The sequence below is a fragment of the Paramisgurnus dabryanus genome, chromosome 16, assembly GCF_030506205.2.
Source record: "Paramisgurnus dabryanus chromosome 16, PD_genome_1.1, whole genome shotgun sequence".
Taxonomy (NCBI): domain Eukaryota; kingdom Metazoa; phylum Chordata; class Actinopteri; order Cypriniformes; family Cobitidae; genus Paramisgurnus; species Paramisgurnus dabryanus.
In genome coordinates, this window is record NC_133352.1 from 7,972,074 (window position 1) to 8,035,607 (window position 63,534).

At 37.0% G+C, this 63,534-nt stretch overlaps 3 protein-coding genes, 1 long non-coding RNA gene and 4 other non-coding genes across 10 annotated transcripts; all 8 read right to left on the reverse strand.

Annotated features, from left to right (window-relative positions):
• Positions 1-32,956: 32,956 nt before the first annotated feature.
• slbp (stem-loop histone mRNA binding protein) lies at positions 32,957-39,537 on the reverse strand. Of its 2 annotated transcripts, XM_065268079.2 has the most exons (8): positions 39,379-39,537; positions 38,556-38,675; positions 36,583-36,687; positions 36,256-36,318; positions 35,091-35,231; positions 33,769-33,918; positions 33,541-33,658; positions 32,957-33,447 (listed from the first exon to the last, which is right to left on the reverse strand). In XM_065268079.2, the coding sequence occupies exons 1-8, from the start codon at positions 39,432-39,434 to the stop codon at positions 33,388-33,390; spliced, it is 813 nt and encodes a 270-aa protein (XP_065124151.1). In that variant the 5' UTR covers positions 39,435-39,537; the 3' UTR covers positions 32,957-33,387. The 2 variants fall into 2 exon arrangements, with proteins under 2 accessions (XP_065124151.1, XP_065124152.1); XM_065268080.2 differs by lacking the exon at positions 36,583-36,687.
• A 2,500-nt stretch (positions 39,538-42,037) lies between these two features.
• Positions 42,038-43,809, reverse strand: LOC135749478 (uncharacterized). 2 transcript variants are annotated; one of them, XR_010532396.2, is made up of 6 exons: positions 43,723-43,809; positions 43,470-43,543; positions 43,121-43,172; positions 42,784-42,889; positions 42,629-42,687; positions 42,038-42,400 (listed from the first exon to the last, which is right to left on the reverse strand). It is a non-coding gene; the product is annotated as an uncharacterized lncRNA (long non-coding RNA). The 2 variants fall into 2 exon arrangements; XR_010532397.2 differs by having other exon boundaries at positions 42,863-42,889; positions 43,723-43,808.
• Positions 42,750-42,821, reverse strand: LOC135749541 (small nucleolar RNA SNORD63). The gene has a single exon (XR_010532426.1). It is a non-coding gene; the product is annotated as a small nucleolar RNA SNORD63 (small nucleolar RNA).
• LOC135749537 (small nucleolar RNA SNORA74) lies at positions 43,238-43,435 on the reverse strand. The gene has a single exon (XR_010532423.1). It is a non-coding gene; the product is annotated as a small nucleolar RNA SNORA74 (small nucleolar RNA).
• Positions 43,810-46,620: 2,811 nt separating the features above from the next.
• Positions 46,621-48,986, reverse strand: LOC135731163 (uncharacterized). Its single transcript, XM_073812186.1, has 4 exons — positions 48,765-48,986; positions 47,882-48,540; positions 47,501-47,618; positions 46,621-47,407 (listed from the first exon to the last, which is right to left on the reverse strand). The coding sequence occupies exons 2-4, from the start codon at positions 48,313-48,315 to the stop codon at positions 47,357-47,359; spliced, it is 603 nt and encodes a 200-aa protein (XP_073668287.1). The 5' UTR covers positions 48,316-48,540; positions 48,765-48,986; the 3' UTR covers positions 46,621-47,356.
• On the reverse strand, positions 48,880-48,951 carry LOC135749540 (small nucleolar RNA SNORD63). The gene has a single exon (XR_010532425.1). It is a non-coding gene; the product is annotated as a small nucleolar RNA SNORD63 (small nucleolar RNA).
• A 378-nt stretch (positions 48,987-49,364) lies between the features above and the next one.
• LOC135749539 (small nucleolar RNA SNORA74) lies at positions 49,365-49,561 on the reverse strand. The gene has a single exon (XR_010532424.1). It is a non-coding gene; the product is annotated as a small nucleolar RNA SNORA74 (small nucleolar RNA).
• A 7,682-nt stretch (positions 49,562-57,243) lies between these two features.
• Positions 57,244-59,185, reverse strand: LOC135749531 (C-type mannose receptor 2-like). Its single transcript, XM_065268121.1, has 5 exons — positions 59,173-59,185; positions 58,850-58,888; positions 58,426-58,776; positions 57,791-58,138; positions 57,244-57,664 (listed from the first exon to the last, which is right to left on the reverse strand). The coding sequence occupies exons 2-5, from the start codon at positions 58,884-58,886 to the stop codon at positions 57,255-57,257; spliced, it is 1,146 nt and encodes a 381-aa protein (XP_065124193.1). The 5' UTR covers positions 58,887-58,888; positions 59,173-59,185; the 3' UTR covers positions 57,244-57,254.
• Positions 59,186-63,534: the final 4,349 nt, after the last annotated feature.

A 63,534-nucleotide genomic window follows, 5' to 3' on the forward strand; every position in this document is an offset into this window, starting at 1 on the left:
AGTTTAGCACAAAGACTGGAAGTGAATGGCTCCACCTAGCAAACTAATTCCAATAAGTGACAAAATAACGCAAACATTTTCCTATTTATGTGTTGTGGTTTGTATAGTCACACTGTGTAAAAATAACAAGGTGATATGAGACACAGCCATCTTTTAACCGTATACATACTGGGAACTATATTCTCAGAAGGTAAAGCACTGCTACTGGGTGGAGTGATTTGTTTGCAGCACCCGAGAAGCCCCTGGTGAGGAGCAGAGAGTTCGTTCATCAAAAAGATGGCTGTGTCTCATATGACCTTGTTATTTGTACACGGTGTGACTATACAAATCACAACACATAAATAGGAAAATGTTTGCCTTATTTTGTCACTTATTGGAATTAGTTTGCTAGGTGGAGCCATTCACTTCCAGTCTTTGTGCTAAACTAAGCTAGCGGGAGCTGCGTCAGACAGAGTTAAAGCACGCACGGAGATGAGAAAGGTATGTATGGAGTTATCTAACTCTGGGGGATACGGTGAATAAGCTAAATTCCCAAAATGTGGGCATGCTTAAACGCTTCTGAAAACGCCAGGCGGGCGCCGACTGCCAGCTTTCTTCAGCTGAGCGCTTTGGTTGCTGTGATTCTTCTGCTTTGTTTGTCAGTCCCTGTACGATGCGCCGGTTGGTTGTTGTGATATTTGTCCCTGCCCTTACCCACTGTGATTGGACGACATTGACGAGCTGAGCAAAGGTAGCTGACGAGCATTGACGAGCTCTGAGCGCAGAGAGTTGAAAGAGATTCAACTTTGGGTGAAAAGCTCAGCTCGTCAATGTCAGTTTTTACACACCCGTCCAATCACAGTGCATTCGGCATCCTCCTTTTTTTAGCTGCTTAAAAAGCTTTGGTTTGTCCCGCCCCTAAGGGTGCTCTGATTGATCGGGGCGCCAATCATTATCTGCCGATAATGTCTCTATAAAGGTTAGTCATGTAAAGAAATATGAGCAGTAAGTGGCAAGCAGGGTCAAAAAGATCAACAAAATTGCCAGCCAAGTTCCAAATTAGACCTTTCACGATAGGACAAACAGCTGAGATCGCATTTGTGATTTTTCTTTCCAGTGCATAGTCCTGGATGTGGACTTCTAAAAGTATGTAAAAAAATGTTATCATAAAACTCCACATAATCATGTTCAAATAAAAAGTGTAGCTCATGACACTGCATGACATCGCTGCAGGTGAAAAGTCTCAATGCTCCAGGCAATGCTCATGTAAATCTGCACTCAATCACGAGCCAACAAAAACAAATCTATTGTGATTCACCAGAAAAACTATAATGACCTTCCCCCAATATTAATTGAAAAGATGGACGTTTACCGCAAAGTGGTGCCGCTTGCCGTATAGCCCCGCGGCGGGAGTGACATGTGAGATTAAGAGTGTGGGATTGGAGCAGAGGAAGCCCTGCTCACACATCCCTGTTGACTTCGATAAGAAAGACCATTCGATGACATGGAGGGACAAACTCAATTAACTATAATGGAGAGAGGCCATTCCAGCCCTCTGCTGACGGATGGCTACAGAATTCAGTTTTCTTGCTCGGAGAGATCTTAAAACCTGCTGAAAAGACACGACACAACAGAGACAAGCTGAATCAAAGGCTATCAATGAGAAATATCCTAATCTGTGGATTAAATGCCTCTCGGCCACAGTTTAATTTGAAGTGGAATACAAACCATCTCAGCGGAGTAACTCCAGCCATATCGTTGAGCGAGGGGATAAAGGGAGCAGGCTGGATAAAGAAGAAAGGTCGAGCCGGCAGAAGACTGGGAAAATACTCAACCGCTTTAGAGACATTTATTCTGTAAAGTGCAGTCCATCAAAAAAGCTTGAGAAGGATCGAAATGCAGATAACTTAGAAACTTAAATCCAAAAATGGAAACATGCCTTGCCATTGATTCATGTTTCCAGTTTTGGATTTATTTAAAGGAATAGTCTACTCATTTTCAATATTAAACTATGTTATTACCTTAATTAAGAAGAGTTGATACATCCCTCTATCATCTTAGTGCGTGCACGTAAGCGCTGGGGCGCGCTGCGACACTTCGATAGCATTTAGCTTAGCCCCATTCATTCAATGGTACCACTCAGAGATAAAGTTAGAAGTGACCAAACACATCAACGTTTTTCCTATTTAAGACGAGTAGTTACACGAGCCAGTTTTGTGGTACAAAATAAAACACAGCGCTTTTCCAAGCGGATTTAAAAGAGGAACTATATTGTATGTCGGAATAGCACTTTTGGGAGTACTTCAACTCGCCTGAAAAATCCGCTCCCCTTCTCCCTCTCATAATGGGAGAGGGAGAGTGTTACTGCGCCGAGTCGAAGTACTCCCAAAAGTGCTGTTCCGCCATACAATATAGTTCCGCTTTTAAATCCGCATTCAGTGTGTTTACAGTCAAGTTTTGTGGGTTGCCAGTCCAATGCCTTAGGGCACTCAATTTGCATAAGTTGGTCCAGTTGGACTGTGATGCTCCGCTGATGGACTTTGTGGGGACAATATTGCAGGCCACCAGGCCAGAGCTTCTCAGGTCATGGCCACCATGCGAGAACCCTTCCTGTTGTGGTTACGGCCTTGTGGTGTGTTTGGGACACACGCGGTTCTACGGTTTTCCTAGAGGTCACTGCAGCCCATGGGTCCACTTATGAGCTTCCTGTCACAACCAAGATGACTGAACCTGATTGTTAAAGGCAAGATCGTTTCTCCAAAGCTCCCAATGCTTTCTTCTCCAACTATGATGGCCAGCTCCTTAAATATATATTTATATATATATATTTTTTGGGAGGGGGTAGCACGTGAGGCAAAGGCTGAGAGAGGCGAGAATCCCCTGAGTTTGTCTTTTGTCGGTTATTGTTCCTTGTAATGTGTAGTTTTCTTGATTTGTTCATTGTAATGTCTTGCCATTAATTCATGCTTTCATTTTTGGATTTATTAAAGTTATATGCATTTAGATCATTCTCAAGCTTTATTCATAGATTGGACGTTACAGTAGGTAACTCATTCAGACAATGACAGGAGTCTACAGGAAGTAATGAGTCAAAATGTGTGTTTATTTATTATTGTTCAAAAGTGAGAAATTGCAGATGATTTCATGGACATCAAAATTACATGACAACAGCTACTTACAATAGAGGAGAACCGGGGTGAAAATAACGCAGCGATTTTCTCAGAGTTCTGAATACATCTGCATTCTAAGCAATGACAGCATGTTCAGCATGCAACCCTTGACGGAGCTATTTTATGATCGTTTCCCACGGGTAGGTCCAGTAAGCTTTTTTCGAGCATGAAAAGTGAATTACTGAAGAGGGAACAGTGGCGTGTTTACCATTTTGGGGGCCCTATGCAGAGTCCAAGAACCAAGGCCCCCCATGCTCCAGCATTGCCCAAGGTTTTTCAATTGAATTGCACAACAATAATATTCAGTATAGAATTAAGTGAGATATATATAAACCGGGTTTATTTTGTTTTACACTGCTTAAAATAACACTAAATTGTTACAGTTTGGCATGACAAAAATTCTTGGTTTAAAAAAAATGTTTTGTGCCCCTCTCAGATATTTCTTTTGCTTGCAAATGTATTATAGGATGTATTTAAAACAATGTAATTAATACTGCAACTTCAGTGTCTGACATCTTACTAAAAAAACTAAATGAGGAAAAGGAGGAAGCATTAGATTATGATTCAGACTGATCTAACAAACTGAACTAACAAACACCAGCAAAGAACATTGTTAGTTGTTTATTGCTTGAATTTATGGATGGGAATCACAAAACTCTCATGTTCATATTGTAAAAACAAACTTACTGTGAGATACAACAAGCATATAGACTAGACATACACTAAAGATGATTTTGAATGACAATAATGAGATACAGAATATGATTTATGTATTTTAGACATTATTTAAACCCCTGCGTGGTGTCTTTATCATGTTTATACCTGTATGAGTGTGGAACAAAAGATGCGTGTCACCGATCAAACCAAACCACCAATCACAAGTGTGAAGCCCAAAGTCTTTAAAGTAAACTTGATCATCGAGTGAATGTTGTGCAGTTACGAGAGCATAGAGAGAGTCGAGCGAGCGCTCATTCCAGCACTTGTGTGGCTGGTTTTTTGCGCGCAGTGCAGAGGTGCGCTGTCCCGTAGAGTTCGCTCATCTGCGCGCTCGCGAGGACGCTTGTCGACACGCGAATAGTGTTCTGCGCGCTCGTATCTCTCGCTCGGTTTTTGTGCGCGCGACTTTTGGGTCTGATTAAACGCCATAGCCGCGCATATTATTGGTTTCGCGCAGCGCAGATCACTCGAGTGGCGCAGTTTCGTCCTTCTTTTGATGAGTTCTGCTTCCCATATTATATGTGCCCTCGCGAGGATGCCCGCATATATTATTCTGCGTGCATACTTGCACATCTCTCGCTCGCGCGTGCTTTATCCGTGCCTTAGATTTGGGTCCGAATAAACGTAACATACTTTCGCACACCTTGTGGCCAGTAGGGGGCCCCCCAAGCCCGCGAGGCCCTACGCAATTGCGTGGTTTGCGTGGTGGGTAAACACGCCACTGAGGGAATACAAGTTGTGTTTCTCGTTTAATATGTTACAGTAGGCCTACTGATCAATCTACAGGTTAAGTGCTTTAGTGAACACATCCTGAAGTTTGCCTTCTTAGAGTTTTTCAGAATAAAAGTAAACTGGGTTTAAATGTCAGGGATGAAAGTAACATTTGCTTTTACATGTGCATATACTGTTCCATTATTTTGAGAATTTATATTATGCTCATTTTATTTCATTTAATTTACATATTGATCATACATTATTTTTATTAACAACAATTCAAGTTTGTACTGCTGGGTAGCTTTTGAAACAGATAAAACATCTCAAATGTAACTGTAATAAAAAATTTTTTTTGCAAAGATAAAGAACAAAATATGTTTCCAGTCACATAACAAGGTCATAGTCATGTACATTTACACTGTAAAAAATACTTTGCTGCCTTAAATTTTTTTGTTGAATCAACTCGGATTTACAAGTCATTTCAACTTACTATTATTTATCTGAGTTGTTATAACTACAGGTGAGTTGTTATAACTCATAAAATTAAGTTGACTTTTCTCAACTATATTTTATAAGTTGTGACAACTCATCTCTGTTGACATGACTTGACTTGAATTGATTTAACAAAAATTTTTAAGGCAGCAAAGTTTTTTTTTACAGTGTACTAAATCTTTTACTGTTGTGTTACTTTCATTCCATGCAGCAGACAGGGTTAAGAGTAATAAAGAGCAACTTATGTTCAAAGTGAAATTATACCTTATAGTCGTTTTACATCTGTACAAAAATCCACCTGGTATTGTTAGACCACACTTGAGAGTTACTGACCACAGCAAAAATATATATTTCTGTCTAAAACATTATCTGTTTAAAAATAATATTCATAACATTAAGATAATTCTCTAAACTTTTTCTGCATGTCATGACTCAACTATACGAAGAAATAATCATAACATTTAAATAAATCTTGCTAATCTTATTGGCTTCTAAAATGTTTAAATGCCACAAATGGTATCTAAAGTAAAAAGCGATTTACTGTGATTTGTGTGAGAACATGACAGAAGAGAGTGTCAGTTTAGAGCATGTAACTGATTTATTACCCATAATCCCATTCACAAAGCAGGTCAGATGGATGGAGGAAAGCAGATTTATGTTCCAGTTTGTGTCAAAGCCACTGACACACAAGCATGATTATTTTAAATCAAGAAAGTGTCTTTGACTAGCAGTTGAAACCATTTTTTACATTGGGCAGCCATCTCTTTCCCAAATAATCAGGTATATATCTGTATGAGCCAATGACATGACATGCATATTTTTGTGTCCAGGGGCATCATGCATTACAAAAATAATTCAATACATTTATGACATGTGTCACTTTATTCTACCCATTTGGTTTAAATACATTTTCAGTATTTTTTTAAATAAATATTTTTTTATTTGGTATCTCAAACTTGTAAAATAGCAGGGGAGGCAAACTGTCCACATAAACTAGCAGTTTCAAGTTAAAAGTGGTGTTTAAATTATTAAATACTCAAAATTAAATACTTTGGCATTATTTTATGTCCAATACCTTGCCTAAAACCAAAATTGAAATTTCAGCAGTTGTTGGAGTGTTAGGATAATTGATCAACTTTTTTCCAACGCTTGTCTGGTTCAAAACAATATGTTTAAAATGCACGCTTTGGACGTCCATCCCTCACATCAAATGTCAAATGGCAAAGTTCACAAAGTTTGCAACACGAGTTGTTTTTAATGCTTTTATACTGTTGTTTATTGGTCAGTTTATGCAGTAAATAACCGTGACTGCCATTTGCTTTATATGGTTGAGAAGTGGTTGGGATTAGGGTAGGGGTGGGCTTAGTTACTCCAAAATATCTTTAAAACCATGAATGTTTGTGAAACCATTTAAGTTAAATGCGCTTAATTTGACACATAAGGCAAACAATAACGTAGTCCACCTAACCACAGGTTGTAATATGCTGGTGGCCGCTATGGTTTTCAAACGTCACTGTATGTCGTAATAACCTAACTATAAGGTTGTTAGTATTTATGGACAGTCTCCCCTGAAGCCGTGTGGATTACTTCTGTAAAGGATGGGTGGACTTTTAGGGCTTCAAATCCGAAGCACCATTCACTGCCATTATACAGCTTGGAACATCCGGGAACTTTTCTTATATATCTCTGATTGTGTTTGTCTTAAATAAAGATAATCATAAACATTGAGGATGGCTTGATGGCATGAGGTAGCCTGACGTTGTCATACTCAATTCTTGTCAGAATTTGAGTCTGATGAGCTATAATTATGAGGCGTGTCTCAACCGATAAATGCCTCTGCACTCAATTGGATAGACCTATGACCAATCAGAGCAACGTAGTGTGTGACGTATGTTGAAATTACGTATTTTGCAGCCTGACCCAACTGCTAGTTATTTCGCTACAATGACACTAACATTGTGATTATACTAAGTCTGAGTTAGCAACGTACATCAACACCTACTATGTTTACAACATTTCATTTATATCACAGCATTAAGTATTTACTAAGTCATACAGTAAGAATATCTCTTACCATTTGTACGTTAGGTGAACTTCATCCATGACGATACCCATTACGTTTGCTTGAAAAATATCGGAGCCTAATGTCCCTCCACTTATTCAGCAGCCACGATTCCGGGATTCCGAAAAGAAGCTGGCAACGACCACTAATTATATCCATCTCGTCATGCACACCGAGTTGCATCGCCAATCCCGTAGGAAGGACGGCAAAAACATCAACAAATGCCTTGCTCGCGTTTCTCTGTTCCTCTTTTAAAATCAATGCTCTGTCGATATCAGACTCAATGTCAGAATCCACACATCTGAATTCTACAGCGGCAGCCATTTCATTGTAAACAGATTCAACACACACGCTCTTTGGTGACGTGGTTGGTTACGTTACTGTTGATCATCTGTCTATCATCGTATAAAGCCCACCGTGACAATTTGATTGGTTCGACCAGCTTTGGGTCTAGCATAGTAGCTCCTCAACGCAGAAACCCCAGACCGATCTTCCCGTTCTCAAAATCTTGTGGGCGGGGCTAAGATCGGCTGGCATCCAGGCTAGGCATGAGGCACTGCACAGACCAATTGGCATGTGACATCAATGTGCCACGAGAGCCATTTCGAATGCATAACAAGCAGTCTGTTCTCATTGTACTTTGATGTCATTTGACAATCTGTTTGTGCAGCACCGCATGCCACATTGATATATGGATATAGTTTTTTAACAAAGCTTTCCGGAGCAAAAAGCCAGAAAAAGTGTACATGAAGGTAAAGTAAAAAAAATTGAGAACATAGTAAAATGTGCTATTTATTCTAGACTAACCATGCAATGGATTTATTACAAACACACCAGCCCAAATCTCCAGATTCAACAGTCCTGTGTGTTTTGTTGTAAATGCCACATGATAAAATGTCAGTGCGCACCAATTACTAAAACCTTTCAAACGTGTTTTAAAGAAATAAACACATTCCGTTGTGCAATATTGAACAATACGCGTTCTTGTCTTGGAACAACTTTGATGAGCTTTTATGGATGCACTTTATATTTTGACTAATGTGTATTGATCATGCTTCAGCAAATGAGCATTTAGACAATCTTTTCGGTTTTTTGTTGATTTCTGACAGCTATTTTGTTTTTCAATTTGTTTCCTTGATGTTCCTTGTATTGGATATTGTATTCTAAATATCAATGTAACAGATTTTGTTTCAGAAAACACAAGTTTATAATGTTATAATTAGGAAGAATTCTAATGCGTGTCAAAGTAATGTCCATATGGAAATAAATACAGCTGCAAGCAAGATTATAAAACGTATGTTTAGTTAACATTTTGCTTAAAGCTACATTTAAGCAAAGAAAATGAATAGGTTTTTATGAACATGCTGATAGGGCCCCCTTACACATTTTGCTTAGGGCCCCCAGAAGTTAAGGACACCAAAAAATCACCAAAAAAAATCGAGCACATGTGGTGTGGTTTGCGTATGACGGTATATGAAAAAAAGTCTTGAGAAAAATAAACGTCACCACTGTTGGGTCATAAAATGTGACCATTTGGTATCGGTCTGAAGCCCTGATTTGCCAAGTTGAATGTTATCAAATGTTTGGTCAGCCATTTCAGGGATTTGTCTTTTTAAAATTTTATAGTGCAATGCAGTACTTTACAAATGCAATGGCATGTCATCACAAAACTTGGTATGAAGGTTTCTCTATCCAGTATTATTTGCAAAATCAATAGAAGTTTAAATAGAATTATTGGTTTCAAAAGAAAATAAAAGTCCTTCTAAATGTCTAATATTACCACAACCACCTGAAGAATAAACATTTTAAGGTCTACAAAACGTAAATTATTTCTATTATACAGTTTTCTTTATAGACGGTCTATAAGGACTAGACAAATTGCTTTGATTTTGGTTTCATGCTAAGCAGGCATTGGTAAACAGCTGCAGAGGTGCACCGGGCCCACACCCAATTCTCAATATTTCAAATAATTTTCTCTTTAAATTGAATAACTTTAACATTTCAAGCACAAGATGTTCCTCTGCTGTTGATTCCTCTTTTTACCAGCACTACTTTAAAATGATTGCTCTCATTTATAGGTAAGCCATCTGATTGTTAACTGGTTGTGAAAGGTCTTGCTCTAATTAATTAGGGTAATAATCAAGTTAATGGGGAGACATAAATGGTGGCCTGTGTGTCTAAGTGCTTAAATTACACTGCTTTAGTGATGTTTAAATACAACTCGAGAAGTGATGTAGGACCAAATGAACCTTGAGATTGTTTGGTCTTCATTTGGAAGAGCTCCAACAGGGCATTTTAGAAAGTCTGGTAGGAGTGTTTTTCCAAGATATTCTGCTGACCTTTGCATTGCTTAAGGAACAACATCAACATTAACTTCCTGCATTAAAACAATGTTTACCTTTGCAGCATACAACTTGCGCTTCTCGGAGAAAAACCAAACATGGGGTCCGAGGCCTCCAGTACGCTTCAGACCACAGGCTACTAACAAACAAATCAGCCCCATTATTGACAGCCCCTGTGGAATGATTACAAGGAAGAAAGGATCTCCACAACACCTCCTCGACAACCCTCCCAAACGAAAAAGGCTGACTGTCAAAAGAGCTAAACAATAGAGTGGGCTTGTAAGTATCCTGCTTGTATCAACTGATAAATGGGCCGCTCTTTAAGGAACTTATCTCTTTAAGACTTGCAGCATGAGGAATGGCATCATTTGTACTGTTTGCCTGGCTGGACGAGTCAAGCTGGATCCATTTAAAAGATAGTGAGATACGGTCGACAGCAATAGACAGGGTAATTGCAGAGCCACTACTGTGGTATAAATTACATCACTCCAAATGGCAGAAGGGCCCGCAGAGAGCGGGAAAAAAATCTGACAATTCACTCCGCCTGCCACCCGACCATCGCTTATCGCTGCCTAACAGAGAAAAAAGAGGCAGGTGAAAAAAATTAGGTATTGATCAAATTAACAGTTTTAGCAATCTGTTTAAGATGGGTAGGGGCAAAGGAGATGGAACAATTAAATTCCCGAGACAGCGTAAGGTCTTCGAATACCTCACGACCTCCAAGCGGCTAACAACCCAAACATATAGGCTTGCAAAATCAAAAAATAACAACAGTCTGTGAGATCCAGAGTATGTTCAAGATCATGTTTTCTGCGTGAAATTCATTACGACAACACTGTGCTACATGGATTTTTCAGGTGGTGTCTAGCTTGCTTACTGTATGTGCATACTACACCAGGCAGAAAAAAGTTTTCTCTCACAAAAATCTATGATATTCAGGTGGCTACATTTAGACCTTGTTTTCTTGTGGTTTCGGAGAAACAATTAAAGAAATGGGCAAACTCAATAAATCCCATTATTTTAAACCATTCATTTCCAAAGCACCACAAACCATTCCACGATTACTTTTAGGAATCAGAAACTTACACCAACAAACCAGCGCGGAAAAACTGAGGTCAGATGCATACAGTTCATACTTATTTGCGTAAATATGAAGTTTCAGTTTTACAAGACATGAATAACACTTACAATTAACTGTAATTGTTTTCTTAGGCTTGCAACTTGATTTACACCTTTACAAAACAGTTTTTGCACATGCAAATTTATTTTACGCTTGCAATGTCAAGTACATTCTTACAAATTTTGTCCTGCGCATGCAAATCTTTTAGGCGCTAAATTAACTTCTTCATAATACTGCTTCTTAATCTGCACTATCCAACCACGGCACTGCCATTTAGTGTAGAGATCAACTAATTAGCATTTTAAAGGACACACCCAAAACGGCACATTTTGCTCACACCTACAAAGTGGCAATTTTAACATGTTATAATAAATGATCTATATGATATTTTGAGCTAAAACTTCACATACATACTCTGGATACACCAAAGATTTATTTGACATCTTAAAAAAGTCTTGTGAAATGTCCACTTTAAGGCATCCATGGTTGTTACATCACAATCCTCACATGGTCTTGTTATGCTTCTTACCTGTGAGTTGCCTCCTGTCTGTGTCTTCTGTTTTGCAGGTGGAGGCGGCCGATCCGGGGAGTATCATGATCTTTGTGCAATGTTCAGCAAGTCACATGCCACCTCTTTACCACCGCTTCGTCCATACAACTGCGCCATCGACCTCCCGTCAGGCATTTCTCCCCCCAAAAGTCGCCTGTTTTCCCTTTCTGTGCCTAAAAGAAAGGCCATGGGCAAATATATATGTGAGTCTTTACAAGCTGGGCTCAATCATCAATTCTCCCCCTGGCCGATGCCTGGTTCTTTTTCGTTCAAAAACAAGATGGCTTCCTGCACCCCTGTATTGACTTTCGAGTTTTGAATGACATTACTTTTAATAATAGGTACCCCATTACCTTTAATGTCTTTAATGTCTTAAGGTCTTTACCAAACCAGACATAAACTTTTTTGTCAAATGATAAGATTTTAACTTTGCATACACAACTCTTGACCCCCCCACCCACACACAGAGCCCCCTCCACATAACAAATCCCTATTTAACCATTGCCTTTAGGTAAGTTGTGCAACTCGGCATCCATGTTTGCAACGCCCTCTGCCCTCTGTCCTATCTTCTTAAATAAGAATAAAAACACAGTTTTTTCGAGGTTGTTTCAGCTATTGTGCATGAGCACAGGTTGGCAAGCGCCACACATGGCTCTGTATAAAGCCCTCCCCTAGTGAATAGTCTGTCTTTATTGATTGATGATTGGTACTTGTTAGTAAAATGCGTGACTTTCAGTGCCCACTCTTATCTTTGACAATAGCAATAGTGATTTTAACCACTAACAAGACTTTTACCTCTTTACATGATACTGACAAAGTGACTGGATAAAAGCAGGTTTACCCCGAACTGGAATATCAAATAGAAAACTCCAGTTGTGTGTGACCTTAGCGGAAGACAGATAAAACATATTAGGTTATTATTTTTCCGCCCCATAAAATAATAAGTAAAAGCCCGCAATTAGCAATGAGCCATAAATCTAAATATTCTGATGTATATTTTCCAATATGAATTGTTGTTGCTGTCTTTATGCATCTCAGGGCATCCTTCATTTGAATGAGCAATATAAAACTGCCTATTTAGAAAATTTTCCTTGCCATCGTTCCGAAGAGAGGCCATCATCTCCCGCTATGGGCGGATTTGTGTTCTGCATGGTGGTTTTATGCATCACCTGCTTGATTTCAATTTACATGTATGTCCTGGGTTATGGCTATATTCATTTGGCCGGGGTTGTTAAATCAATGGAGTACAGTGTAACCTTCCCCATCAAGACCAGCGACACATTATGACACATTTAAATGAGCCCTTGTGGCACGGGACAAAGGTAAATAAAAGGCTTGTTTTCAATTGCTGTCATTTGTTTTGACCTGAGCTCTTCAAATCAGGACACCAGCACAAATATAGTAAAGATAAATAATAAATTATATGTTTATCTGGTAAACAAAAACCAGTCCTGCCTAGTGATTTTATAGCAGTTGTTGTGTGAGGAAGTTGTTAAGTTATATAGTACTGTGGTAGGACTTTATTTTACAGTGATCGCTGCACTAAATGGCAGTGCTATGGTTGGATAGTGCAGATTAAGGGGCGGTATTATCCCCTTCTGACATCACAAGGACCTATTTTTTATATGCTTGCATGGTTTACCAAAACTAAGTTACTGGGTTGATCTTTTTCACATTTTCTAAGTTGGTAGAAGCACCGGGGACCCAATTATAGCACTTAAACATGGAAAAAGTCAGATTTTCATGATATGTCCCCTTTAAAATATCCTAATAATTATAATGATTATCTTATTATGATTTGTATATCATTTGCTAGCTTTGTGTAGGGAACACACAAAAATGTAGTGGTTACTCTATATATAATCTTCATATACAAGATATGTTGCAAATGTCTCCAAATAATAAGAAATGGTCACATACAGCAACCAATCTTTAAAGAAAAACTTTGAGCCAGCAAAAAAGGCAAACAAATATTTCAAATGATGATATAAATCAAAAGTTTTTAGATCTCACTCTGTTCATTCAAACACATTTGTCATGATGAAAGCAGCGGTGTACGACATCACAACGTGTCTGTTCTTACCATTCCTGGGCTGACCATTTCTCAAAATATTTTTCTAAATGCAATAATATCTTTTTAAGATATAGGATCCTTGTCCTTTAATGCATAATGATCCCCTCACAGATCTGTGTTGTAAAAGGCCTATCTCTCTGGCTGGCTGAACTCTTTTAATTCCCAGACACCTTATAGTGATTGCTTCAATTTCCAGGGCTTTTGATAAAATCATGCAGTCTCTGGTGTATTGGGATAGAGTACCTGCTATGGACGCCCTTTAATGAAGTGTCATAGTTTCAGCGCCTGGTGTTTGACATAACCCCATTCAGTGCTTTTGTGATAAATCTGAACCTGGCAATCATAAAATACATAACTATAATTGACTTAATATGATTTAAAATACAAACCATTTGTACCATGGTATTTTGCTGTCGTTTGACTTCTGCAGGTAGGCTGTTTTATTATTGCCCTGCTGTATATATTTTTGAACAGTCAAATGAATTAAACATTTCAAATAAACATCAAATGAAATGTTTTTCTTTTGCAGCAACTTTAAACACTATTTGCTTTATTGGTAGTAGTACTAAATGGCTAAATAAATAATGGAAACCGATTAATATTTCAGGCAAATTATGCGGAATACAAATCATTATTGATTATTTAATGGGCTATGTCATAGTTTGCGCCTATTCTAATAAGACAACATGACATATTTTTAAAACCCTACATTATGCTATATTATGCTTTCCCTTCCCTCTATTGAGCCTGCCTCAAATGTGATGATGCGTGTCTTACATTGTATTATTTTTTAAAATATGTTATTTTTTACTTTGTCCCCAACTTTCAAGTTTAAAGTAATGGAAAAAAAAGGTTAAAGTGCCCATATTATGAAAAACTCACTTTTTCTGGGTTTTGGGGTGTTATTTTGTGTCTCTGGTGCTTCCACACACATACAAACTTGGAAAAAATTCCATCCATGCTGTTTTGAGTGAGATACAGGTTTCTGAATGTCCTTTGCATTGAGTCTCAGATTGCACCGTTTCAAAATCAGCTCCGTTGTGATGTAACTAGCGTTGTCATCACATTCCGTTTGAAGTTTCCCGCCCAACAGCCCACTCGCAGGTCTCCACCCACCAGGTAGCTAGAGAGCAGTCACTTCGCTGATATCCTCTATACTGTTATCATGTCTCACGGAAATAACAGCGCTATTTGGATATTATGTATTATACTTTTAAAAACAAAGTTTAAATGCGTGTTTATGTGTTTACTGGAACCTAAAGTGTAATCTCATATACAGTGTGTTACGACGTAAATATTCCTTAGATCAGGGTTCCTCAAATCTTACCCTGGAGGTCCAGAGCACTACAGAGTTTAGCTCCAACCCTAATCAAACTTACCCACCTGCGATTTCCTAGTGATCATGAAGACCTTGATTAGCTTGCTCAGGTGTGTTTGATCAGGGTTGGAGCTAAACTATGAAGTGCTCTGGACCTCCAGGGTAAGATTTGAAGAAGGGGGCCTTAGATTGTAGGCGATATTATATTCTATTACAAGACGTTCATGCGAAATCTGATGTAAACAACAGACTATATATCTATATTTCACAGATTATACACATTTGTGGACAAAAATGGTCCTTGGATGTATTTTACTAGACGGTTTTCATGGATTATTCACACATCTGAAACAGACTGGATTCGATTTGCGATCATTATATCAACACAATGGTAACAAGTCACGTTTATATTCTGCATGTTGTCATCTGGACTTCTCTCAAAAAATACAACATTTATGATTCTAGAGCATCTGTATCTCAAAACAGAGACCATACACTGATGCTAAACCCGTAAGTTATACCTTTTAAACGATTTATAGTAATGTTAATATTATTAATGTTTGTAGACAGTAGGCTATATAGATACTGTTAGCAGGGTTAAAAAACTGACGTCATCCCACCCACGTATTTGTGCACGTCAAGGGGGTGAACCTGTGTGTGTGTTTTAGCAGTCATTTGCCATTGAGAACGACGAGGTGGCTAACCGCTATGCTAGTTAGTTTGCAGCTTGGTTTCTCCTGCAAAGCCAGTGACTAGCTACCGTACTTTTCGAAAGTTAGAAGAAATATTTAACTGCTTTATTTTACAATTCTACATGAACTAACTAAGTAATAGTGTTTTGCCAAACTAACCAGGACTGGGCCTTACCGACCTGGCTTTTCTGACGAGCCTAACGTACCCCCGAGTCTCTTATTACTTTCTCAAGATACGACAGACCTCCCGCTAGCTTCTAGCAATTAGCATGCTGTCCACAAGCAATATACATCCCCCGCCGGGTCTTAATTTCTGTAATTTGCGGAAATAATGCGTTTGAAAATGTTTTATAACGGGAATATGTTAGCATTGTCCAGGGAAAACGAGTGTATTGTTGAGACTGCTACATCACAATTTACTCTGGAATCATTGTGTGTCATGAGTTTCTTCTCCTGGAGTGTACTTATTAGTGATACTTTTTTGCTTGATTTGTCTGTTGGCAATACATAAACCGTTAATAATAATATATAAAATAATAATACAGTCTGCACTGCTCGCGATAACATTGCACATGCGCACATGACGTTAGTAGTGGGGCGTGGCCAAAGGAGCAGCAGCTCAAAAATATGTAATGAACACCTCAAAACGGCACAATCTGAAATGCACTGAAACAGAGGCTACTAGAGATGGGTAAGAATCTTTTCCTACAAGCTATTTCGAGCAGACAACTTTTGAAACATGCTTTATGGAACTTAACTTGTGGAAAAGCAGTCATAAGATGGGCACTTTAAAGGGTTTTAAAAACAAGTTTATGAAAATGTTGCCTTTTAAAAGTCTGTAAAAGACATAACTTGATGAAACTAGATTTTTTGAGATTTTCAGCATATGCTAAATCCATGACCTCACTCCTTGCATTCAATACAATCATTTTTAGAAAATACTCGCCAAGTACAACCTTTATAAATGCAAACAACATGTCTCAAGCAAGAGTACAGAATGTATTTATAATGCACGTGCCCAGTTACAGTAATGCAGGGGCATGCACTATCCCATGCACGCTCTCACCCAGTGCATGCAAAATGCATATTAATGTGTAATGCTGGTCCCGGTCTGTGCTATCAAAAGCTGTGACTACTGCATATTCAAATATTTTGCTTTTCTTTAAAATGGTTTAAACATATGTAACATAAAAAAAACTATAAGTTTGTGATTCAGTAAAATAGCAGAATTGTTTTTGGATCCCTTGTCATTAAATAAAATGCATTATTTCACACAATGCAGGCCTAACAAATATTTTTCATAGGCACAAGAAAGTGCTCAATTCTTAACATATGTTTGGTGTCTTGGCAGTTCGGCCATCAGAGAGAAAGCGCATGATTTCATCTGACAGCTCAAGAGAATCACTTTCCTGTCCTAAACCCCCCTTAACACAGCCTGATATCTGCTTGTTTATTTTGTAGCTGCTAGATGACCAGTGTGTGAGCCTCCTCTTTTGTTGTGGAGGTACTAAAGGATATCACACAGGTCATATCATTCTGGGGAGGTTGATGACTCGGTTAGATCTCCATCGCCCTCCACTCAAGCGGAGAATATGTCCCTATAGCAAAGGTACAGTGTTTAGATGGTGAACGGGTGATAGAGTCCTGCCAGCCGTTTCCTGGTGAGAAGCCCCTATTAGACCCCCGTTACCTCTTAACTTGTGTTTGCATTGCTACGGGATGTAAGTAATGCTTTTATCAGGATAACTTGAGGAGGCCATGTCATTGCATCTCATTATGAGGTTAGATGATATACATAATCAGGGATGTAAGATGCAATGATACATGCATTGCATATAATTTGACCTTTAAACAATAAAGGATCTGCATGCTGCACACCCAGCCATCTTTAAACCAAATGTGTTTAATTTAGGTAGCTTGCAACTGCATAATCATTGACTTGCAACTGGAATGCGAGCAAAATAATAATTTCACACATTGATGGGCACTTGTGTAAGGAGTTTAGTAGATATCCAAATGTGTACAATTTTATTTTAAAAGAGATCTCCTTGCAACCAAACAATCAAAGCATATGCCAATGTACGGATAAAAAGTATATGTTTTGCTTATGTTATGTCAGGAGTTTGTGAGCAATATTAATAGTGATGCTTGCCATCTACTGTATGTTACTGTTTCTTTGCTTTATTAAGTGAATAACATGCTTGAAACGAAATAAAAGCAACTCGGCAGCTTGGGCTCTAGGCAGCAATAGCTGCATTCATCTCAGCCGGAGGCGAATAATCCTGACAAGTTTATAAAGTGCTAAGGTGAAGAGGTTATACACTTAGTGCACCGGTCGGCTGTAATTTAAAACAACTAGCCCTTAGATTTCCGCCTGCTTTTCCCCCAACCTTCACGGGTCTCCCTGAGCGAAAGTTTTCAACAGGACATTACACACAAGAGCAGGCAGCAGATTGTGTGAGATTACGACAACATTCGGGAGCAGCGTCGGCTCTATAATATCTCCATGTTTGCAGTCATGGCCTGTCACCCCAGCTGACCAGAGGAGATGCCCGGTGGGTCGCACCCGCGGCTCAATCAACTTCAAGTGTTATTAAATAGTGACCTCCATGAAAAAAGTACAATGTGATGATGACTTAAACAAACACAATTTATCATCCTCCTCACGCTGACATTATTTTACCCTAGCGAACCCAGTCAAGCAGGCACAGTTCAGCCGCTGTGTGGTCAGACGCTGACCCCATAAGAGCCTTTTACAATCCTCTGTTCACGAGGACCTGTGTTCAGTTTAGCTACGCTCTGTATATTATTCACCCGGCTGAAAACAAGCACATATACTGATTTTTGTGTTATTTCAATTATTTCAAATCCGACAAACCAAAATATTTCCAGGCTTAGTGTTCTTTTCAAGAAATGGACAAGTATATGATGTTCTTAATGGCTGTAAATTCAGACAAAAGTACCCCTCACCCCAAAACACACACACACACACACACACACACACACACAAATATATAATAAAAAAACTAGGGCTGTCAAAAGATTAATTGCGATAAATCACATACAAATTTTTTTTTGTGTTTGCATAATATGTGTGCTGTGTGTATATATATTATGTATATATAAATACACACATACATTTAAGAAAAAAATAATTTAGATATATTTTTTATTTAATTTACAATATTAAATATATCCATATTAAATATACATGTAAATGGTTCTTAAATACAAATATTAATGTGTGTGTATTTTTTTGCAGAAGATCTACTGGAGGAGTTTGTAGATGTTTCAATTTGGCATTGTGTCTCAGATGTCCAATTAAACTTCGAGAGACTTGAGATTATCAAAGGTTTTTTCAAAACATATATGAATCCCATTCTAAAATAAACAAAACATTAAATAGATCTTATTTTCCTGTCAAATGCAATGATATACAGTATAAATTAATATGTTTGGGGGTTATTTTCAACCTTGTGTTGGGTCAAAACAGGGACAAACCCAACCCTTTGGGTTGTAATTTAACCTATGCTGGTCTGTTTCAACCCAAAATGCTCGGTTGTTTTAACCCATTGTTGGGTCAAACATTTTCAATGAAATTCGCTTTTCAAAAGGAGGATGTGTTAATTAAGCAACATCGCTCGAGTAGGACTGTGATATAGTTCATCACGGCTGTGATTAGGTCAGAGGCAATCACAGCCGTGATGATATAGAGCAATATCACATGACTCCGTGAGCTATATTGCTATTATACAACAGTTTGACTGCACAAGTTTGAAAAGGAAAACTAGAAAACAACAACAGAGAAGCGGCAACCATTCCTGGCATACTTAGATAAAACGGATGTTGCTGGGAGAACAGTCTAGTGCTGCTGGCTCCAGGTAACATGTCGATTTTTTTCTCTACATAGTCTCTTTTCTCTACTTGGTCATATTGTCTGTGTTTATCTATATGTTTTTATGTACACTCATCTAAAGGATTATTAGGAACACCTGTTCAATTTCTCATTAATGCAATTATCTAATCAACCAATCACATGGTTGCTTCAATGCATTTAGGGGTGTGGTCCTGGTCAAGACAATCTCCTGAACTCCAAACTGAATGTCAGAATGGGAAAGAAAGGTGATTTAAGCAATTTTGAGTATGGTATGGTTGTTGGTGCCAGCCGGCCTGGTCTGAGTATTTCACAATCTGCTCAGTTACTGGGATTTTCACGCACAATCATTTCTAGGGTTTACAAAGAATGGTGTGAAAAGGGAAAAACATCCAGTATGCGGCAGTCCTGTGGGTGAAAATGCCTTGTTGATGCTAGAGGTCAGTGGAGAATGAGCCGACTGATTCAAGCTGATAGAAGAGCAACTTTGACTGAAATAACCACTCGTTACAACCGAGGTATGCAGCAAAGCATTTGTGAAGCCACAACACGCACAACCTTGAGGCGGATGGGCTACAACAGCAGAAGACCCCACCGGGTACCACTCATCTCCACTACAAATAGGAAAAAGAGGCTAAAATGTGCACGAGCTCACCAAAATTGGACATTTGAAGACTGGAAAAATGTTACCTGGTCTGATGAGTCTCGATTTCTGTTGAGACATTCAGACGGTAGAGTCAGAATTTGGCGTAAATAGAATGAGAACATGGATCCTTCATGCCTTGTTACACTGTGCAGGCTGCTGCTGGTGGTGTAATGGTGTAGGGGCTGTTTTCTTGGCACACTTTAGGCCCCTTTGTGCCAACTGGGCATTGTTTAAATGCCACGGCCTACCTGAGCATTGTTTCTGACCATGTCCATCCCTTTATGACCACCATGTACCCATCCTCTGATGGCTATTTCCAGCAGGATAATGCACCATGTCACAAAGCTTGAATCATTTTAAATTGGTTTCTCGAACATGACAATGAGTTCAATGTACAAAAATGGCCCCACAGTCACCCGATCTCAACCCAATAGAGCATCTTTGGAATGTGGTGGAACGGGAGCTTTGTGCCCTGGATGTGCATCCCACAAATCTCCATCCATTGCAAGATGCTATCCTATCAATATGGGCCAACATTTCTAAAGAATGCTTTCAGCACCTTGTTGAATCAATGCCACGTGGTGATTATGGTGTTCCTAATAATCCTTTAGGTGAGTGTATTTGCGTGTTTATATGTATACACACACACACACACACACACACACACACACACACACATTTTTGTTTGTATAAGCAATTTCTTCAGATTTGGAACTGAGAGATGAGCTACAGGAACTCTTCATCTCTTCCTTTAATATCATCTCTTAACATCTCCTTATGGTTTCCCATATAACCCCTACATGGCAAAAACAATAACGCAAACTTTTGTTACTTACACACTGAAGTTTTACAACTATGATCAACACAGGTATAAAAAAGTTTGCTTTATCATTTATCCAATAAATGCATTGTACTGGTCAGACCCATCAAACAGGTCATTCGGGAAATGATGTGCCAAGTGGATTTTTATGAGCGTATTTTCCAATGTAGTGTACGCTGCAGGTCAATGCTAAACCGAAGTTGCTTGACACTTCATCTATGGCGCTATGATTTTTTATAAACACTATTGACTTGGCCTTTATTGATTGGAGTGAATGTATCACACAAATCATTTTGCAGCAAATCAATAAAGAAATCTTGTGGAAAATTTATATTAAAAGGCCTTTGTTTGCTTAAGTGACTTTCAGGGTGCATTGAATGCTTTGCTGATTAATTGAATTAGTTTAAATTTGGGCATGGCATGCCCATTAAACGACGCATTCTTAAATCATGTGCTGCCATATATGATTGAAATGAGATTTTCAACACAACCACAAAGCTGTTAAATAAATCACATATGCATTTTACACAGTAAAATAAAGGTCCATAACTCCAACCAAGCGACAACACTTACTGATGGGTATTTGCCTGCAGGAATGCCAAGCACTTTTTCTTATGACCATTTGATTGCATACAATAGCATCCGAACCACAAAATCAATCCCTACAGACAGTGCTGATCAAAACTATTTAATAGAAGTTTTTGGTCAACTATATTTCTCATAATTCCACAATTTAATATGACACAATTTGAAAACTTGTTAAAAATCCTTTTATTGGCTGTTTAGTTCAGTATTTGTCTGGCCCAGTGGTCTTTGATTTTAAATGAGACATCTCATTCAGCTGGCATTGAAGGACTGCTGAAGGAGGCCGCTTTTATTTTTTATAACTATCAGTTGATCATTGCTGTTTAATTATGTCGGGTGGATTTTGGAGTAGATAACATGCTGTTATCTCCTGGTGAGAAGGCTAGAAAGGATATCAAAAAGATAAGTCTCATTCCAACACACACTCTTCGAATATTGTTCATGTTCTTTTGTCTTTCAAGATACTTCATCTTTAATCAAATAAATGCAGCAGAACAGGCAAAGAGATCAAGAATAATGTGTTAATAGCAGGTCATTTGAAATATTTCTTCAGATCTTTTAACTACAAGTGCATTTACTCTTTATACAGATCGAGTCAATAATGAAATAATTGAGGATGAGAGAGAGACGCAGAAGAGAGGAGAGGCTCATAGCAATAATAATAGCCCTGGGGATTAAAAGATCACTTGAGTCAAGAGGTGCGTTAAACACCATAAAATGCAGAAATGATTAGATGAGATATACCTCACAGAGTGTGCAATTGATAGAGATGTTAAGATACCCTTTTCTCTTCCCGATACCTGAGCTCAGGGTATCGGCCAATACAGAGTACAATCGGATACCTGGCAGCTGTATATACTATTAAAATGGATATAATTATTTAAGATTTATCCCTTAATAAAACATGAATAAATACATACAGTGAACAAGTATTTTTATTATCTGAAATACATTTGACGGTAATATTATTTATTTATAAGAAATATTATTTGTGAAAAAAAACTTCCAAGCATCCACAAATCTAACACTGTGAAAATAATCTCTTTAAAACTTTCAGTAAATATTCAGAAACAAAGTCCAGAAACAATTTTGTTGAATAAATCGCATTTCAATTTTAAAATACAAAAGCACAAAAAAGATCCTTTAAAATCACTAAGTGCAGCCACAATGTAGTGAAATAAGAGACTTGAAAGTTAACTCATTCTCCGCCAGCCTTTCTTTGAAAAGTTGCCCGCCAGCATTTTTTGTGATTTTCACAACAGTTTCACAAAATGCCTTTCAGGAAAATTTTAATTTAAAAATCTCTCTTTTCTACAAATATATCAAATAAAACAACAGACGCCTTTGCTTTCAAACAAACGATAAATAAAAAACAAACAAAAGGGGAACATTTTTTTCCGATAACCAATATATAGGCCGATAAATACATATTCATTTTCTGAGCATGATTGCAAAGACAAAAGACAAACAAATACAGTCGATATCTGGTTTTATTTTTAACCCTTTAGAATGTTAATTTCCATAACTTGCATGTGATCGCTTTTGCTTTAGTACTGTCTTTGCTAAATTTCCTCGTGCTGTCAAGTGTTTGTTGTACTGGCTCTTTTTGTTAGTGTGTAACGGTGTTTGTTTGGCAGTGATTTTTGTCTGATAGTCTTTATATATTTCAGGATGGCGAAACTTCCGATAACTTATTAGATTTTAAAGTTTTTTGATTTACTGCCCCCTCGCAATACCTCACATTTGCAGCAGTTGCAAATTGCAAGTTTGAGGTCTTCCTTTTTTGTCCACGAAAAACTTCCAGACCGTGGACATCTTGTCTTCGCGCTAGACTAGCATACTCTTATTCAGCGCGCAACACGTGTCATCTTCGTGCTACGTCACAGAAAGCACCAATCAAAACTCCACATGCCCAGCAATGAGCAAATGAAGTGGTTCAACAAGCCGAAATAATCCATTATTAATCGGCCCTTATTTTTTTATCAGACCGATAATGATAATATTAAAAATAAGCTGTTATCGGCCGATAACGATATGTCAGCCGATATATCATGCATCCCTACTATATCTATTTTTTCTCTCCTTATAAACTATTAAATTTGGATATTTTCTGCAAAGATAATTTTTGTTAGCAAAAAGCTAAAATAATTGCATTTTTGTGGAGGAATATTGTTAGAGCTCTGATTCAGAACGATTATCAAAACATACACAGAGTGTAAAATAAAAAACTGTTTGCTTTAGTTTTTTAATACAATAAGGAAGTGCGCCATCTAGTGGATAATCACGGTAATACAGATAACCATAAAAATTCATCATTTACACATTTTTTCATGCACATGTTTTCTCTTAATTGACGAGATAATTGACGAGGTAACCCTTGTTCAAATGCTATATTAAAGCAACACCAAAGAGTTATTTTTACCTTAAAATAAAGTTTCCAAAAAAGTTTCAGTGGTTCATCCACTCAAAACAGGGTGAACGGGACTTTAACATTTGCTTTGCAGCCCTCTATCGGCCAAAACTCACTAAAGAAGTTTCCAACCGTCGGGTAGTGGTCCTGTAGTTCCAGTAAAAACTCCAAAAACTTGCTTTACGGGAGACCTACAATCCAATCAGAGCCAGCTATGCTGCAGTATTTACGACAGTGCTAATGAAAAATTACGCTTCTAACCTGTAGGGGGAGCAAAGAGCAATAAGTCTTTAGTGTTGCTTTAAGGTACTCGTTTTAAAGTTGCTAATACTTGTGCCACTCATCAAAATTGCAACATGGTATATGAGGCATTTAGCCATTTTACTGCCAGTTAACCATGAAATACTGCCAGACAGTGGACATACGGCTAGCATGTTTTCATTTCTTTTTGAAAAAGAAATGATTTCCGATTTGCAGCATACAGATTTGTTTATAGCGTTAGCTATAGCGGGCATAAGTCTTGTTTAAGAAAATTGTATCGGATCGGTATAAATAGTTAGTTCTTGCCGATGCTAGAATTTTTTGTGGTATCGGCGGCATTTCCGATAATACTATTGAATCGGAATGATCCTAGCAATTGAGTCCTAACACACTAGACAAACATTTGTGCAGTACCTGACATATAGGGGTCATTTCTGTTATCTCCTTAACTCTGTAACTTTTTAAAAAGTTACATACTTTTGTATTGAAGCTAGGGCTGCTCCGAATCAGGGCTTGGACAGGGTTTTCAACAAATGATCAACTTTCATCCTACTTGATTTGCATATTAATCCGCGAATACACCACTAATTAATAAAAAACAAACATCTTGAGATATTTGGTAGCCTACAATATTTATTTACCTCTTATGATTGAGAATTAGAGACTTGGGCTTGAGTAGGCTACTTGCTGGTGGCAAGCTTCTCATTTCTCTAATGAGTCAATGGCGACCGGAAGTGAATTTCACAGAGTCATACTGCACAGAAATCTTGTCAAAGAACGAAAAAAAAAAAAACGGTATTAACTGGTTATCATTATTTTAAATAAACGATTCTGTTCAAGAACATATATATTTTTTTAAGTTTCTGTTTTTCGTTCCGTGAACCGGTTCAAAGCCTTGGTCTGAATACCATTTTTGGAGCTTCGAAGCTTCGGTAGTAATCAACACTAAATATTTGAAGCTTCGGAGGAAGGGGGCTAAACATATTCTTCTGTAATAAAGGCAGGAATCTCTGTCTGTCTGTTTGTATTTTTATTATGTCAACAACCGTTGATCCTATCGACTTCACACGAGGCGGATTTGTTGCTGTGGACTCAAGGTGCAGTGTCGCTTGGTGCAATATGGACACGCGACACGTTGAGAATTAATAAACTTTTAAATAGGGGTGCACCGATATATCAAGCGATGATACTTGCTATGCTTCTCAATGAATTACGGTGAAATGTCGCTATATCCAAAAGCCAGAGGGCGCTCTCGTGCAGAAACTCAATATGCCCCGCAGATGATGAACCATACACACACAGCTCCAGGAAATGGTTTAAGGATATATTTATATTGCTGTTCTTATGATAAGATAGCCTAACATTTTTCTCACAAACAAATTACTCCCATATCCGAAATGAGCAGCACAGTTATAACTGTCACACAAAGTGTGAATCGATTGGTTTTTGCAAGAAATTGAACGTTATTTACAACATTATTAGCGTTAATGCATCAACTTATGAAAATAGGATAAAACAATGAGAAAACAATACATAAAATGAAACGAAAAAGAAAGTCATGCAATGGACACGAAACACTATTTATAGACATTTGTGCTCAAGGCACGAGAAAAAGCTGAATTTCGTGCCATGGACACAAATAAATTAATCAGATTTCAGATCAGTCTGAAAAAAGAATATCAAAATCTCTAAATTAAAAATCAAATGTCAACCCACCAAACGAATATTCGAATAATTGAATATTCTGGTCCAGCCCTAATTGAAGCAAGTGTTTATTTTATAAAGGCTTTCGGAAATATGCTTCATATGCTTTTGTCTCAATATCTAGTTCTAATAAACAGAACAACACAAAGCCACTAATACCTGTATAAGGCTACTAACTAACAGCACTACTTTATAAACTTAAATATGTTTTGTCTAATTAAAATGTTACGTTTTAGAACAAAATTGTCATACATTTTCTTTGTAGGGGCAGCAAAGGAATTGCCGCACATTGAAAAAGTTTGAGAATCACTGTGTTAAACTAGTGTGTGACACAACATAACGTCATGTTAAAAAGTGAATAATCATTAAACTGTCTGACTTTGGCTTTACATTGAGTGACACTGAGTGTCTTTTTATTACAAACAACAAATTTAAGTAATAAAGAAATTTACCGGCCGATTGAAAAGATTTATGGATGCCGATAATTAAAAATCTAAATAATGGCCGATATATCGGCATTTGCAGTATATTGTCTTATCACTAACCTGTATCATCACCAGATTTAACAAACAGCAAACTTACTGAAGCTTTCCCAAGTTTCCTGGAGTATGATGAATCTCTTTTTTTTGTAAAACTGCAGACACTGTATCAGAAAAACCTGTAAAATATTAAAAAATGTTATTAGCATTGCAAACATTTGTAAATGTGTTTAAAACATGTTTCACTTAAATGTGACATGACAGAACTCATCATTTCCATGTTTATTCTTTTATTTTAAGATTTAAGAACTTAAATGATGGAAATAAAATGCATTGAAAAGTATAATACATCTAAATATATAATACATTTTAAAAGATGTGTACTACTTTATGTTTTATAAATATTTCTATCACTATGAACACATAAAAAATTACATTAAAATTTGCACTATTTTCTAGGGTACTATTATAGCTATATATTAGGGCTGGGTATCGATTCAGATGTTCCAGATCGATTCGGTTTCGATTCACAAGCTATCAAATCAATTCGATTCCGATTCTCGATTAAATTTTCGATTCCGGTTCTCTGGTAAGTTTTTATACTCGATTCTCGATTCAACTCAATGAATATAGATTTAATACACATACTATATTAATAAAAAAGAACAGTGAACAGCAGTTTACAAGTTGGTAATTAATAAAAAGAAATTAAAAGCCACAACCCGTCTTGCTTGAGAAATCTAAAATGCTTCCATTCCTCCGTTCAATGTTTGCGGAAATAGATATGAAAAAAAAATCGATTCTGCTCTTTGAGAATCGATTTTTAATCGACCACGTTTTAAAAAACGATTAATCGAAAAATCGATTTTTTTGCCCAGCCCTACTATATATTTATATATTCTCAATATGTGTGCCCCTGTGATCAAACCCATAACCAGTGCTCGACCAACTGAGTACTTAGGATCACTTTATAACACCAAACCCATCATAAAGAGTGCAGTGTGTCAAACACAAAAAGCAAACTTGACTAATCTGTAGAGAAACATTGTTTAGTGCAACCAAACAAAATATACCCTTGATTTTTAAGTACACAAGCAGCGCCACTAAAAACATGTCCGATATTCACAGAAAAACAATCAGACAGAGAGCAAGAAAAGTTCACAAGTACACATGGAGAGAAACGAGAGTCTCTATTAGCAGCGGATTTATTCAATCAGCTGTTTCACCTCTTAATTAAAGGAAGTAATTATGTTATCGAAAGTCTTCCTGGCTGCTGCTGCTTGAGCTGAAGGTGATGACCTTGTGATAACCCGTGTGTTCATCAGTCAAATTACTGTCCTCAGTAATGGTAATGCCAAAGCACTGGAACACTGAGGCCAGCTAATCTGTATTCAAATGACATGCTACCAAACAGTAAGGTGGGCTCTGTGGCCATAACTCAGGCACTGGGTGCACACTGTGACCCCCTCCCTGCCAATCAGACATTATCATACATTTCCCAGGTGCCAGACAGGCCTTTTGGGAAGCCAACGATATTGGGAAAATGAATCATAAGTCTCCTGCGTAACCTTAATGGTCAATTTAAATGAATTAATTGTAAAGGGTTGGGGAGGGTCAGTGTGTATAACACATCTACACTGCGCTGTGAGGTTCAGTTCACAAGCATTGAGCATTTGAGCTTATATATTTAAAAAAAAAAAAAAAAGATATGCTGAGCGTTAACGCTGAAAAAAAACAGCATCAAACCAGCATGGACCAGCATGGGAATTATGCTGGTCTATGCTGGTTTAGCTGGTGGTCACAGCATACCAGCACCAAAACACAACATATGCTGGTATGACCAGCATGGGATGCTGGTGCTAATGCTGGTTTAGCTGGTGCTGGTTTGATGCTGGTTTAGCTGGTGTTCACTAGCAACCCAGCACCAAAACACAATATATGCTGGTCTTGCTGGTTTTTTCAGCAGGGTTGCTGGTTGAGTTTAATAGTTTAAGGGTCAGTTTTCCAGACAGGGTTTAAATTAAGCCAGGAGGACTAGGCCCTAGTTATATTATGACATTTAAGTAGTTTTTACAAACATATCTTACCCATACCATTACTGGTGTGATACAACACAATGGCACTGATATAATATTTTTAGATATGTCAGTGCAAACTGTTTTCAGTTAAGACAGCTCAAACATGCATTTTAGTCTGAGCCGTACAGCCCTGCAACATCAAGACAGCATTAATTTCACCTGAGATTACTCAAAATATTCACCATGATATCGGCATCTTTTTCAAATAAAATAAGGGTTGCTAAATGTTAGAAAACACCCAAATCAAACCACACACGAATGTAATTTCATTAAAATACGTTGCAAAAAAGACCACTTACATCTGTATGTAAATTGTTCCTACACAATTCATCGAAACACAAACAAAACACCCCAAACTGTTTTTGATTTTGCACGATCAACACAGGACAGCACGCGCGTTTAGAGCTTGCGTTTAATTTGTGATGTTTTGTCGCCACATTTCGTTCATGCGGGGTACTGCAACTACACTCATACATTTCGTAAAAAGGCATTCATGGCAAGACCTCTGTTTTTCCGAATAAAAATATTATAATTATCAGTTTATTCAATAATGAACATATTTATAACAAAATAGACTTGATTGCATTTACTGTCGTTTCATTTTTTATAGTAGCCTATGTATTACACACAAAAACTGATCGCTTGCCAAATTCAAAAGATCAAGGTTTCTTTCAAATTTCACAATTAACTACAAACTTACTCATTTATTTAAAGACTGTATCTAAAAATATTTTAAACACCTTTCTTTAAAAAGCCATTAACACACCACAGCAGACTGGCCCAACATAAATGCTACTTATACTTTTAAGGAAATCAAATTAATTATAATCCAAAATGTCCAAGAAAACATTAAAAAATCAAACTCAAAGACTGTATAAGCTTTAATAAGATTTATAAAATTATATTATACAGGGAAAAAACAACCAGCAAGTAATTTCATTACTTGCAGTTTTGCCCTCTTGTGAATTCTTCCATTTTAATTCAATCCACAGTATATACACACATTCATACTTTATCTTATACTGTATCTGATGTTTCTATTTGCTTGACTGGCAGTTACTACAGCAATAGCATTACATGGCAAAGCTCAATTTCATTTTCTATTTTAAAAAATAAAAATAAAAAAAGTTTTATATGTTTATATGTACATTATCCCGCTTATTACACGGCTACTTGCCACATAAGAAAAAAACTGGACATGAATATGAATTTGAAACATTTTATTGGCATATTTGTTTTAAATTAACATTTTTATCCTTCCGCGAAACTTTGCACAGATGCATAAAATGATCGTAATACCTTATTAAGATCCTCTGCTTCATACTTGTCTGTCTCCATTTTTTCCTCTTTTAGCCAGTCTTTGAGAAGTTTTAATGCCCATTCTGTATTTTTTTGTGTGTTGGCTTCGTAGCTGTCATGCTCTATTTTTTCAAGTTCAGTCTCAGTAAGCTGTCGTTACGTCGTCAAGACACGACGACGTGTCTTGTCGTTGTTCGTTCTTCTATCCACTGTAAATGTTTTGTTTTTTCCGTACATGTTAAAATTAATGTCAAAATCCATTCTTAATTGTGGTTGTCCAGTGTTTGTCACAAGATGGCGCCAAACAGTAATCTTTATTGGCGCGGAGCGATTTTAATCGTACAAGTAGTACCGGCTATGCGTTATTACTTTGGAGCGGTTATTATTTGAAAAGAACGAACCTGCAAATGTCTCAACTGACCAATCAAAATCAAGGATTCCAGAGAGCCGTGTAATACGTTTTTATAGCTAACTGGCAACAGTTTGTTCAAAGTAAAATTAACATGAAACATTTTCAGTATTTATCTTCTACAGCAGGGTTCCCCAAATCTTACCCTGGAGGGCTAGAGCACTGCAGAGTTTAGCTACAACTTACCATCCTGTGATTGTCTAGTGATCATGAAGACCTTGATTAGCTTGCTCAGGTGTGTTTGATCAGGGTTGGAGCTAAACTATGCAGTGCTCTGGCCCTCCAGGGTAAGATTTGGGGAGCCCTGTTCTACAGTAAGTTACTAGCAACCAGCTGCATAATTACAGCAATTTAGTGCTACTGCTACTGATGCAACGGCAAAAGATTTTTACGTACAAAAGAAATTTCCTCATCGTATAAGTGTCCAGCAAACAAACATGTAAATTATGTTAACTGTCCCATTAATACAAACAAATGACACAACATAGTATATAATGGAAAATGCGTATATTCATTTCTGTTGAACCACAATCAAGTAGGACTCATGTGGGGTGATGGAGAGCAGCTCAGGGAGCTTCCAGTTTGAGTCAGAAAGTCTACTCTCCAGGTTTTTGAGACTGCCTGCTGACTGATCCTTGACTTACAGGAAAACACCGCCGTTTTTTAATATTTACTATGTTCTTACCTCAACTTAGATGAATTAATACATACCTATTTTTTTTCAATACGTACACTTAATCTTTGTACAGTACGTTGTGAATGTGTTAGCATTTAGCCTAGCCCCATTCATACCATAGGATCCAAACAGGGATGAATTTAGAAGCAACCAAACATTTGCATGTTTTTCCCTATTTAAAGACTGTTACATGAGTAGTTACACGAGGATGAGTTACAAGAAATTCACCCCCCTCACAGTTATCATGAAGGGGAAAATTAGCTATACAGAACAAAAAAATTTTAGTACCTGGCTGTAAACATTTTTTTCCACTCTTAAGTTGGGCATTTTAAAATGGAGGTCTATAGAGACAGAGCGCCGATATGCAAATTTGAAAACCACGCCCACCGGGGGGGAAAACAATCCAACCGTCTCCATTGACTTTGTATTGCGAGAGGCTGCCTCCTTGTCATTTCTGGCTTATAACAAAAAACAGAATAATCCCTAAAAACTGCTGTGTGACAATATGTACAGCTAACAAGCCAAAGAACCCAGAAATAAGTTTTTATAAGCTGTCGAGCCGTAAAACCCAGCTTTTAAGGAGAATAAAGTGGATCGCCGACTACGTTTCCCCCTAGTGGACGCAGTTCTACTAATAGAAGTACTATGAAAAGTTGCCTGTTTCCACTTTTGTTTCTTTAAACGCTCGTTTTATGAGGTCGACAGCTTAAAAAAAACTTATTTCTGGGTTTTTTGGCTTTTTAGCTGTACACCTTGCCACACAGCAGCTTTTATGTATTATTCTGTTTTTAATTTTAATCTGTAAATAAGTTTTTATAAGCTGTCGACCCCAAAAACGAGCGTTTAAAGACACAAAAATGGAAACAGGCAACTTTTCATAGTACTCATATTAGTAGAACTGCGTCCAACAGGGGGAAACGTAGTCGGCGATCCACTTTATTCTCCTTAAAGACAGGGTTTTACGGCTCGACAGCTTATAAAAACTTATTTCTGGGTTCTTTGGCTTGTTAGCTGTACATATTGTCACACAGCAGTTTTTAGGCATTATTCTGTTTTTTGTTATAAGCCAGAAATGACAAGGAGGCAGCCTCTCGCAATACAAAGTCAATGGAGACGGTTGGATTGTTTTCCCCCCCGGTGGGCGTGGTTTTCAGGTTATGACGCGCGGCGCTCTGTCTCTATGGGAATTGACTCCCTTTTGAAGACTGCCTCTAGTGGCCAGTCAAAGAATTGCAGTTTGAATCACTTCCACATTGGCCTCATCCATAGACTGTAAAAAAAGATGGACGACGCCTGTTCACTCTCTTCCATTGGTGAAAAGTGAAGCCGTCAGTGTCCCGATACGGCGCTGAAATCTTGGGTCTTGAGTCTACGCAGTAGTGAGCAGGAAGTAAAGCTGTGAAATCAAGGCTCCGCACTCGCAGAATGCGCATATCACAGCTGTCAATCATGACAGCACCGTTTTTATAGCATTAAATAACTAACTAAAAACAAACTTATTTTAAAAACAAACACTTGAATTTACATCAGCTTGATAAAAACTACAGTAAACGACAGAAAGCAGCTTAGGAAAAAAGATAATTGAAGTGTAATTAAATTGTTTAGTTGGTCTCAAGTCCTAACATGGGGAGGCGGGGTTTATGACCTATACTGGGACCAGTCAATGGGGGGCGATCGAGACGTTTTGGCTTCACTTTTCAGGGGTTGTGCAGCAGGCTTGGCCTCATCCATAGACTGAAAAAAAAAAAAAAAGTCACCTTGGTATCTTTCAATGGCAGGGGACTATTTTCAGGCACTGCATAATCAGAGGTGTAAAAAGTACTCAAAAATGTTACTCAAGTGAAAGTACAGGTATGGAGTGTAAATTTAAAAAAATATATAAAAGTATCTGTCCAGAATCATACTTGAGTAAAAGTTAAAAAGTACCACATTAAAATTGTACTTAAGTATTAAAAAAGTAAAAGTAACAGGAAAAATGAAAACTAGAGATTATTGTTTAACGTCTTAGGCGTCACCCCACCCTATTGAGTTTAATCTAGACTCTTGGAGCTTTCAAACGCTGTACAGTTTGTCATGATTAGATAAGAATTCACATGCAAACATTGAAGTAAATGTAGGCGACCTGCTGTTTGGACAGTGACATTTAGCAGGATATAAATGTTTTGATTACTCTCCCTATATAATTTATTTTATAATATGGAAAATGAGAATATTTTCAAAAAAGGTGGTGTGTCCCTTTAAGCCCATGGCACCTAGATAGAACTCACATATCAAAGTTGGCTGATATTAGAGGAGTAGTTACTACACTATTGTCTTGAATACAAACATGATCTTTATAACACTAAATGTTGTTTAAACAGGTCTATAATCCTGCTACCCAAAGTATATATTTATTTTAAAAATAAGCAGCAAAATGTTTTAACGGCAGTGAGTATGCACTGTTTGATTCCTGTGTATTATGTTGTGAAATAAATTTGGTTGCATATCAGGCACTGAAATCTTTTATTCAAAAAGTTTCATATAAAATAGAAATTAACAATCAAAAAGCAAATAAAAATTTACCTAAAACCACAAACTAATTACACTGGAAATTTCAAGTGAACCCATCTGGGTACCAACATACTTATAAATACAAGAAAACTTCCACTGATCATCACAGAGATTACCAACAAACAAAATTAAATTCCAAAAATGTACATTTTCTTTTGCAAAGGCCTAAATAACAGTGAGTGTAAAGAACATGTTTGTGATATGACAACACCCTCTCTTGAAGAAGTTGACAAAATGATGTGGTATTAGAAACACGCCAAAACCTGTTGCAATCATTTCACAATAAAAATCAAAACAAACAGTGAGACGAACAGTGTAATAAAACTTAAGGCTTCTTATAGAGCCTTAAGATCTCAGTGGAGCTGCTCATGACATTTCAGCATCATCAGTTTTCATCATCTTTTTAGGAGTTCCTGTGAATGAGTCCTGCAACACAATAGAAGTACAGTTGATGTTTAATAACATATTAACACATTAAACAGCTTACATTTCTGTATTTTTCTGAACATTCTTCATTACCTCTTGAAAAGATGTTGCCGCCCTATTAGATGCTGGATACGGAGATCCATTGTCTGTATCTGTTGAACACTCCACGTCCAACTGAAAGTCCATGATGTCACCGAGATCAATTTCCTCTCTGTTAAAACCAGTCACATAACATAAGTAAATATTTAAATATCAGTTTATATGAAGTTATTTAAAGTTACATTTAGGCATTTTGTTGGTTTGGATGATCATGAAACTTACATTTGCTGCAGTTCACTTCCCTCTTCTGTAGGGGGATCCCACGCATGAAGACTGACCTTCCAGAGTTTAATCTGCTGGTCCCAGGAACGTCGGCTATATTTTTTGAACTTGTTTGGAGTCCTTGGATGAACACCTGGCTGTCTCATATGCCTAAAATAAGAGTTAAATACTTTTAACAACCATCAGTGCATTAAAGAAGAGTTAAATTTAAGTATACATGTAAATTAAGAGTCCAATTTCACTTTTATTTTCCATTTGGTGGCATCAATTCACATGGTAGTTTGATAAAAACTAAACAAGACGATCGGAAACGTGTGCAAGCTACTTGTGTGTAGCATGTAGCTTTTCCACCTGATTCTACATCATTAGAAGAGCAAAAGGATTTGGTGCCACCCAGTGGCCATATTTGGAAATCTGTCATGATCAAGAACAAAGCTCACAGAAGCCTCTTTTTTTGTGATATCTAGCTCAAATTTAAATATATATATAAATATATTTGATATATTTATATGAAACAAAAATCATTTTTTGCATAACATTTTAGTCAAGCTGTACTTAAAAAACTATACTTTTTTCAAAATCTTTAAATTCGTAGAATAAAATTCCAAGTGTTCTCTTTCAGAATATTTTACAAATATGTCTATATGTCTAATAGTATAGTGTGGGAATACCAATTTCATGGTTTGTGCAGAAAGTGGTGGGGGACTTAACAGGCTCCTTACGGACTTCTGTAGCCCAGGAGAGGAATCACGTGTGTCCAATGCCTATGTACACGTTCAAGTTAAATGAAGTATGCTTTGCGTTTACTATGCGCTTAAATAAATAGGTAACAGTTCACAATAAGGTTCATTAGTTAACGTATTACCTAAAATGAACAAACCATGAGCAATACATTTGTTACAGTATTTATTAATGTTATAATTGTTAATGTTAGTTAATAGAAATAAAGTTTTAATTGTTTGTTCGTGTTAGTTCACAGTGCATTAACTAACGTTAACAAGATTTGAATAAAGTATTAGTAATTGTTGAAAATAACATTAACAAAGATTAATAAATGCTGTGTAAGTGCAGTTCATTATTAGTTCATGTTAACTAACGTAGTTAACTTATGTTAACCAATGAACCTTATTGTAAAGTGTTACCAATAAATTATATATACTTCCAGCTTAATAAATCACAAAAAGATCATGGAAAATTAAAAACATTTATTTTTGTTACATAAATACTGTTTTTATTCGGACCTAAAAAAATATTTTTTATGTATTTGCATATTTTCTTTTCTGAAATCTCCTGATCATGTTGAACTTATAATTCACACTTACTTGGGAACTTCTTTAATGTATCGGTCATAGGCAAGAGTGTTTTTCCCATAGTTGATCTGTTTCTGTCTTCTCAGGAGCGTCGTCTCATCCGTCTCGATGTCACTATTAGCAGAAGAGTCTTTGGAATTTTGGGAGTCTGAACTGAAAGAGGAAAAACATGAACATGAAAAAACTAAATCTGAAGCAGTGCTCCTAGAAAAAAGTCTCAGTGAACCGTTGCATAGATGCTAAGCACATCTTTCCATTGCGAAGCGAGGATTTCCCTGAGAGGATGCTACAAGAGCATTATTCTGTGCCCCGGATGTGCATAAGAGTCAAGGACAAGATGATTTAAGCGCTTAAAGTAGCCCCTGACTGAAATTTTTTGAAGTGTATGCAGAAATTTTAGGGGCACATTGAATGCAATTATTCACTTTTTCTCCATCATAACGGCATAACTATGACAAATACTTTGAAAATAAATAGACTTAACTCTATATGCTTTTGTTTCACATGACATTATGCACAACTGATCAAAGTTGTCAAATTAGGAAGCATAATATAGATGTCTTTTAAATTACACATTGAGATTCCATAATGATCTTAGGTCTGCAGCTAGTAAATACAACCAGCAGGTTAGGTTGCAATTGATTTATTGCATGTACATACATTCATTTATTATGCTATATACACACACACACACAATATCTATATCCAGGTTTTCTTTGTAAATGTAATATGACATAACTAACATTTCTAATATGACAGCCCATCAGTGGCGTAAAAGCATTTAAACTTAACGTGGCTGAGGCATCTATTATTTTACCCGCATCCTCCATACTATCCTAATCTCTTTGAGACTAGTTGACATATGTTCATGCACCAAACACATTCAGTTTTTAGTGTCTGCTCCCTCTAACGAAACTAAATTATTTACTTACAAGAAAAAAATCAAAACGACGCAAGATGGCGCAGCAGAGTCTAAAGCACCATGTATCACTGGTTACACCAACTACCATAACAGGCCTAATCCCTAGTGATCATTTTATGTGTGTTATATAAGGGAAACACCCTAGGACTGGAAGTGAGAACCATGATTAAGGGATCGCTGCTCTACATGCACTTTAAGTTGAGTAATATTGTGTTACAGTTATAATTCATTAAAGAAAAACACTTCATTACAAACCTTCCAGATGAGATCTTTCTGTCTCTTTGGGGAAAATCTGTTGTAAGAATTCTTCTTCTGTATCTGGGGAAAAAAACAACAACATTCAATTACATTGACATTTAAGCATTGGTGCAGACATGTTTATCCAAAGCGACTTACAGTGCACTAAAATGTATACATTTATATCAGGATGTGTGTTCACTGGGTTTGAACTCATGACAGTTTAAAGAGCAAAATCAGAGAACTTAACACAATCAACACAAGTCTAGCAATTATATCTGTTTTTCATTGTTAGTATTTTAATCACATCTTCCCCTGTAAACAAAACGAAGAGAGGCAACTAACCGATGCATGTCACGACGGACATTTGAGCGAATTTCCTCTGCCTCCACCTCATCACCCCAGTTTTTTACTCTGGAAACGGGCCCTTCGCTTTCTGGGGTTGTAAAGCTAAACACAAGAAAGATGGCACTTATGTTATTTGTTTGCTTGATTATTTATTCTTCAAGCCATTACAGAATCTGTGGCTTTATTTAAGGCGAGAACTGGTTAATCCATGAAGTTGATTCACACAAGTTAATCCATATACGTGGATTAATTGGAGGCAATCTGGCATCTCTAATTCACCTAACGTGCATGCTTTTGGCCTGTGGGAAAAAAACCCGGAGTATAACGGACACGGGGGAACATGCGAACTCCACACAGAAAGGACACCAGACCTAGCTGGTGCTTAAAGGTGTCCATTGACTTTTCATAGTAGGAAAAAAATACTATGGTAAGTCAATGGGCCCCATCTTTAAAGTGGACTACTCCTTTAAACGAGGTACCTTCTCGTGTGAGGCTGCCAGGGCCGGAGTGGGACTCATTTTCAGCCCCGAAGTTTCATGCCTTGTGGGTTGTGCACACCAAAACTTTTTAACGTGGCTGAAAACGCCTGAAGGACACGGATTGCCAGCTTTCTTCAGCTGAGCGCTTTGGTAGCTGTGATACTTCAGCCACGAGCCGGTTGGTTGCTGTGGTAATGTCCCGTCCCGTCCCTCCTCCACTGTGATTGGATGGCTGTGTGACAACTGACATTGACGAGCGGAGCTTTTCTTACCAAGTTGAATCTCTTTCAACTCTCGATGCTCAGCGCCGAGCGTGAAACAAACGCTGAGTGCAGGTTTTCAGCACGAAAAAAAAAACGCTAGCTGCTGGCTTATTTGAAAAACGCCGAGCATCCATTGGAAACAACTGCGTAAAAGCTTTGGTGTGCACGCCCCCTTAGACTGACACACTTTAGTTCACAACTGACTATATTAAAATAATATCATTAAATTCTCAGTAGTTTATAAGTCTGCAATAGAGCACTGTTCTCTGCAGCCTTGCAATTCATAGTTTTTTTCCAAATATATCATTCCCATTTGAGTGAAAATATATTAGCCTAAACAATTAAGATTTTTGTGAAAATCATTCAGCCTTACAATAAAGTATTTTAAATTACATTTATTCAAAAACAAAGGGAACAACGTGTTTTTCCCTATACTTCTATTTAAAAAAACAAAATAGTGGGTCTTGAGATTATATGTTGGGTTGAAAAAAATTTGGAAACCCCTGATATACAATACACAAGCAAGATTTATCAAGTATGCAGGGGAAACAGACAGAAAAATAAAAATCCTTTCTTATTTTTTGAACTTAGATCATGTATATTGCCAAATAACGTAATATAGACTTACCTTGTGTCAAAAAATAACAAATATATAAATGGCCTTTTAAAAATGTTGTTTTACTTAAGTAAACATCATATTCATATATTCCAATAAACGGATTAGCTTTACATATAGATTTTTGTTACTCTTGCAATAGACAATAATGACGATTCATTGGTCCATCTATGACTCCGATAAAAAAATTAAACGCACTCAAATATAGACACGTCTGAAACAAAACTCATGTTCACAGGCGAGTGTTTTAAAAAGCAGAAGAAAGCGGTGCATCCTGCGTTTTAGATGTTAATGAACCCTTATAAACGAATTTTCCATTAAGTGGTCGGGACTCGGGACACAATCAACTTTGGCATAAAGTGGTGGCGACATATCCCACATTATCTAGCTTATTACACAGCTATTTGATTTAATCATTTGTAAATATACTGCCATGTGTGTCATTAAGACATATTTATATTTAATTTTGTGTAATATTAACTGTACCTCTCAAAGTGATTTGCAGCATCTAGGTCAGCGTGTGTTATTAGTTTCAGGCAGTTGTAATCAGGCCAAAATAACATACCAGGTGAAATTTTAAAACACTGTGTAATAAATAAGAATAAACTTTACCTCTCCGGCCTTTGTGGACATCTTTGGTCTTTGTTCAGCTCTTCATCGGGGTTAGGTCTTCTCAGACTGCCATCTGCCCCCCGTTTCCTACAAGTGGACCACCTGGAAGGGCCTTTGTTCCTGTTAGACAAGTTGACATGCATTTAAAACAAAAAAACTAAGTCAACGATGAGCAATTTATACTGACTTAAATAAACAATGTGTCCACTATGAACATGACCAGACAGTGTGAATAATTCTTCTTTTTAGTCTGGTTACAATTAGCATTCAATGTTTATTTGCAGTTTAATGGCTAATCAACCGTTTAAATCGATGTTTCACACTTGGACCCCAAACTTCGTCAAACAAACTAACGATATATTGGGCTTCGAATTAATCTTTCATTGTTATGTAAAACCAGACATAACAGCCCGCTATTAACACAAGCGTCAAACATACATAAATACAATTTATTACTAATACAAATGACATAATATAAACGGAGTAAGACATTGTAAACCTCTGCTGCACACTTGTGGCGCCATATTTTCATGATGTGAACACAATACTCTACTGGCGGGAGAATTACATACGACATTTATTAGCATTACAAAGCAACATTTCAATGACTTACACGTATAAACAGAACAAAAATGAAGGTGATACGAATACAGATGTTTTGTCCAAACTCCAAACTATTTTAAAATTGCGCAGCACCTAACATTAGAGACTGTTACTCTGAGTGAATGTTGCTATGCTAGCAAACCGCTGTTACTCGACGACGCATTAAAGTGACAAAACAAAACGAAAATCCAGCCGCTACTACAGCTTTTTGAACTCCTACCTGTTTTCGTCGTGTTTGTTATCATTTTCAAGTCTGTCTTGTGGAATTGTAGACATTGCTGAAGATGAAAATTAGACGCCACACAGCAGAGTAACTCCCGGGTTCAGATTAAACCGCGCCAATGTCCCACACACTGTACGTCAACATTCAGGTCACATGACGCTCGAGAGGCGGTGTTTGTGAGGTCACTCACATTCGGACCCGCCCAAATTTGCTAATTATTGCCGATTATTGCAAGATGAGCAAAATTAGCTGCAAAATTATTGTCTGTAGGATTGTAACTGAACTATTATATTCATAGTACCATTAAAGGCCCTGTGTAATTAAAAGTATTTCATTTTAGTATGAATACCTTAGGCTTTACCAATATGGCAAAAAAAGTTAAAATATATGCTAAATACATTTTGTAGAAAGTACAGCTTAATTTATTGTTGGAAAAATACATTTTTGTAAACATATTTCAAAATGTATTTCAGTACATACATTTTGCAATAAAAAAAATATAAAAAACTTTTTATTTTCAGTATAAATACGTTTTAAGAATAAATATAAATTGGCATGGTCAAAAACACTGACAAAATTCTTATACGGAAGATATAAGCATTCAAAACCTACAGTTTGGCACAGGTGCAAAAAAGTCTACTTTTTTTACCATTTCATGAAATTTCTTGTCCAATAAAAAAAAAAAAAAAAAATCCTGTCCAATCAGATGCTCTTTAGATGCTGAGGCATTCCACCCTCTACATTGGGTTGAGGCACGGTCACTTTGTCTGACGATACTGTGGAGAGCTGCTTATTTTTACAGTGAAAGCAAACGGGCCAACAAACTACACATATGTACAGTTATAATATTACAGTTATATATAATATCTCCGAGACCACATGGCACAGTTTTAAATCTTCAAGCATATTAAACAAAGCAACAAAAACTAGTGATGGGAGAAACGAAGCTTTTCGAAGCTTCGAATCAATTGAACCAATTGCCTCACAAACTGATTCAGTTTTTCGAAGCGTTCGAATCACCACACACGCTGGCGACATCTGCTGGTCAAAATAGTGTAAAAGCAGCAAGATCTGTCTAAACATTTTACACTTTTTACAAAATAATAGCAAGATTGTTCTAAAAATATGATTTTAAGCAAAATTAAAGTATTACATTTAATTAAGACATAATTAAATGTGTATTCTGTGTTTTTAGTTTTATTTATGGCAAACACATCATTTAAACGAACTCTCTTTTTAATTCTGCACATTTTTGTCATTAAATCTGTCTATAAACAAAAAGTAGACAAATTGGTAGTGTTATTAAGCATTGTTATTATTATTTTTTTATGAAAATCCACAACACCTGAGCATAAAAACATTTTAGTGAAAGAGTTTATGCGAAATTGCCTTGTTTTCATTGACTGCATTTTCAATTTGTGCAATTTAAAGGCTAATGGAAACACAGCTACTGTGAATGTTCCATAGGCTTACCCCCTCATTTTTGTATATGAATCATCTGTATGATGTTGAATTTTTTTATTGGACAAATACAATACATTTCTGTACATTACAGCCATTTCCCATGGCTATATTTCTACAGGTAGACAAATGTGTCTATATAGCAAAGATTTCCTAACATTGTTTAATCAAGTCCGGCTTTTTGTGTGCTCAGGAGCCAAACTTAGAGAAAGTGTCGAAGTCCTGTACTAATTTAATAAAGGAAACCATTTGTAATAAAATAAAATGATTTTCAACACACAAGGTCGTTAAGGTTAAGCATTCACAGTGCCTTGGAAAAAGTGAAAAGTTTACACTTCCCTAGTTTTAGTTTTAAAGTTGTGTACAAGTGTATCAGTCAACATCATAGGTTCTGGAAAATGTTCAAATATGCAGAAGAATGTGTGGGATCTGGAGATTTTTCTGAAGACCAGTGGGGAGTTTCATGTTCAAATCAAGTAAGAGAATCATGAACCACTATCACAAAACAGAAACAATAGTGGGTCAAAAAAGCCTTCTCCACAGAACTGTGATTGTATGTTTAATAAAACATGAAATATTGTAGTAGTGTACAGTTATCTTAAACACATTGTGTTTTGTCTACTTGTAGCTTTTTCAGCATTCTATGAAAAATTTATGCAGACAAACCAATACTCAAGTCTGCATATAAAGTAATTCATAATGTCCTAGCTGTTATAATTAACTGTTATGTGCTACCACATTGCATATTAATTTATACACGCACAAAAAGAATGTATAAATGAATTTATGTAACTGAATGATCGGTATTATGTTGAATTTATTGGCCAAATACAATACGTTGCTGTGCATTATAGCTATTTCCCATTCAGTTTCTATGGAGGAACAATGTGTCTATAAAGCAAAGATTTCCTAACATTGTTTAATCAAGTCCAGCTTTTTGTGTACTCAGGTGGCAAACTTAGAAAAAGTGGAAGTCCTGTACTATAATTAAGTGTTATATGTGCTACCACATTGCATATTCATTTATACACACACCAAAATAGAAAAATGCCAATTGAAATGATAGCTTTTTTTAAGCGTATCTAGGGAAGCAGTGAATTAAGTTTTTATTTCCTAAGCAAATGCATAACTGTCCAAAGCTAAAATTCTCTACAGGCCAAGTTCTGAAAGCTTTATGAACAAAATCAGTCAATGATAATTAGCAGTAACTTTTATTTTCTTCAATGACAGTACATACACCATAACGCAGAATGTTTTGGGACACCTGCCTTTACATGCACATTAACCTGAATGACTTCCAATTCTTAATCCATAGGTTTAATATAGAATTTGCCTGCCCTTTGAAGCTATAACAGGGCTTAGTGTGTTATGAACATTCTTCTAAAAGCACATTTGTCAGACACTAATGTTGGACAAGAAGGCCTCGCTCGTATTCATCCCAAAGATGTCCTATTGGGTTGAGGTCAGGACTCTGTCCAGGCCAATCAAGTTCATCCACAAACTCACAGCGGGTCCCCAGGAGAAAAGGTGAAGACTAAATATTCAAAAAGACCCCATCCTATAAGAGGAACAGATATGTTAAACACAACTGTATAAATGCATAGTAAGCTATAGTTATTAGGAAAAATTAATTGTTGCAGGCTTCTTTGTCAGATTATTGGAGATCAGGTCACCAAAAATCAGTGCCAACCCTGCATTTGCTTTTCCAAGATATAAAGACATCACAGAGAAACGCTTCTGCCATGATGGTATCAACTTGGATTAACATCTCTGAAATGTTTGTTACCTGCTCTAGGATGATACAAATGGACGGTTCGACCAATTCCTTTACTTTTATTCCTCTTTCTGCAGGTGAAATGATAAATTAGAGGAAACAAGTAGACAAAAAGCAATACAAGTAATGTGACTGTGATCAGATATAAAAGTCGTCTTCATTATTACATGTAAGAATGATGTGTTGATAAGGTTCATCACATCACAGCTGACCACACGCTTATTAATCATCAGCAAACATCCTTACCAGAGAGAAATATTCAGTCCTGAATTGCTGTGAAAGAAAATAAATCATGTTAATAGTCATTAATTCCATCACATATATAAACTATACATATTGCAGATGTACTCAGGGGATGAAGATTCGTCATTTTTATAAGAATGATTTGATCTGTACATCATAGCACAGCACCATATCCATAAAAGGTTATTTAAAATCAGACCAAGACTAAATTATTACAGTGCACGTATTAAATCACATAACCTAAATATCAAAAACACTTACCAATCAACGCAATCATCCATTTGAATCAAGGTACTGTGGTATATTGTGCGACCTGTAATAAACAAATATTAAAAACCTCCACTACAAACCAAGAAAACACAAAACTACACAGCATGAGATGTTTGCTCTCAGACTAGGGCTGCCCCATTTTGTGAGCACAGTCCACTCTCAGGAAGCATGGCATCACCAGTACTGATCATCAGAAATGACTAAAACAGCCAAACCTGACGGAGCACAAACAGCAGTGCCTTTCTCTTCCAGCAGAGTAACACTACTTCAGGCATGAGAGAGGCCTGCTAGCTGACTGCCGCTGGAGAAACAAATATACACAAGAAAATAATTCACTTACATCACAAATACCAGTGTTCACAGCTGGACATTCTTCATTTGGATTTTGGAGGTCATCTGATTACATTCATCAACCTAGAAGTACAACAAGTACAAAAGATTAAGACACGATCCTCCACACGTGTTGCGGTCAAGAACGCACGCGCTCAGATACTATCAAACAGCGTTTTGTTCAAACAATCACGTGAGTGCAAAAAGCAACAATAGACTGATGATTAAAACAAAATGAAAAGCTCAAACTACTTCTACAGTACCTTCGCCAGGCGACATAATCGTAATTTCTTGTTTTGCCGTAGCACACGACCGCCGATGCACCATTGTATAAAAGAGGGCGTGCGTAAAGCAGCGGTCGGTATTTATAGAGCTGCTGTACGCCGTAGAAGAAGAGCTCGCAGAGTCACGTGATAAACGCATTACAGCGCATGTCAACCTTAATGCGATACGTAAATGGATCCGCCATATTGTAAAGGGCAAAATTGCATTTTTACCTCAAAATATTCTAGCAGAGTGCAGACAGACATAAAACCTCCATGTTTTGACTGTAGATCGCGTTAAACATTGAGTGTTACAAGGCTGTGGTTAATGTATTCCAGGTTGTTTCATTTTGAAATTGAGGTAAATTAATGATACTTTTACTTTAGTTAACGTACCATTATTGCGTTTTTAACAAGGATCCGGGCAAAATAAATGCACAATTAAGCTAACTTTTACCAGTGTTTACCAGCTCTATTACCAGAGTTACGATTTAAGTTGCATATAGCCTAAAATAAATAAAAGGTGTTATAATTCAGAGGAGATCTGCTAATGTTGCATTAGACTTGAGCATTAACGCTACTGTATAACCAGTCACAAACGTTTTGATTCGCACTGCAGAAAACGCTGGGGTTGTTTAATGCGTGGTTCAATGGTTTTTATACACACCGTCTAAATCTGCATTTGTGATTTCTCTCATTCATTGTCGTTTTTTTTTTTTTTTTTTGACTCGAAAGTGCATAATCATTAAATAATTCCCTAAATGTTTCTTAGTTTGTTTAATCTAGAGCCAGAATATTTCTCTACTTTGTTTATTAACGCTAAAGATTTCACATTAAAATGACTTCTTGTTGGGTCATATACAGTTACATTGAATATAACTCTGTGAATGTTAACGTGATAGTTCAGTAGTTTTGAAGCAGGGTTATTATTGTTCTTAGTTACTGTGTTACCCGTAGAAGTTGTCACATTGCACTCATCTTGTATAAAAAGGGGGGATAGCTATTATAATATATCCACAGTTTTTCATAGTCATCTGGATCATATCTTCAGGCTCAGTGAACAAAAATTGTGCATTATAAAATGATAAACTTCTGTGACGAACTGGGATATGTGAGATAATGTATACAAAGTATGAGGTTTGTGGATAAGGATGCCTTTAATGACATAAGAGAATGTATGTTGGTTTGTTTATGTTATGTACATTTAAAACAATAAAAACACTTTAAAATAAAATAACACATTTGATAATGCTACAACTTTTATCTATGGGTGTATATATTTCAAATTCAGTATTTAATGAACATGACATTGATTTAAATGACAACTATATTTTGGTTACAGAGAAAACATCCATCAAAGCTAAAGGACTTTGGGGCAACACAAAGCGAACCCTGAAATCACCAAGCAAGCAAAAATAAATGAGGTAATGGCAGTGGGTGCAAATACACGTATGCCACAGGCAAAGGTCAACAAGCTCATGATTAACTTCATTTGTGAGGGTCTTCGTCCATTTTCTTTGGTTGAACAACCTGCTTTTAAAGAACTATTAGTGGCTCCTTAATGCAAGATCATTTCCAGACCCACTCTTTGGACCAGAATTGATGGAGCTGCCACTCAGCTGAAGAAGACTTTGGTGTCGCATCTCAGTAAAGTCAGCTATGTTGCCTCTACTACTGATTGTTGGACAGCGCACCAGCAAAGTTACATAGGGGTCACAGCTCATTGGAAAGATGAGTTAACCCTGGAGAGGAGATCTGGCGCACTTGCTTGCCAGAGATTGAAAGGGTGGGTCACACACCTTTAATGTCCTGGCAGCCGCTCTTGATGACATTCATTTGGGGAAAGTGGTAAGAACCACAAATGACAGCGGTTCAAACTTTATTAAAGCATTCAGGGGTGGTGTCCCTGACAGAGATTAGCTTAAGCCAGGACTAGGCCATAGTTTAATTATGAAATATAACTAGTTTCAACAAACATGCCTTACTAAGGCATGGACTAGGACTAGTCTAATATTTGTCTGGGAAACCGCCCCTCAGTGTGTTTGATGAGCAAAGCCAGACTGAGGATGAAGAGTCAGATCAAGACTCTTCTGAAGAACCTCAAGCTGACTACCTTGACACATTTGCCTCAAAACTCAGCAAAATGGAAACATCTTCCAAAATGTGTGTATCCCTTATCAGAAATAAATATGATGCATTATTATGCGTGTCTTCTCCTGTTTCTTTTCCTCAATGAAATCCAGAAGGTACCAAGGTACAGGGAGCTTTCCTGTATCTCAACAAAATGGATCTTTTGAACTAATTTCCACACATCAAAAACCTCTCTCATAAAGGAATACACCCACATTTTGGGAATTAAGCTTATTCACCGTATCCCCCAGAGTTAGAGAAGTCCATACATACCTTTCTCATCTCCGTATGTGCTGTAACTCTGTCTGACGCAGCCCCCGGTATCTTAGCACAAAGACTGGAAGTGAATGGCTCCATCTAGCATACTGCTCCCAATAAGCACTGCTACATGGGCTGAGTGATTTGCACAACTCTGACAAACTCTCTGCTCCTCACCAGGGGGCTTATCGGGTGCTGCGAGCAAATCACTCCCCCCCCCCAAGTAGCAGTGCTACACCTTCTGAGAATAAAGTTCCCAGTATGTATACTGTTAAAAGATGGCTGTGTCTCATATGACCTTGTTATTTGTACACGGTGTGACTATACAAATCACAACACATAAATAGGAAAGTGTTTGCGTTATTTTGTCACTTATTGGGAGCATTATGCTAGCTGGAGCCATTCACTTCTAGTCTTTGTGCTAAGCTAAGCTAGCCGGGGCTGCATCAGACAGAGTTACAGCATGCACGGAGATGAGAAAGATATGTATGGACTTATCTATGGGGGATACGTTGAATAAGCTAAATCCCCAAAATGTGGGCGTGTTCCTTTAAACTCAACACCGGCCTTTCTGCCTCAGCCCCCTGTGACATTCTCTTTAGCTGTGCTGGACTACTATTCACTGAAAAGCGAGTCAGGATGAACTCTGCCAACTTTAAGCAGCATTTGGTTTTATACAGTAAGGATGGACACAAATAAACTAAGGATATACAGAAGGGCAGGGCAATGTAAATAAGCTACCATGTTGTTCATTTGATGTTTTGTTATTTAACAGGTCTGTTATCTGATAATGGCAGAGTTTTGTCTTAAATACTTGATAGGTCCTAACTTAAAGTTTTGCAGCATGACCATCGTTAGTGTTTAAGAAAAGGATGATCTTCTGAATCCACAGTTTTTGCCATATTCAAATGTTGTGGTGTTATGGGATGATCTGAACTAAGATGGCATATGTATCTACCTAAATGTTTTTGTTATTGCACTTTAATTGTAAAGGTGTTCCTTCACCGTGCAAACAGCCGCCTCAGTTCTTTCCATTATGTTTGTTGTATGATGATGCAATCTAACTCCTGTCAGAACTGACTTCCTCCTCACGGTGAAACTGTGATTGTGCAACTTTAGATCCAGGTAGGCGTATTAAGGGTGGAGTTTATTGAAGCACTGCCACGCTATTGGCCTGACAGTCCAAAGGAGTTTTATTTTGGCTTCCAGGCTGAAGATCGGAGGCTATTGGCTCCGTGAGGCCCATTTAAAGCCCTGGCTCACACTGGCCCGATTGTGCAAAAGCAACTAATGAGTCCTGCAACACAATAAAAGCACAGTTGATGTCAAATAACATATTTACACATTAAACAGTTTACATTTCTGTATGTTTCTGAACATTCTTCATTACCTCTTGAGAAGATGATGCCGCTCTATTAGATGCTGGATATGGAGATCCATTTTCTGTGTCTGCTGAACACTCCACGTCCAACTGAAAGTCCCTGATGCCACCTAGATCAATTTCCTCTCTGTTAAACATAAAGCAGGTAAATATTTAAATGTTGAGATTTAAAGTTAAATGTATATGAATTCATTAGGGAAAGTTTTGGTTTAAGGTCCTAACACTGCTCAATAATTATTTTCATTTTTATCACAATTATCTTGTTGTTTTTATCTTCTGCAGAGTGCTAAATAAAGTAGAAATATTCCAAGTAGTCTCTCAGTTAATATAAAGTTATTAAGAAAGAGTTACATTTAGGCATTTTTGGTTTTGGATAATCATGAAACACACATTTGCTGCAGTTCACTTCCCTCTTTTTCACGGTGATTCTGCATCTTTGCATTGACCTTGGTGATGTAAGGCTTGGATGCAGCTGCTCGGCCATTGAAACCCATTTCTTGAAGCTCTCTACGCACTGTTCTTGGGCTAATCTGAAGGCCACACAAAGTTTGGAGGTCTGTGGTTATTGACTCTGCAGAAAGTTGCCGACTTCTGCGCACTGCTCGCCTTAGCATGCGCTGACCCTGCTTTGTGATTTTACGTGGCCTACCACTTCGTGGCTGAGTTGCTGTTGTTCCCAACTGCTTCCATTTTGTTACAATATTACTAACAGTTGACTGTGGTATATTCAGTAGTGCGGAAATTTCACGTATGGACTTATTGCACAGGTGGCAACCTATCACTGTACCACGCTTGAATTCACTGAGCTCCTGAGAACGACCCATTCTTCACAAACGTTTGTAAAAGCTGTCTGCATGCTTAGGTGAGGCCATAAAAGTGATTGAAACACCTGCATTCAATGATTTGGAGGGGTGTCTCAAAACTTTTGGCAATATTGTGAAGTTTGCATGTAATAAGAGCAGGGTTTGAGAAGGGTTGGAGCTGAACTCTGCAGGACAGTGGGTCCCCAGGAGACAAGTTGAAGACTAGATCTTTAAAAAGGACCCATCCTATAAGAGGAACAGATGTTAAACACAACTGAATAAATGCATAGTATAGTCATTAGGCAAAATTAATTGTTGCAGGCTTCTTTGTCAGATTATTGGAGATCAGGTCACCAAAAATCAGTGCCAACCCTGCATTTGCTTTTCCAGGATATTAAGACATTACAACAGAGAAATGCTTCTGCCATGATGGTATCAACTTGGATTAACAACTCTGAAATGTTTGTTACCTGCTCTAGGATGATACAGATGTATGGTTCGACCACTTTTATTCCTCTTTCTGCAAGTGAAATGATAAATTAGAAAAAAACAAGTAGACAAAAGCAAATCTTACAGTAACGTGACTGTGATCAGATATAAAAGTCGTCTTCATATTAAAATGTAAGAATGATGTGTTGATAAGGTTCATCACATCACAGCTGACCACACGCTTATAAATCATCAGCAAACATCCTTACCAGAGAGAAATCTTCAGTCTTGAATTGCTGTGAAGGAAAATAAATCATGTTAATAGTCATTAATTCCATCACATATATAAACTATACATATTGCAGATGTACTCAGGGGATGTCGAATTGTCACTTTTATAAGAATTAGATCTGTACATCATAGCACAGCACCATATCCATAAAAGGTTATTTAAAATCAGACCAAGACTAAATTATTACAGTGCACGTATTAAATCACATAACCTAAATATCAAAAACACTTACCAATCAACGCAATCATCCATTTGAATCAAGGTACTGTAGTATATTGTGCGACCTGTAATAAACAAATATTAAAAACCTCCACTACAAACCAAGAAAACACAAAACTACACAGCATGAGATGTTTGCTCTCAGACTAGGGCTGCCCCATTTTGTGAGTACAGTCCACTCTCAGGAAGCATGGCATCACCAGTACTGATCATCAGAAATGACTAAAACAGCCAAACTTGACGGAGCACAAACAGCAGTGCCTTTCTCTTCCAGCAGAGTAACACTACTTGGCATGAGTGAGGCCTGCTTAGCTGACTGCCGCTGGAGAAACAAATATACACAAGAAAATAATTCACTTACATCAAACACCAGTGTGTTAACAGCTAGACATTCTTCATTCATCCACCTAGAAGTAAAACAAATCCAAAATATTGAACGATCTTAATTTTACACGCGCCAAGATACTATCAAACAGCGTTTTGTTCAAACAATCACATGACTGCAAGTCACAAATAAATAAACTTATTAGTTAAAAAAATGTAGAGCTAAAATTACATCTAATAGTGATGGGCGATTTCGAAGCACGCTTCATGAGGCTTCGAACATTTACGATTACATTTATGATTCTTTTGTTTCGAATCATTGGTTCGGAGCTTGTTTCAAACTGGCCAAATGCTGCGTCCGAAACCGCCTACTACATACTATATAGTACGCGAAAAGCAGTAGGCGAGGCAAGTAGTATCACGTGATTGTAGCAAACGAGGCTTCATTACGTCATAACTGTTTCGAAACATTTCGAAAATCCGACGATTCATTTTATTTTTTTTATTTTATTCTATTCAAAAACAATGTACAGATAACAAAAATGACAAATTATAACAATAACAACAAGAGTATAAAAAACAAACAAAACAAACAATATAGAACAACCAGGGGGGAGACAGGGGTAGCTGCAGCTTGGAGCAATGGGCGTGGCAAGAGTTAGGGGCGTGGCAAGAGGTAGGGGCGTGGTAAGAGGTTTCTCATTGGTCAAAGGAGCTTCCTCCGGGCAACTGCGTTGGCCAATCAGCCGTAACCATAGTTATACGTCATTTCCTTTAGCTAAAATGAAATCGTAATTTTCTTTGAAGGAAAGAAGAAGATGGATATAATACATGTGCGATTTAATTTGATGGTCTCTTTGCTTAACGTCTTTTCTGCTTCGGGGATTATTTAATTGTTGTTGACAGATACATGTTACAGTGAGAAAAATTAATGACTGCATTTGCATCGAAGACATCCGAGTCGGCGATTTATGTCGATGTCCGTTCTGTGCTCTCAGTGTTGTTAGACCTTGTGATACAAAGCCATTTGCAAAGCCACAGATTTCGCGCGGTTCGCCATGAAGGGAGTCAGTATGCGTTCTACTTAGATAGAGAGTTTGATGGCTTCTGTTCGAAGGAATGAGTTTTGAACACAAGAACACAAGCCTTTGATGACAACTTCAATTGACGTTTCAAAAAAATTATTGTAAAAATGACTGAATAAATGTTTTTTTGATAAAATGGTGTTTGTTTTGATTAATTGATTAATGTCACTTAAAAGAAGTTTATTAAACCGTTTTTACTTCATTTAATAATTATATGGTGAGTGTTTTATCAAACACGTACATGCCTTTGTACAGCCAAAACATTTGCTGTACCATTTTTATAAAAATAACATTACTTTTAGATACATTTTTATCTTTAAAATAATAATTAGTTTTTTACTGATTTTTTTATTTTATTATTTAGTTCAAATACAGACATTTCAAGTATAATGCAATAAAAACGATGAAAACAAAGCATTGTAATTTTACAGCTCAAAATGTGTAAATCGGAGAATAACAAGTATAAAATGAAAAATACAAACGAATACAAAAATAAAAGTTTTTGAATCAAAGTAGTTATAGATATTTTCAAAAACGTTTTGTTTTGTGATCTCATGTTTGAAAGGGTTTCAAAGTATACTGCGGGGTCTTATAAAAGGTAATATAGGAGGGTTTCTTTTATTTGTGTATTATGCATATAAAACGTCGACAAAATAATTTAATTATATATTTTTTCCAGAAAAATATGGGTTTTGGAAACAAAGTAAAATGTCATGAGGTTCTAAATTCTAATACTGGGAATTTCTTTTGTAGGAATACCTGTTTTGAAGTCAGTCCAAAATGAAATAGAAAAAGGGCAATACAAAAATAAATGTTTAATATCTTTAAGTGATGTTTTACAAAAAGGGCATTTATCACAAACATTATGAATGTTTTTAATGATTGATCCTGAAAAAGTTGCGGTGGTGATGACGTCATGTAACCCGCGTCATACAGAAGGTGTCGAAGGTAACGTACTTTTGAATGAATTCTCAATATCATTATTGTTATTTTTACAGTGAAAGAAATGTATTTTGTATAGTGTTATATATGCAGCTAAATATTGTGCTATATGAAGAGTTGCCATTAGGGGGCAACAGTGTTCTATATTAGAGTGAGTTCTGTACTGAATAAAGCAGTAAAAGAAGTGAGTGAATCAGCAAACAGCGTGTGAGTGTTGCTCTGTGTGTTACGATAAAATTGTTTATATACATACATCAGCAAGCAACATAATATATAGTGATTAAGTTTAGGGCTCGCTTTTATGCGGATCAGGAAGCTTTTCGCGTCCAACTGAAAAGACCTTACGGCACGCCCCATTCCTCGTGGCACGCCCCATTTCTTTCCGACCTCTTGCCACGCCCATTGCTCCAGCCTGCAGCTACCTCTACTTGCCAGGGGGAGGTATAGGTTAAAAAAAAAAATCCGACGATTAACCACTAGGGGGAGTTGATCACAAATGACCATAGACAGCAAATGACCAGTGTAGGCGGGCTTCTATACTCTTTGGTGTAGGTGAACTAGGTTCAGTTTTATTGTAAAAGTTTATAAAACATTCTATCCTTCTGACTAATAACACTACCATTTTGTCTACTTTTTGTTTATAGACAGATTTAATGACAAAAAATTTGCATAATTAAAAAGGGAGTTCGTTTTAATTATTTGTTTGCCATAAATAAACACAGAATACACTTTTAATTATGTCTTAATTAAATTAAATAATTTATTTTCTTAAAAACATATTTTTATAACAAACTTGCTATTATTTTGTAAAAAGTGTAAAATATTTGGACAGATAGTGCTGCTTTTACACTATTTTGACCAGCAGGTGTCGCCAGCGTGTATGGTGTTTCGAACGCTTCCAAAAACTGAATCAATTTACGAAGCAATTGGTTCAATTGATTCAAAGCTTCGAAAAGCTTCGTTTCTCCCATCACTTACATCTACAAAACCTTCGCGTGGCCACATCATCGTTTTTGCCGTATTTATTGTTTTGCCGAATCACACGTAAGCCCCTGCCGTACCATTATTAAAAAAAGAGAGCACGTAAAGGAGCTGCTGCGGAGTCACGTGATATATGCATGCAGGCCCGGGGTGGGTAATCGGGAGAACCGGGAGAATTCCCGGTGGGCCGCTTCACTTTTGGGCCGGTCGAGTTTTTTTTTTTTGTCACGTTAGTGAGTCTATCTTCAAATGAAACTTCACACGTTTCGCATTGACACTGCAGCGCGCAGCCTCTGCATGGGTTGTACCATGTGAAGGAGTTTTCCCCTCCCCTCCCATAGAGTTGGTTCGGTCCATAGCACGTCCAAGAAAACTTTTCTCCGGTAGTCTGGGCCGGCTCTACCGTAACAATACGCGTCTGAGAGGAGGAGGGCGTAAAAAACAGGTTGAAGAAAAAATACATTGGAGGAGGATGCTGCCAAATGTGCCAAACTTACAGATTTATTTTCAAGAGGACAAACAAATGTGACAACAGGTACCTTAAAGAGAAATAAGCCTAGTAATCATTAGCATTAGCAACGTAATTATTCAGCTAATACCGTTGTCAAACTATTTACAAGCCAAAATTTTTTTTTGTTAAAATATTACCCTTTTGTGTATACATGGCGATTCATAGACTTTGCAAATATTATGCAAGCAGCTTCTGAGCAGTCCCCCGCTGAAAATGAGGAGGCCATGAGTAAACAATATGAATTAAAGTTATTTAACCTTCAGGTTGTGTTCAGAACCCTATAACACCTTTTGTTTTCCCAGTCAAAAATGACCAGCCTAAAAAAGCTTATAAATCACTTGTTATGCTATATAACCAATATTGTATTCAATATTTTTGTCAAATTGTTTTCTTTTTTAATTAGGACTTTTATATTTCTATTGGCATTAATCATCGGCCTCATAGCATTAGCAATGCTAATAATTTATCAACCTTTCCTTGTGGAATACACTCTAAAAAGGGCTGGGTTATTTATTGGACAGAACACACTGAAGGGTTAAAATTGACCCAGTGCTGGGTTGTTTTAACCCACCTGTTGGGTTATTATAATCCGTGGTTGCATAACAACAACCTAACATTGGGTTATTTTTAACCCAGCATGGAGTAATTTTTAACCCAGCATGTGTTCTGTCCAATATTTACCCATTATGGGTAAAAAGTAACCCAGCCTTTTTTAGAGTGTAGAGGAATATTTTTGTTAACTTCTTAAGTGAAATATTATTTAACTTTTACCTTATTTGTTGAACCATGATATTAATAAAAACTATAGTAAGAGCTGAACTGTTGCTTTATTTATCCAATTTGAAAAAAGTGCTAATTTGGAATAACACTATGGAAAAAGTGGGCCGGTCTTGGGCCTGAAACTCCCGGGCTGAAAAGTGGTCCCACTCCGGCCCTGTATGCATGCCAGCGCATGACCCCTTAATGCGATACGTAAACGGATCCGCCATATTGTAAAGGGCGAAAATGCATTTTACAAAAACGAATTTAGCAAACCGAGTGCCGACAGACATGAAACCTGCATGTCTATAGATTTAGTAATTATAGGGCACTGGTGCAAAATACTGTAATGAGTGTATATGTGTGTATAGTTGATATGGTAGTATGCAATGGGTATTCTGCAATGCAATCCAGATGCTAGTGACTATAGCAGGAGTTAACGGGAAATGTGGAAATTGTCAGGATAGGGTGGAGGTGTTTTGTGTATGTAATTTGTGTTTGAGTGTGTTATGTACAATGTGTTGCCATTGTTCAATCCCCACCAATAGAGGCTCATCATATATCCTAACATCTTAGCTAGCATAAGAACATGCTTAGAAATGCCGTAACCACCAAGAAAAGAAATCAGCTCTTACCATAACTTTAGCAACTACCTAGAATACCTTAACCACGCCTTGTAACATCTATTGTAAGCCGAGGGGCACCCTTCTTGTCACTACTTAATCCATACAGGCAACATGAGTAGTGACAGACCACCTCTACAGATACCTGAGGAGCTGTTCATTACTAAAACCGTCATCAGTCACTTCTTTTCTTGCACGGATGGTATAGTTTTGGTAAAATCCCAGACCTGACTGACACCTTTAAAGGTAAAATATGTTTTAAACACAAAAAAATAATAGAAATGTTCACTCTCATTATCTTAATGAATCTGTTTCCCCTTCTTATGCTGTCATTAAATGGAAATGAGGAATATTTAGTGGAAAATATTTCTTTAATTCACAACCAAAAAAAAATTAATAATCTGTGATTAGACATTTGCTAATTCATTGCTGACTACATATCATGATTTTGAGCTTTGCTTTAAAGATGTTTTGTCTAGTTTTCTACTTTTGAGAAACAATATGAAAATAATTACTATATGTAATTTAATTATTTTGCTAACAAAGTATTTTATACACAAATGCAAGAGTTACCAAATTTTTTCTCATTTTCATGAAGATGTTTTAATGTACACTAAATTATTATCTTTATCTAGTAACAAAAAGGCTATTAAAACTTTAAAAGTATGCACACTTTTTGGTGTTTTTGTATAATTTTGTAATGATTGGCTTTTCATAAACCCCTGGCTTTTCTTTTTTCTTTACCGTTCTGTTATTTTCTTCACTGTTTTATTATCTTCACGTTTATTCTCTAAGCATCTATATAACTAATAATAAAAAACAGCCATACCCCGGGTAGAGTGGGCCCTCACAGTGACAGGTGAGGGTATGGCACGAAGTTATAAACAAATGGAATAGTATCCACTATCCATCGTTTTAAAGAATGCTTGGTCACCGGGAAACCTTTGTGGGTAAACCAAAGCCTCCACTGAGCAGTCTTGTGAACATTTGCTTCCAATGCTCGCACAGGACACACCAAATTAGCTTTTCCTGATCCACACTCCTGAACGTGGGAGGACAAAAGGCCTGTAGAACAGCACTGCGCATTGTTCAATACCTAGGCACATATCCGGGTTATAGGTACAGAAAGGCCTTCGCGGTTCTTGGGGCAAATCTTAAGATGCGTAGGAGATACCGACAGGGCCTGAGGGTCTTCCCTTCGCTTTAGGGAGGTAATAGCCAGAAGAAACACTGTCCAAAACAACAGAAGCCGTCTGGCGCGGTGTCAAGCGGCTCAAACAGAGCCCCTGAGAGCCCTTCCAGCATGACCGTCCCATGTTCATACCCCAGTGCAGCTAACAGGTCTTAACCTGTGAGTGCCACAAAGAAAGCAAACCATCAACGGGTGTCTACCCACTGATAAGCCTTCCAAAGGAGTATGGCAGAGAATCACTCCTGCAGAAACCTCAGCACCACAAAAAAAAAGTTTTATTAAAATATTTATTATTTATAACAATGATGGTAAACACAAAGTTAACAGTGCCCATTTATTTTTAGCAGGAGAAACAAATTCTATGGAAATGAATGGGTATTGTCAGCTGTGTGCTTACCATAATTGATCTTTTGTGGTCAGTGCGCTGACATATAGCACATAAACAAATACAAATCATCTTTAACTCCTCCTGCAGTCATGCACACAGAGAACAAAAGGTAAGAGAATGAAATGAAACAAACTTTAAATAAAATAAAATATGAAAACGTTTTGGTGTCCTTAATCTAATGTGCACCATAGACCAGAAAAAAGTAACCAAAATAATTTTTAAACAACTGAACACAAAAAGAAACCGAAACATTTACAAATAATAAACATACAATAAACCAAACAAATACAAAACACATCAGAGACAATTATTACATCATCACGTTAATCTATGATATCAAGACATAGAAACAATTAAACATGACTACTACAAACTACAATAAACTAAGGACTACAAAATGACAAACAACTTATAATAAAAGACAGTGACATGAACATAAAACACAGAACCTGATACTTACATTCTAAACACAAACGGTGCTAATTAGCACTAAAAGTGGTTCTTGGCTCTTAATCATAGAGGAACCATTTTTAGTGCTATATAGCACCGGTGAAGCACCTATGAAGAACCATACGGGGGTCATATAGCAGCACCACATACGGTTCTACATAGCACTATATGGTTCTACACAGGTGCTACACAGGTACTTTACTGGTGCTATATGACACTAAAAATGGTTCCTCTATGATTACGAGCAAACCACTTTTAGTGATGTTTGTTTTTAGATTGTATGATGATCAGTGTTTGCTTTATTTGGAACCTTTACTGTGGAAAATGTTGGATGAGTTTAATAAGAGCTGATATTATCAATCATTATTTTACATGAATGAAACTCGGCCTTCACTATATTTCATAACACAAACAGGAAATTCTGTGTCAGAGATTCAACTGAACGATTCTAAAGAGAAGAATCAAATGAATGTACTAACTCATATGATTCACTTAAGATCCAGAAATAAATCACATTTAACTCTGATATGAGCTCATAATCTTTATTAATCACACATTAAACAGAACAGGAGTGACACATTTAATGAGTAAATATCATGAACGTTTACACAATCCTAAAATATAACTAACACATTCATTTCACATAATTCAACATAAAGAAACATAAGAAAATAAAGATTAACATACTGTAGAATATATATATATATTTGTTTTAGTATACATGAATGATTCTAAAATGAGGCATAATGTTTAATCTGTAATATGTCAGGTTAAGTTAATGGGCCCTAATGCCAAAGAACCCCCCAAAAAATGAAACATTTTAATGCAGATGAAGTTGAGTTTTCGAGATTCAGGAATGCTGATCCAGCGAGGATCTCCTCCAGATTGAACTGCTCCAGATTTCACTTCATTGTCACAGTCGTCCACTGCGGTTTCGTTCCCTGGAGCCCAATTCCGATAACACAGCATCTCTCCATTCACCCAGAACCAAAGTCCAACAGCACAGGAGTGACGTAACCCCATCCACACAGCGTCAGTAGAGGCCCGATCAATCACATCTGTCACCATGAACTGAATCTCCTCTGAATCAACTGAAACCAGATCCACATGATTCTCTCTGCAGTATCTCAGAGCTTCAGACCAGCTCAGACTCTTTTGGATCAATATCAGATTATCTGAACACACAACAAACCACATGAGATCAAAACAAACATACAGGACAAACACATGTGGATGAACTGGATCATTTTAATAATAAACAAGCGTCTGTTGTCAAACACATATTCATTTTTATTATTCACCTTCTTGACACACAAAGGTACGAGATTCACTGCATTTCAAGTCATTCCACTGACCCTGCTGAAACGTTCTAACCTCTGTACAAGCTTCAGAACCACGAGAATTATCAGGTTGAGCAGGCAGCCAGTATCTGAATCCAGAGTCACTCTCATCTGTCCACTCCCATGAATCACTGAACAGACCAATCCAGGCTTCAGGTATGCTTTTGTCTTTCATGATGTTGTGAATCTGTTGATTCTCAGTCTGATTCCTCACACTGGTCAGATCAGTATGATGATGCTCTCTGCAGAATATCTGAGCGTCTCTCCATGATACTGAAGAACCATCAATGATGAATCCTTTACTGCTCTCTGTTTAAGAAAATAAAGATTGTTTGAGGATTTCCTTTGACTCTTATTACACTTACAGTATGGATTTAAATCTTCAGAAACTCTTGACTTCCTTTTTCAATGTTTTGTAATGAATTTGAGAGAATAAACTAATCTGAGTGTTTTTAGACACAAGTATGTAGTTTGCTGTAGTTTACAGAAGAGTAAATGTGTCAAACATAAACTCACATAATATTTCTTGTAAAGTTTACATCTGATGATGTTTTGTGAAGTGAAGGTTTGATGTAATTTCAGGAAGCTTTACTCACCATTGTAGCAGATGAATCTCATGTTTTTATTACAGTCCTGATGATGCCATGATCCATCTCTCATGTAAACACAATTATCTGGACCCTTTGAGTCTCCATTATACCAGTTTGTATATTTCACAGGATCACCCAGAGACCACTTCCATTTATAAACACTTGATCTATTCAACCCAATCCAGACACCTAAATTCCCATTGACACTCTTCATCAGCTGATTCTGGTCATTCATGTTTTTGACTTTGGCCAGATCTGTGTAGTTTTCTCTGCAGTATCTCTGAGCTTGAGTCCAGGTCATCTCTGTGTTTATATGGTAATAGCGGCGCTGAATGCATTCAGATAATGAACAGAGAGCTATGAAAGAAAGAGTTTGAGTCAAATCTCATGAGATTATAAAGCAAACATAAAACCAGAAACTCAAACTCACCGATGAGAAGAAGTCTGAAATAAAGAGTTTGAGCCATTTCTGAAAAATAAACACATTGAAAACACATTGAATTTTTGTTGATAATCACAATAAATTCATTTCAAATGTCTAAACTATTTTAATGTGTAGTTAATAAATATGAGAAAATTATATTAAAGCTTGTTATATATTACTGAAGCTGATCATTTACCAAATCTCTTTAGTATAACTCCTCATCAATTCTTTATAAAGTTTCATTAGAAGTTTTTGAACATTAATTTAATTCAAAATGTAATTTGTAATATCAAATATTATTTTAATAGGAATGAATAAATCCTTCTTACTCTTGAGTTTGTGTGTTTCTCTTCTGAATCTTCTGTTTCTTTGTTTGTGTGTTTAGATTATTATTATCCTGATCTTTAACACCTCCCATCATATGAATTTTTTTTTAAGACTAATTTTCATATTTAATTTCTTCTTTTTTGCATGAGCAAAATTACATTGACCACTGATATTGGACCCACCCACTTTTACTATCTCTATTCAGTGAATATGTCATTGAGAGCGCCGTCGGCTTGAGGAACGTCCTGATAAAGGCTGTATGTAAAACTCATTTACCTACAGCCATGACTTTCACGCTGCTGCTTCCTCAAATCCATTCCTCTTGGATCATTCAGAGTCCATATAAATTAAACTCATTTGTTCGTATGTTGCTTTTAAAGGCATGCAGTCTCTATTGCAGTACCCTGCTGAAAAAAACAGCATCAAACCAGCATGGACCAGCATGGGAATTATGCTGGTCTATGCTGGTTTGATGCTGGTTTAGCTGGTGCTAATGCTGGTGCTGGTTTAGCTGGTGTTCACAAGTAAACCAGCACCAAAACACAACATATGCTGTTCTTGCTGGTATGCTGTTTTTTCAGCAGGGTATTCAGTTAATACAGTTAAATTTACATTTAGTCATTTAGCAGATGCTTTTATCCGACTTACAACTGAGGTAACAATAAAAGCAATTAGAACAACACAAGAACAGCAATACATAAGTGCACTAGAACTAGTCTCATCAAGTTTAACACAGTATCCAGTGCATGGTTAGTACACTTTTATTATAATAAAACCAATGGTCATTTTTATAAGGGATATGCATGACAATTTTATCTGTGAACACCAACACACACAGCAGATCCATCTATTGGATTTTATTTGTATTGCAACCAAATTAATAATTCATATTCTGTTGTCTTTTAAATAAACAATTGCTTTAATTGAATAAAAGACAGGAGGGGTCTGAACTCTGGTGTATATTTGGTGGTCTGAGTGACAATAGGCCACTCCTGACATCCTTTGACAGAGCAGCGTATCTGCACTTTACTCATTCTTACTGACCACCTATACAGACATCTGAGGAGCAAGTCTATAGCAAGTAGGCCTGTATGGTTTTCGCTTATGTCAGATATTCCCTTACCAAAATTAACCATTGTTTTACTACAGTAACCATGTTTTTTTGTTTGTTTTAACTGTAGTAAAACCATGGTTAATTTTTGTAAGGGAATATCTGACATAAGCGAAAACCATACAGGCCTACTTGCTATAGACTTGCTCCTCAGTCAGATGTCAGTATAGGTGGTCAGTAAGCACAAAATAACCATGGTTTTGACAATCATGGTTTTACAAAAAAACACAGTGAAACCATGATTAGTGTAGTAAAACTATGGTTAATTTTCATTAGGGTTGTTAAGACTTTTTAATACTATGACCTATTTAATTTATTTTTCTACATCACCAAAAACATAACATCAAGGAAAAACATAACATCATTGTTTAGCACATTATTGATTTTTAAATGACAGAGATGACTTAAAAAAAACAACTTTATTAAATGAAAAACCCAGAAAGGCAATGAGTTACAATAGAGTCGTTTCTCTTTTATAAAAGTTTTAACCTTATTAAGTATAGGACAAATATGAATAAAAAAAAAAGTAAAGCAAATAGAGCCAAAAATGTAGTTTTTATTGCGTCAGGGTGCTGTTGATTAAGTGGTTGTAGGAAACACCTGTTCACATATACCCACAAATCTATTATCAAAATAAAGTTGATGCCATGTGATTTTCTGCCTGTGATTTTAATTCAAATGACCGAAAATGAAAAGGCTGCAACAAACTATCATTTGTAAAGCCAGCAGAAGATGAGCAGACAAAGAGAAGGAGGGAGGGTGAGAAAGTTAATGGTTATGCAGCAAATAGCCGACAATATAAAATACAATAACCAATGAGATTCAAACCTACACAAGTGTTCAAAAGATTAGGGTCACTTGACTGAAATGTTAACTATGATCTTAAAAATCATTTAATCTAAAGGTGTATGGTTAAATGCTTGAAATTACTTTTGTAGACAAAAATATACCTGTGCCAAACAGAATCTTTTTTTGTTATTAGAAAACAAAAATATTTATTTTTGAAATAGATGACTTACACTAAATATTGAAGAAAAAGCAGCCACTAAGAGCCCAGATTATATATGAACTCTTTATATACTCTCATCCTAAATTGAAAATTTAAGAAGCTTCTTGAAAAATGAAAAAAAAAATTCAATTTCTAGGCAAAAGATGACTGCACTTCAGATGATAAAATGGGATTGTAGTGGAATCCCAAACTGCCCCTAGACAGGTGATTCTCTGTACAGGAGAAAGCACACTCTTCTCTATCCACACACACACACACACACTAGTAAAATGTAGTGTTCCTCTAAATTAATGCATGGATTATGTAGATAAGACGGATAGTATTCTGAAATGGAAGAAAACAGTGATTATTTCAGTTGATAAAGGCAATTTACCTCGCCAAAAAGTTGGTAATTAACAAACTCTTGAGTTTTATTAAAAATTTTTATTATTATAACAAAAATGGTAAACACAAAGTTAACAGTGCCCATTTATTTTTAGCAGTAGAAACAAATACTATGGAAATGAATGGGTATTGTCAGCTGTGTGATTACCATAATTGATCAAAGGATCTTTTGTGGTCAGTGCGCTGACAAATAGCACATAAACAAATACAAATCATCTTTAACTCCTCCTGCAGTCATGCACACAGAGAACAAAAGGTAAGAGAATGAAATGAAACAAACTTTAAATAAAATAAAATATGAAAACCTTTTGGTGTCCTTAATCTAATGTGCACCATAGACCAGAAAAAAGTTACCAAAATAATTTTTAAACAACCAAACACAAAAGAAACATAAACATGTACAAACAATAAACAAACAATAAACCAAACAAATACAAAACACAACAGAGACAATTATTACATCATCACGTTAATCTATGATATCAAGACATAGAAACGATTAAGCATGACTACTACAAACTACAATAAACTAAGGACTACAAAATGACAAACAACTTTGGACCCTCGACCTTTACTGGGGAAAATGTTGGATGAGTTTAATAAGAGCTGATATTATCCATCATTATTTTACATGAATGAAACTCGGCCTTCATTATATTTCATAACACAAACAGGAAATTCTGTGTCAGAGATTCAACTGAACGATTCTAAAGAGAAGAATCAAATGAATCTAACTCATATGATTCACTTAAAGGGGACATATTATGAGATTTTTTTTAATATGTAAATTAAGTCTTAATCTAGGTCTGAGCAAAAGTGTGCCGTTTTGGGTTTGTCATTTAAAATGCAAATGAGCGGATGAAGGGCAAACACTGATCACAATGATGGTGGTTTGTTGTAATTGAAGCTCAATTGTGCTGTCAAGTCCTTCTGTCAGGAAAACGGACTCAGAGTCAAGTGCAAGTTAAATAGTTTATTTAGGAAAAACAGAAAACAGGAGAGCAAGTCACTGGTAGATCCACACACGGCGTACACCCGTTGACTCACTCCGATGGAAACACTACTGTGGGAATGAATCACTCCCACAGTAGGGGAGAGTGAGTCGGCGCTACACAATAATCCAGTACAGATCCAAAGGAAGAGAGAGCCACCCACGCGCTCCGTCGAGAACGCCAGCACCGTCACCACACACAACAGAGGGATGAAACACGCCGCCCTGAAGGTGGATGACAGGCGGAGATGGAAGTCCAAGTTCTCAGACGGTAATCCACTGTGTAATCCAGATGTAGAAGGACCACCCGGAAACCACTGGTCACCGCCTAAAAACGAAGCGAACCAGCGGTTCCGAGAAACAACAGTCGTTAGAGTCAATATAATCCACAAGGTAAAATGGGTGAACTCCACTCACGGGTGATGATGCAAACCGGAGAGAGGGAGACAGCTGGTATACCGCCTAGAAACGAAGCGAACCAGCTGTATCGAGAGACAAACAAAGTCAGTATAATCCAATGCTCCACAAGCGAGCGGTCCGGGTGAAGACGCGTCCCCGAACGCCGAAACTAAACCTGGGGTAACAGAGGAGAAGACAGAGGGCGACTGACAAGACAAGGCAGGGCAGCAGGACTGTGATAAAACAATGAGCGCGCAACGAAGGACAGGACTACGTGCAATATAAAGGGAAAGGTAAACGAGACACCACCGGTGAACAATCAACTGAAACAAGGGGGCGGAGTTAGTGAACACACGAGGAACCGGCACCACAGGTAAACAACACACACACACACACACAGATCACACAGCCATCGATCACCCAGCAGTCATGACAGTAGCCCCCCCTCCACGACCGACACCAGACGGACC

Coding starts and splice junctions, on each gene's coding strand:
- slbp (XM_065268079.2), bottom strand. CDS start 39,434: ATGTCTACAATTCCACAAGACAGACTTGAAAATGATAACAAACACGAC. Junction 36,319..36,582: donor GTCCGTCGTGACATGCATCG/GTTAGTTGCCTC, acceptor TTTTTTCCCCAG/ATACAGAAGAAGAATTCTTA. Junction 33,448..33,540: donor CGGCAACATCTTTTCAAGAG/GTAATGAAGAAT, acceptor ATTGTGTTGCAG/GACTCATTCACAGGAACTCC.
- LOC135731163 (XM_073812186.1), bottom strand. CDS start 48,315: ATGGGTCGTTCTCAGGAGCTCAGTGAATTCAAGCGTGGTACAGTGATA. Junction 47,619..47,881: donor GGAAGTGAACTGCAGCAAAT/GTGTGTTTCATG, acceptor TATGTTTAACAG/AGAGGAAATTGATCTAGGTG. Junction 47,408..47,500: donor CGGCATCATCTTCTCAAGAG/GTAATGAAGAAT, acceptor ATTGTGTTGCAG/GACTCATTAGTTGCTTTTGC.
- LOC135749531 (XM_065268121.1), bottom strand. CDS start 58,886: ATGGCTCAAACTCTTTATTTCAGACTTCTTCTCATCG. Junction 58,777..58,849: donor TTTCAGACTTCTTCTCATCG/GTGAGTTTGAGT, acceptor TTTCTTTCATAG/CTCTCTGTTCATTATCTGAA. Junction 57,665..57,790: donor TACCTTTGTGTGTCAAGAAG/GTGAATAATAAA, acceptor TTGTGTGTTCAG/ATAATCTGATATTGATCCAA.